The 72,089-nt window shown below is 42.3% G+C and overlaps 5 protein-coding genes and 1 pseudogene across 7 annotated transcripts; 1 reads left to right on the top strand and 5 right to left on the bottom strand.

Moving 5' to 3' along the window:
* The first annotated feature begins 15,941 nt into the window (after positions 1-15,941).
* On the top strand, positions 15,942-16,889 carry LOC127031778 (olfactory receptor 14A16-like). Its single transcript, XM_050918815.1, has one exon. The coding sequence runs from the start codon at positions 15,942-15,944 to the stop codon at positions 16,887-16,889; it is 948 nt and encodes a 315-aa protein (XP_050774772.1).
* A 7,671-nt stretch (positions 16,890-24,560) lies between these two features.
* Positions 24,561-25,394, bottom strand: LOC127031280 (olfactory receptor 10A3-like). The gene has a single exon (XM_050918029.1). The coding sequence runs from the start codon at positions 25,392-25,394 to the stop codon at positions 24,561-24,563; it is 834 nt and encodes a 277-aa protein (XP_050773986.1).
* Positions 25,395-35,552: 10,158 nt separating this feature from the next.
* Positions 35,553-38,125, bottom strand: LOC127031777 (olfactory receptor 10C1-like; annotated as a pseudogene).
* Positions 38,126-40,193: 2,068 nt separating this feature from the next.
* Positions 40,194-42,471, bottom strand: LOC127031194 (olfactory receptor 10C1-like). 3 transcript variants are annotated; one of them, XM_050917958.1, is made up of 2 exons: positions 42,461-42,471; positions 40,194-41,115 (listed from the first exon to the last, which is right to left on the bottom strand). In XM_050917958.1, the coding sequence occupies exons 1-2, from the start codon at positions 42,469-42,471 to the stop codon at positions 40,194-40,196; spliced, it is 933 nt and encodes a 310-aa protein (XP_050773915.1). The 3 variants fall into 3 exon arrangements, with proteins under 3 accessions (XP_050773915.1, XP_050773916.1, XP_050773914.1); XM_050917959.1 differs by lacking the exon at positions 42,461-42,471 and adding an exon at positions 41,914-41,921; XM_050917957.1 differs by lacking the exon at positions 42,461-42,471 and having other exon boundaries at positions 40,194-41,138.
* A 6,860-nt stretch (positions 42,472-49,331) lies between these two features.
* Positions 49,332-50,267, bottom strand: LOC127031218 (olfactory receptor 10C1-like). Its single transcript, XM_050917984.1, has one exon. It carries the CDS (start codon positions 50,265-50,267, stop codon positions 49,332-49,334), a length of 936 nt encoding a protein of 311 aa, XP_050773941.1.
* A 19,434-nt stretch (positions 50,268-69,701) lies between these two features.
* Positions 69,702-70,637, bottom strand: LOC127031219 (olfactory receptor 10C1-like). The gene has a single exon (XM_050917986.1). It carries the CDS (start codon positions 70,635-70,637, stop codon positions 69,702-69,704), a length of 936 nt encoding a protein of 311 aa, XP_050773943.1.
* Positions 70,638-72,089: the final 1,452 nt, after the last annotated feature.

Below are 72,089 nucleotides of genomic sequence, written 5' to 3'. Positions count from 1 at the left end.
TTTTTCTTTTTTTTCTTTTTTTGGTCTTTGCATGGGACATCCCCCTCACAGCCCGTTCAGGTCGGCCAGGGGGGCATGTCCGTTACAGCTATTCCCCTATTCCATTTTGTTTCCCCAGACTCCATTTTGTTTTCTGTTCTCCTGTGGCCGCCCTTCCCTGGCTGTTAAGTTGTTTACCAGGGCCACTGCCCTTCTCAAAGGGAGAGCCCCTTAAGTTGTTTAACAAGAGCCATTGCCCTTCTCAAAGGGATGGCCACTTGTGCTGCATGCTAAGTGGGACCACTGCCCTTTTCAAAGGGTTAGTCCTGTTATCACCTCGTTGAACCTGGGCTTGGTGTAGGGTAGGCAATGTCCAGAGCTGCAAGGCCTATTGTGGTTTTAAGATCCTGGGCATGAGTCATAGTCTCATGTGCTCTTGAGTCACCTATTGCACAGGACTATGTCCAGGCATGTCTCTGGGCTTACCTTCAGTTTTTCCCCTGTGCCCCCTCCCCTGTGACAGAGGGAGCCTATCAGGATTACTGGTGGGAAACTGCCCAAGTTTGCCTTTAAAACCAGACATTTTTGAAACACACCTCAGAAAGGTTCCTGCATTGCTGCCTGGTCTGATCAGCCAGGGGTTCTGGGGGGTCCTTTCTCCGCTCTCGTTTTATTTTTGAGCGTACCCCCGTTTTTTGGACGCCCCCCCCCACGAAGAACGAATTGCTACCTGAGAGATTTCCTGATTATTGAGACTGTACCGAACCCTCCTTGCCTCTTCTGATGTTGCTGCTGCTTCTGCCTTTGCTGCTGCCTTGGGGACTGGTAAGAATCTCTCTGTAAAACTTTCTATACTTTTATTTTATTATTTTAGCTGCTGGCTCTGTTTCCCCAGCACACAGACTCAAGCTAAACCTTGGTCTGTGTCTTAAAACCTCTCTTAAACTACAGGGCTCTTTGCCACTGCTAAGCTCTGCTCCTGTGGGCTTTGCCTTGGGGCTCTCTGCTTTCAGCTGTATCCACCGCTGTAGCCACCATCCCCTGGCTTCCTTGGGAGCTGGGTCCTGGATACATACCACTCTGCCCTCTGTAACCTCCCCATAGCATAAGGTGCACCATAGGTCTTGTTTTTTTTTAATTTAATAAGTCATAGTTTGTTAGGATTGTAGAGCTTGTAAGTTTCTGTGATATTTGTTGTGTTGCCTAATTGTTGGTTAAGATAAGTTTAGAAAATCATTGCCTGGTTGTATTCTGTAGCTGCTTGTCATTTTATATAAGTTTGATTAAGTTAGGGGATAGATAAGGTTTTTACTATTTGAATTTGTCTTCCCACTGCCCCAATCCCCCCCCCTCGAGCTCCCCAGTCACTCATTGCAGTCTCTCTGCTGTTTAAACTTGCAGCCTGTCTGCTCTCTGTGTCTCCCTGAGTTTAAATCTCCCTCTGTAGCGCCTCTATCTTTGGTTTCTGCTCCACCACGTGCTCCTCTTCCCCCATCCCCTAACCTCATTCCTCTACCACTGCCTTTCTCTCTCTCTCTCTCTCTCTCTTTTAATCCCTTCCCCCACATGTTCACCCCGCTCCTACTGCTGCCAAACCTCAATTGTATTACTGAAGTCTAGCATAAAACCCCATTGGTTACCCTTTTTCTCTCTCACACACCTCACATTTTATATTTACACCACTGTGACACATTTTTACCTAGAGTTGTTGGTTATTTAACACATTTTACCCATAACTGTTAGTTGGTTATATGCTGCTGTGACACACCCTTTACCTAGAAATTGTTAGCTACCTGTTACATTTATACTTCAGTGTTAGTTGGTTACCAACTGTATTGTACCCCACTGTATTGTACCCCACTATTGAAACCCCCTATACTATACTAAAATAACTCCCTCCCCAATTGCCTACCTTAACAAACCCCATACCCCTCACTATTAAATTTTCCCTGTTTTTGCATTTTCTTAATAAAGTTTATTTTGCACCCCATCTGTGTGGTAATTGCTCCCCAAGATCCCATATACCTGCAGGCAGGGACAATGGCAATACAGCAACAGAAGCCGGTGAGCTTTTAGACCATGTTACTACGTGGCCTTTTGTTCTGACTGTGTACATGTGGTACGATATACTATTTCACGTCAATAAAACCAGCAAATTAATTCAGTCACCAGATGTGTCAATTGACGTACTGCAGGCAGAAGTCGGTGCTACAATGAAGTTTTTGGAAGACTATAGAAATACAGGATATAACTCTGTGGTCACAAATGCACGTGAAATAGCAGAGCATATGGGTATTGAGCATGTGTTTCAAGAAACCAGGGTGCGACGTAAGAAGAGAATGTTTGATTACGAATGTGCTGATGATTCGAGTCGTCTTTTTGCCGAAGAAAAATTCAAATCGCAGTTCTTTCTTGTTCTCACTGATCAGGCCATATCTTCAGTTTCGTCGCGATTTGACCAACTCGTGGAGTGGTATAAGTTGTTTGGATTTCTGTATAATGCTAACAGCCTGAAGCAGTGTCACAGAGAAAATGAACTGGGGAATCACAGCAAAAATTTTGACAGAAAAATGGGAGACATTGATGCCAACGAACTCATAATGGAATTGAATCATTTTATTTATGTCATCGAGAAAGAGAGAGGACATGTCACGGCAAACAATTTTTTAGCATACATATACAAGAACAGCCTTCAGGAGATATATCCGAATCTTTGCATTTGCATCAGAATTCTTCTGACCACACCAGTTACTGTCGCTGGTGCTGAAAGGAGCTTCAGCAGAATGAAACTGATCAAGAATATCCTGCGCTCAACCATGACAGATGACAGGCTTTCTGCGCTTGCAGTTATCTCAGTCAAAAACAAGATTGCCAGATCTCTGGACTATGCTGCATTGATTAACCAATTTGCGGAGAACAAGGCTCGAAAGAAGTGCTTTGCGTAAATACGGAATACATGTACACTGTAGGCCTATGTATACATAATATGAACCCTATATATTGTATAAAATAAATACCGCATTCCAGTTTCTGCATTGTAAGGGGCCCCGGACATATGTTCGGAGGGAGCCACGTTCTTTGTTGCTACGGCCCTGTTCATTTCCTTTGACAATTTTGGCAGAAATTAAAATATTTTTCACATGATCTAATGTTCAATATGTTAACTTCTTGCAAAAAAAAATGACCCCAAATCACAAAAAGAAACTATCCCAGGATTAAAATGTTGAGCAAGAAACAGGACTTTTTCAGAGCCTATAACTAACCAATCTCAAGTCAAAACTCCTAGATCTTCCCATGTCTACTGGACTCCATCCCAGGAATGGATGTCAAAACCTCTTCATCTTGAATATTAGTTTTCCAGGCTCGCATCTTCCAAACATTTCAATTAAATTAACAAGAAGGCAGTGAGAAGAGACTCAATATTCACTCATGCTCCCTCAACTACATTCATCTATCACTATATACATCCAATATTCCCAGGTCAGCAGAGGATCTAAGTGAGAAGCAGACAGAGTATATGAGAAGAAAGAGAGACAGAGAGTGTCTCTAATATAACTCAATAAACAGAGCTGATAACATTCTATGAGGGAAAATCCTGAAGTGGGAAGAGAATGAAGATGGAATGGTCTGTGTTTCATCTTCTCTAATGCTTCAGACCAGAAAACCACAAAGGGACTTAGGCACCTAGTAAATCACTGGGATTCACAAAACCTGAATTTAGCATCCAGGCATCCTATAGAATGAATGGTGGGAGAGACAGGCACCTCAAAATGGGATTCACAAAAGCCAGCTCACTCAGAAGGGATTCACTTAAGTTGTCAAGGAGAGGAGTAGTCTGTCTCGAGCACTCTTAGGAAGTTTGATGCCTGAGTCTGTGCTAGAGGGAAACATCGATGTGGGCTTTGCATTCTCAGCTGTGATCCCTCTTTAGGGTCAGGGGTTTCTTCTGACCAGAAGTAGCTCCCTCATAAGTTTTATCCTAGCAGTGAGAGCACTCACCTAGGATATACAGGACCATGGATCTAGAGGCTGGCTCGTTCTCACGATGTTCTCAGATAAGCTGATTTGGATGGTATATTCTGCCTTGTGGCTTTTTTATTAAAGTGCAAAAGACTTTCTCGATTCAAAATTTATCTGGGATAAATTATCCTTTCTGTGAGAGGGTGAGATGTCCCTGGGCATTTCTGCTGCTGGGAATTTTAAACAGCTGGGAAGGGACCATTTATGAGAAACCCATCAAAGAGTGTATAAACAACAAGTTTAATGATGGAGAACATCTAACCTCAAAGGAAAATCATGCAGACAGTAAAACTCTTGACTTCAGTCTCTTCACAAATTTGATGAGATACACACCATTGTCCTGTCTATGTCACCATTACTTGTCCCCTACCAACAAAATCTCAGAGCACCCCACAATATTAAGAGTATTTATCATCTGAGCTGCTGTGAGAGGTAGAGAAGAGTATTATCCTCAATTTAAACACAGAGAATTCAGGTAGAAAGAGAAAAAGGGCAGATTTACAAAGGTATTAGGCATCGACAGATGGACATTGGTATCTCGGGGGATTTACAAAAGTGTGCAAGTGAGTTAGGTGCCTAAGTCACATTGACTTTCAATGAGTGTTATGGGACAAATGTTTAAACCGGGCATGTCTACACTGCTACTTTTAGCCCAGTCACAGGAGCGCAAATCACTTGACCTGGGAGCTGAGACTCATCGCTAATGGGAGGTTTTTTTGCAATGTAGACATACTCCATATACCATTGTAAATACATGTCCATTGACTGTGCCAATATACTGTGGATTGACTTATAAGTAGGCTTAGAAGAATTAGAGATATGTCAATAAAAGTCAGTAAATATTAATTTCACCATACACACAAAAAACAGCAAAAAATATTTCCATTGAGAATAATCAAAACATGCAGCTAGGCAAAGTAAGAAAAATGGTACTTGAAAACTTAGTCAAGCTTCGATTTAAGGCTATTTACTTTGTATATTGTGAGGCGATATTGACAATTTACATTTTAACTGTTACAAACCTTTAATTTTTTTCATTCTCAATGTCATGAAACAAGTATTGTCTTTCCCCCTCCATTATGTGATCCCCTCCCAATAATTTCCTGCAAATGTGAAAATTTAAATAGATAAAACGCAAGGGAAAAATGCTTAAAACATAATTTTTTGGAATTTTTAAAATATAAATTGGTAATACTAATGTTTAAAAAATAACATTGATATTGTCTGGTGAAGTTATAAAATAATAAAAATTGAATTCTGTGACATCTGAAGATAAGGATTCTACTTCCCATAATTGAGGGCGTAATTTGAAAACAGCCCGACAAATTCTCCACCGATGTAAGCTGACAAAGTTTCATAGAAGGTAAAAATTTACAGTAGCAGAGAATTTGATCCAATGGGTTTCTCTAGCTGTAAATGAGGCTGAATCATTTTGAAGAGCAGTTAGGTTTGGGAAAATGTCAATCAACTCCAGGGCATAGCATGAACATTAAATATTCAAAATGTATCTAAATAAATTGAGAATAATTTGTCACTAATACTTTCTCCTTGTATCTGAATGACCTTAGAAAAGCACTATTCTACGCACTAGTTTCTAGAATCCAGAATCTTTTCTGAAGAAGAATAAGCACATATATTGTTCACTTTTCTTCTTTTCTACCCTCACCCTGGTTTTATCTTGCATTTCTCTCCACACAGCAGGAAATGTCCAACCAAAGCACCATGACCGAGTTCCTTCTCCTGAGATTCTCTGATGTTCGAGAGCTGCAGATTTTGCACTTTGTGGTGTTCCTGGTGATCTACCTGGCAGCCATAATGGGCAATCTTCTCATCATCACAGCTGTAGCCATTGACCCCCATCCTCACAGCCCCATGTACTTCTTCCTGGGCAACCTGTCCTTCCTAGATGTCTGCTACATCTCCGTCACCGTTCCCAAGTCCATGGTGAACTCCCTAACCAACACCATACTGATCTCTTTTTCTGGCTGTGTTGCCCAAGTCTATTTTGGTATCTTCTTTGCCTTTTCAGAGTTTGTCCTTCTCGCAGCGATAGCATATGATCGCTACATTGGAAACTGCCATCCTTTGCGTTATAGGGTCATCATGACCAGAGGGGCATGTGCACAGATGGCAACTGGCTCCTGGATCAACAGCTGTATCTATTCATTGCTCCACACTACTAATACCTTCCTATTACCTTTCTGTGGGTCCAATGTTGTTGATCAGTTCTTCTGTGATATCCCACAGCTGCTGAAAATCTCTTGTGCTGATACAAGTGCTAATGAAATAGTGAATATTCTATGTAGTGCTGTTGTGGGTTTATTTTTCTTAATTTCCATATTGGTGTCCTATATTCACATCCTTTCTGCTGTGGTGAGAATCCCCTCTGCAAAGGGCAGGTATAAAGCCTTCTCCACTTGTCTGCCACACCTAATTGTTTTTTCGTTGTTTATCAGCACTGGCATATATACGTACCTAAGGCTGGGATCAGCATCTTCCCCGTATCAGGGTGTGCTGGCTACTATGTTGTATTCTGTAGTGACCCCAGTAATAAATCCACTCATTTACAGCCTGAGAAACCAGGATATAAAAGAAGCTCTAGGCAAAATTTCAAGCCACATATTTTTCACCAAGATCCTTTTTACTTCTTAATATGTACATAGGTTACTATTCCCTTCCCACTCCAGGTTCTCATATTCATAAATGAATGGGGAGATTCCTTTTAGCTGCAGAGATGCTAATAAATTTACTATCGCAGTGGTTTTCAAACTGTGGGTCGAGACTGTAAAGTGGGTTGTGATCCCAATTTAATGGGGTCACTAGGGCTGACTTAGACTTGCTGGGACCCAGGGCTGAAGTCCAAGCTCCATCGCCTGAGGCTGCAGTAGAAGCCCTGGGCAGAAGGGCTTAGGTTATAGGTCCCTGACTGGGGCTGAAACCCTTGGGATTTGGCCCCCCTGCCCTGGGTGGAGGGGCTTGGGCAGGCTCAGGCTTCGTTCCCCTCTCTGGGGTGGTGTAGTAAATGTTGTCATAAGGGGGTCGTGGTGCAATGAAATTTTAGAATCTCTGCATTACAGGACAGTGCTAAGATACTATGATGGTGGGTGTATTATGAAAACTCATGTACTGCAGAACACAATTCTGAGAGTTTTCACTAGATGGTCAAATCAGTAATGTGTCTCTAAGCAGTGTTTAAACATGGTGCGTGGGACAGATATGGCAAGTCCTGGAATATCCCTGGGGAAAAAAAACTGACAGGATTATATTTTAAAGACTTTGGAGTCCATTGTAGTGAATGCAATGTTTGTCTTATATTTGTATGTATCCTAGCTAGCAAGGAGATGGGATTTGAGCCCTGGGAAGGGTTATGAATTTCAAAGGACTCTAGCGAACAGTGAGCCAGACAAAAATGGATTTTGGGACAAACAGTGTGAAGTGGTTTGCAGAGGGAATTTCTAGGGCAAGGTGAATACAAATTCCTATCTCTGCTTAGGCAAAAACCCAGCCTTTTCAAGCTACAGATGTAAATACAAAGTAATGCACATTGGAAAACAGAATATCAAGTAAAATGATCGAGTCAAAATTAGCTGTTACTACTCAAGATCTCAGAGTCATTGTGAATAGCTCTCAGAAAATATCCACTCAATATGCAGCAGCAGTCAAAAAAAGCTAAAAGAATGTTGGGAATATTTACGAAAGTGATAGATAAAAAGACAGAAAATATCATATTGCCTCTACATAAAGCCATGGTAGGTCAACATCTTGAATACTGCGTGCAGATGTGGTCACCCCATCTTAGAAAATATATTGGAATTGGAAAAGATACAGAAAAGGAAAAGAAAAAAGATTAGGAGTATGGAACAGTTTGGAACAGGAGGAGAGATTAATGAGACTTTTCAGCTTGGACAAGAGATAACGAAGGAGGGATATGATAGAGGTCTATTAAATCATGCCTGGAGTTGAGAAAGAAAATAAGGAAGTGCTATTTATGCCTTCTCATAACAACGAACTAGGGAGTCAACAAATGAATCAATAGGCAGCAGGTTTTAAACAATAATAAATGAAGTATTTCTTCACACAATGCAGACAACCTGTGGAACTCCTTGCCAGAGGATACTATGATGGCCAAGACTATAACAGCATTTAAAAAAGAACTAGAGGATAGGTCCATCAAGGTCTATTAGTCAGGATGGGCAAGAATGGTGTCCCTAGCCTCTGTTTGTCAGAAGCTGGGAATCGGTGACAGGGGATAGATCACTCAATGATTGCTTGTTTTGCTCATTCCCTCTGAATGTCCTGGCATTGGCCACTGTGGGGAGACAGCATACTGGGCTAGATGGACCATTGGTCTGACCCAGTAGGTCCGTTCTTATGTTCTTATGTATGTATACCCTGAGGAGGAGACCATTGTTTGTTGATCGCCTGTTACATGTGTCACGGAGTCACTGGGCGATGCTCTGGAACTGCTCCCCATCAAGCCAGTCAGGACTTTGGGGAGCCTCCTCTCCCTTGGAGCAGACTTGTTCAGGGCAAGAAGCTCACATGTCTTCACCTCCTGGGTCTCTCCATGGAGCATTCAGCATCCTCTGCCCCTCCGTGCACTTCCCACAGCGAGCCCGTCCCGGCAGGGTCCTGGGGAAGCCACAGGGTCCTACACCGCCACTTTGCAGTCAGACGTGACTCAGCCAGCCAGTAAAACAGAGGTTTATTCAATGACAGGAACAGGGTCTAAAACAGAGCTTGTAGATACAGCGAACCAGACCCCTCGGTCGGGTCCATTCTGGGGGTCAGTGAGCCAGACCCCCAGATCTGCCCTCCACCCTCGTCCCCATCCAGCTCCAGACTAACAACCCCTCCCAGCCCCTCCTCTCTGCTCAGCTCCTTTCCCGGGCCAGGAGGTCACCTGATCCCTTTGTCTCCAACACCTTCAGCTGGCACCTTTGCAGAGAAGGGGCCCAGGCCATCAATTGCTAGGAGATAGAGTGCCAGGCATTTAGGTGCACTGTCCCTTTGCTCTTCAGCAATCACATGCCCTTATCCCACCACCTAGATACTTAAGAATTGCATAGGGGACACTGAGGCACCAACACAGTATTCAGAGGAAACATCAAGAACATTCCCAGTTCGTCACAACATGACACTTAGTTTAAAAGCCAAGGCTGTCTAAATAAAAGTTTAAACTGTTCATGGTGGTTCTGGTTCTGAATCTGAGACAATTATGAACATGTAACTAAAGGGAAAAACCAGCTGTGGGTTTGAAGGACTCATCCCTACCAGAGCCTGAGGTGGAGGTAGGATCAGCTTTGCTAAGGTTTGCATGTGTGTAAATTCTTTCATTGTTTTTGAAATGTTTTCAATGCAATGCTTTCATCTTAAGAATAAATGTGCTTGCTTAGAAAGACTTGGTGGTAACTTATAACTGTAGGTTATTGTGCTGTTCACAGCCTTAAAACAGAAATCAAAGTCCAGACGCTGGCCAGTTTCAGTTTTCTGGGAATATCACAGTGTAGTCAAGGAGCTGTGCAGCCTGGAAAAACTCCAGTCAGGAGGGAGAGAGAGCATCTGCTCAAGAAAGGTGATAGCTAGGAGCTGGGAGTAGCTGCCCTCAAGGAACTGTTGAGGAGGAACACAGAATCAATTACCCTAAACTCATAGGGGTAGCCATGTTGGTCTGGATCTATAAAAATCAACAGAGAGTCCTGTGGCAACTTTAAGACTAAGAGATGTCTGACGAAGTGGGTATTCACCCATGAAAGCTTATGCTCCAATACATCTGTTAGTCTTAAAGATGCCACAGGACTCTCTGTTGCTTTTTACTCTAAACTGTGACATATACCTATCCTGTAAAGACTTGGTGAAACTAGGCTGATGACAAGCACCTTCGTTAACCCATTGATTGATTTTCTGGACAGGTTTATTCCCTGGAGAACTTTTTTGCCATGACATTCCATTAGGTAATATTTTCACTATTCAGATAATATACGTTCTACTAGCAGTCCACCAGACAGCAGAAACCCATGCAACATCGTTTGATAGCCCCCGTCTTTAATTTTTATGTCTAGTGCTTGTGGAGTGAAGACTTCATGACCCCTTCTTACTTCAAAACTTGTCGGTGTAAACATGCAACCTGATCCTCCCCTTCCCATCTCCCATCCAGTTTGAAGTCTTGTATATGATGTCCTGCTGTCCCCCATGGGGATGGATGCCCCTAAATTAGTTGAACTTCTCCCCGCCCTGGAAATATTACACATAGCAATTATCTCAACTAAAAGCAGAAATAAGGCTGAGATGTGTCCCTGTGAAGTGGCTCTCCACAATGCACTGCTTGTAACAACAGAGGGGTTTAGCAAAGGAGATTATTCAAACCTTCCCATAGGCTAAATTCCTCTCTCTGCCCCAACTCCCTGGCCATCAGGGCCCAGGAACTCTGATAGCCTGAACTGAGGCAAACAGGAAGGTTATTGATTCCTCACTCCACTGGGGTGGCCTGTTGTTCCCCACACACTCAGTCAAGGAGAGCAGATTTCCTCTCCCACCCAGCTCAGGATCCTTTACCTTCTGCAGGACATCAGGGAGTCAGAAACTGTGGGAAGAACTCTCACCTGCTTCCTGTCTGTAGGTACCTTTGTCATCTCCCAAGCAGCTGTCGTACACTTTACAAGGACATTTCCCACTCGGGTGGCCAGATGCCCCGATTTTATAGGGACAGTCCTGATTTTTGGGTCTTTTTCTTATAGAGCAGGGACCTGCTCACAGAATCTGGCAAGAACTAGGCTAATATTGCAGAAATACACATTCTATAAGTGTTAGTCACAGAGTACTTATGCAAACACGTTTTGATATGAAGAGATACCAGAACATTCCGATATTAAGGATGGTACAAAAACATTCCCCAAGGATAACAGGAATGTACTGACCCCTCCTGAAAGATAAGGTTAGGATAACAGTATGTAATAAAAATGTTTTAATTAAATCAACATGTATAAGATAATGAAAAATAACTAGCCATGTTAGGGGGAAGTAACTACAGGTATTATGTCACAGGGGCAGTACTATCATGTTTGTATCGAGATACAAAGATATATTTCAGAGAGTATCTTTGTTTGCCTTAGGGAGGAATGGAATGTCCCAGCTTTCACTGTTGTTACGAGTATACATGTATACGCCAGTGGATTCCGCTGAATACTAGTGCTGTGCTTTGTTGACAATAAACCTGGCTTAATGCCTTTGTCCCTTAACGGATCTTGTAGTCATTAGGTGGTTCACTCAAGATCTGACATGCCAGCTGTTTGCACTGGGCTGTGGGGACACACAAAGGAAACACACACATGCAGCCAAACACCTATTAACATCTAATCAGACTGGTGACCCTCATATGCGGCCAAAAACATGCACAGAGACAAACATCTATTAACATCTAATCACAGCCATGACCTACAACATTAGGCAGTGATGCTTCTGTTACTTGTCTCACTCTGGACACACTCAGGAGCCATCGTGCTGTATTGTGGGGAAGCCTCTGCACTGGGTGTGCATAGATTTGTAAATTGTAAGGCCGGAAGGAACCATTACATTAAGTAGACACACCTCCCATATAATACAGGCCTACCTATATTGTGTATAGAGAACTCAGGACTCAATCTAATTGACATTCAAATCAAAGAGAGTTTTACCATCGACCCCATCTGCAACAAAGCTGGCCCAGAGGAAGGGAATAGACCCCCTTATATTCTGTGACTTGTGATCACAATGGTCCTTTCTGGCCTTAGAATAGATTAGATTAGATTTTTATGCCAATGTGAATACTTTGGGAAGGAGACATTTTTGAACATTTGGCACAGGCAATGCTGCCTTATTTTCCAGCAAGAAAAGGTTTCACTCGAATTTTTTGGGACCAGTCCTAGCGATCTAATTGTTTTTATTCTTGATTACAAGGCAGATTCCTCCTGTGTCCTTGCTTCTGAGCTCTGCAGGCCTCCAGGGAATAACAGCCCTGATACACGTCAGAGAAATCACCTGGATAAATCTCCTTGGCAAGGCATCAGTGGCTCACTGCTATGAAGGTTCGGCTTGGGTACCCACCATATCAAAAGCAGATCTTGTCTTAATATATTTCCATGATACCTGATGGTGACTCCAGAGTACTGGTAGGGTGGGAATTGCTTGCTTTGATTAAGAAACAGGTAAACTATAATCAACATTATTAACCAATTCTAAGCAGCTGCATTATGAGTCAGTCTCCCTTTCCCAGTCATCAGTAATTCTTTGGTCGCAGACTTAGGGGGGCAGGAAGATACAGAAATGCATGTTTTCAGTGTTTTATTTTCATTTTACAGTTTTATACAATCTTAAAAAATACGGGCATCTCACCTTGGGATTCCAGCAGGTAAGCTTCCTATCACGTAACTGAACATGATTCTGATTTCAGCACCAGCCAATGTAAATCTTGAATTTATTTCTGCACTGACATCCAGATCTGTCTTTCTATCAATATTCTTTTAGTGGGATAATTTACCAAGGTATATGTTGATGTCCTGTGCTGTCTGATTCAAGAAGATGGTGTTGTGTCATGTAAAAGACAAAGCAGATTTAGATAGATAGATAGATAATTATGGAGATGGATGGATTGCTATATAGATAGCTTCTTTCGCGGATGGACTGATTTATAAATAACATAGAGCATACACTTATAAAATTTGCAGATGATATGAGGCTGGGAAGGGTTGCAAGTGAAGGATAGGAATATAATTCACAATTATCTGGACAAATTGTAGAAATGGTCCGAAGTAAATAGGATGAAATTCTATGCCACTTAGGAAGGAACAATCAATTGAACTCATACAAAATGGGAAATGACTGTCTAGGAGTCTAGAGTACTGCGAAAAGGGAATTGGGGGTCATGGTGCACCAGAAGCTAAATATGAGTCAACAGTGTAACACTGTAGCTCACGAAAGCTCATGCTGAAATAAATTTGTTAGTCTCTAAGGTGCCACAAGTACTCCTGTTCTTTTTGCAGTGTAACACTCTTTCAAAAAAAGCGAACATCATTCTGGGATGTGTTATAAGCAAGACATGAGAAGTAATTCTTCCACTCTACTCTGAGCTTATTAGGCCTCAACTGAACTATTGTGTCCACTTGTGGGCACCACATTTCAGGAAAGATGTGGACAAATTGGAGGAAGTCCATAGAAGAGCAACAAAAAATGATTAAAGGCCTAGAAAACATGACCTATGAGAGAAGATTTTAAAAACTGGGTTTGTTTAGTCTGAAAAAAAAGAAGACTGAAAGGGGACATGATAACAGTCTTCAAGCACATAAAAGGTTGTTACAAGGAGGAGAGTGAAAAATTATTCTTCTACAACCTCTGAGAATAGGACAAGAAGCAAATGACTTAAACTGCAGCAAGGGAGGTTTAGGCTGGACATTAGGAAAAACTTCCTAATTGTCAGAGTGGTTAAGCACTGGAATAAATTGCCTAGGGAGGTTGTAGAATCTTCATCACTGGAGATTTTTAAGAGCAGGTTAGACAAACACATGTCATTAGACAAACACATTTCAGACATGGTATAGATAATACTTAGTCCTGCCATGAGTCCAGGGGACCAGACTAGAAGACTTCTCAAGGTCCTTTCCAGTCCTATGATTCTATGACAGAATAAACTTTCCTCACAATTAAGTCCCTCCAACCTATACAAACTCTGTTCCTCCCCACTTCTGCCTTCATTTATTTTTCTGGTTGATGCCTAGCACTGAGTGTTGTGTTCCAGGTGCTCCATGGAATTAGATAGAATGGGACTCAAATCACCACCATCTTTTTCTTATGTTTATTCCACCAAAAACAGCACTGGCTCTTTTGGACACCAGGAGTATGTCTATACAACAAACAAAGAAAAAAAAATATCCCATAGCAGCAAGCTTCAAAGATTCAGTCAACTGATTTGGGCTCATGGATCTCAGGCTATGGGGCTAAAAATAGCAAGGTTAACATTCCCGTTCAGGCTGGAGCCGGGCTCTGAGAACATTTCACTTCATTGGGTTTTAGAATTGGTCCTCCAGGCCATCCAGGAATGTCTACACTGCTCTTTATAGTCAGTGGCACTAGCCCAAGTCAGTTGACGTAGGCTCTGAGACTCACAGCTAATGGGTGCTCTTTGGCAGTACATAAAAACAACAATTAACATTGTAAATACATGTGCACTGACTGCAATTTTACCAGAGAATAACAAGTGAATTGTATTTTTCTTGGCAGAGGAAAGAAGGTTTCTTATATTCTGGGCATGTCATTTTCTAGCACAGGATAAGGAGCTCATTTCTTGGTGGTTTATGGAATAGGAAGTGAGTTTGGATGTGATACGTATTGGAGAAATAAAGAAAGAAAGCATTAAACATTTCATGAAATACATTTCAAAGAGACACAGGGAGTTAAACACCTTGAAGTCAATGGAGTTGAGTCCCTAACTCTCTTAGGCAACTTTGAAAACCCCAGCTGAAGCTGTTAAGGATGCGGACAGGTGAAGATGGATGGATAGGGGACTGATGAATGGGAGGGGAAGGATAGAAAAGTTATCCTCGTTTGACAGATTCAGTAAAACAGTAAATTCTTCCTCGGGATTAAGGCTAAAATGTTCAAGGATGCCTAAAGGATTTGCACATCCAGCTCCCACTCATTTAATGGGAATTGGGCATCAAGGTCCCTTAGGCAGCCTTAAAAAATCTCAGCCTAAGTGTCCAGGTGCTGAGCAGGGAACAGAATGAGAGATTATTCAATTCACATTTGACTGCTTTCTTCAGGGCACCTGCAAGTCTATTTCTGCCTGGCTGACAGAACAATTCCAGTTTTCATTTACAGTAAATCTTAAAGCACAAATTTGTTAGGAGATCCAATTCAATAGAAATTGCATCTACAAGAGCCAATTCTCATGCCAATTCTCTTTCAAGGGTGTTCATTGATGGCACAATCACAGGACAGTGATTGTGATTCCAGATCTCAGAGAACAGAGAATTATAAAGAAATGTGTTTCCACGTGTACTGTATATAAAAATTATGATTCTTTTTTTCCCTATGTCCTCTGCATTGAATTACAAACAGGCTTGGAGGAGTTAGAGATTTCTTAGTAAATATCAGTAAATATGAATTTTACCATAAACACACAAACCAGCAAAACATATTTCCATTGATAACAATCAAAAGATAGAGCTAGGCAAAATAACAAAAATGCTACTTGAGAACTTAGTAGAGTTTTAATTAAAAGCTAGTTAATTTGCATATTTTGACATGAAGTTAACAATTTGTATTTTAATGGTTACAAACCTTCAATTTTTTGAATCTCAATATAATTAAATAAGCATTGTCTGTCCCCCCATTGTATGATACCCTCCCAATAATTTCCTACAACTGTGAAAATTTAAATAGATAAAATGCAAAGGAAAAATGCTTAAAACTCATACATTTTTTGCAACTGTGAAAATATAAATCGGTAATACTAATGTTTAAAAATTAACATTGATATTGCCTGGTGAAGTTACAAAAATAAATATTGAAAACAGCCAGAAAAATTCTCTGCTGATGTAAGCTGACACAGTTTTATAGAAGGTAAAAATTACACTAGCAGAGAATTTGACCCAACGGCTTTCTCTAGATGTAAATGAGGCTGAAGCATTATGAAGAGCAAATAAGTTTGGGAAAATTGCAAGTCACTGAAGGACGTATCATGAACATTAAATACACAAAAAGTATCTGAATAAAAGTTTCATTGAGAATAATTTGTTGCTAGTACTTTCTTCTTGGATCTGTCTGACCTTAGAGAAGGAAACCCTCCACATTAGTTCTAGGAACCAGATTTTTTTCTACAGAAGAATAAGTACATATGTTGTCCTTTTTTCTTCTTTTCTACCCTGACCCTGGTTTTTACTGTTGAATTTCTCCCCACACAGCACGAAATGGTCAACCAAAGCACTGTGACCGAGTTCCTTCTCCAGGGATTCTCTGATGTTCAGGAGTTGCAGATTTTACACTTCTTGGTGTTTCTAGTGATTTATCTGGCAGCCCTGGTGAGCAATCTTCTCATCATCATAGCCATTGCCATTGACCACCACCTTCACACCCCAATGTACTTCTTCCTGGGCGACTTGTCCTTCCTAGATGTCTGCTACATCTCCGTCACTGTCCCCAAGACCATGGTGAACTCCTTAAACAACACCAGGCTGATCTCTTTCTTTGGCTGTGCTGCCCAACTCTATTTTGGCATCACCTTTGCCTTTGCAGAGGTGACCCTTCTCACTGCAATGGCATATGACCACTACGTTGCAATCTGCCATCCTTTGCGTTACAGGGTCATTATGACCAGAGGGGTATGTGCACGGATGGCAGCTAGTTCCTGGATCAGCAGCTGTATCTATTCATTGTGCCACACTGCTAATATCTTCCTATTACCTTTCTGTGGGTCCAATGTTGTTGATCAGTTCTTCTGCGATATCCCACAGCTACTGAAACTCTCTTGTGGTGATACAAGCGCTAATGAAATTGTGGTTATTGTATTAAGTGCTTTGGTGGGTTTATTTTTCTTCATTTCAATATTTGTGTCCTACATTCACATCTTTTTTGCTGTGCTAAGAATCCCCTCTGCACAGGGCAGGTATAAATCCTTCTCCACTTGTTTGCCACACTTACTTGTGTTTTCATTGTTTATCAGCACTGGCATATATACGTACCTAAGGCAGGGATCAGCATCTTCCCCGTATCAGGGCATGATGGCTGCTGTGTTGTATACTGTGGTTTCCCCAATAATAAATCCACTCATTTACAGCCTGAGAAACCAGGAGATAAAAGAAGCTCTGGGCAAAATTTTAAGCAAGATGTTCTTCACCAAGAACCTTTTTACCTATTAATATAGGTTAATATTTTCTCCCCATTGCAGAGGTTCATATTCCTAAATGAACAGGAGGATTCCAGTTAACTGCAGAGATGTTCATTAATGCACTACAGGGTAGCACTAAGGTACTGTGATGATGGGTGCATTATGAAAACTCATGTAAACAGAACACAGTTCTGGGAGGCTTCACTACAGGCCAAGTCAATTATGTGTTTCTAAGTGGTCTTTAAGCATTGTGCATGGGACAGATATGGTAAGTCCCGGCAAAATCCTTGAAAAAACCTGATTGGATTAAGTTTAAAAGTCTTTGGAGTCAATTGTGCTAATTCAAAGTTTGTATATTATTCTGGGCTGTGTTTGTACATACCCTCATCAGCGAGGAGATGGGATGTGAACTGTAGGAAGTGTTATGAACTTCAAAGGACTCTAGTGAACAATGGGCCAGACAATAATGGACTTTAGAGGCAAACTATGTCAAGTGGCTTGCCTGAGGAATTTCTAAGAAGAGGTGAATGTAAATTCCTACCTCTCATTATGAGCTAACTCAGCCTTTTTAAGCTATGCTCTGAGAAGTGGACAATTCTCTGGCCCTGCTGTGGAGTCTTAAAAAACTGCACCAATTGAAAGGGGCTAATGCCAAGATGCTGAGGTGGAGTTTGACCCTCCAGGATTATGATATGGAAGTGGTCCATGTTAAGGAGAGTGCCAAAATGTTATAGCCCAGGCTTTGTTATGGGGGGCAGAGGTTGAACTTCCCCAGGTCACTAAATAAAGTGACCCACTCAGTTTGTCTTGAAGGTGGGAGAGATGTGAAGAAATAGGAATATTCTTAATGTTTTTTTCTGAATACTGTATGTGTGCCTCGGTTTCCCACATGTATTACTCAAGTATCTAGGTGGTGGGATAAGGGTGTGTGGTCATTGTAGGGAACCCTAGAGGGTAGGTGTGACTACTGACTGGCTGCCTGGGGACAGAGTATGGCCGACACTCTGCAGCCTGGCAGCTGATGGCCAGGCCCCATCCTATACAAGAATCAGCCAGAGGCATTGGAGAGCAAAGTGAGAGGTGCAGGCCAGGTAATCTCATTTGCCCAGGAAAGAGACAAAGGATGGAGGGGCAACAGGTGGGGCTGAGCCCAGGCAGCTGGAAACTGACCAGTCTCCTGGCTTGGGAGTCAGGGAGGAGAGGGCAGGGCTCTGGAGCTCTGGGTCCCCTCAAGATGGACTTTACTGAACGTTCATGATTTCTGTGCTAACAATCTCTGTTCTATGCTTTGTTCTCTTCGACTAATAAAACCTTCTGTTTTACAATGTTGGCTGAGAGTCACTTCTGACTGTGAAGTTGGTGTGATGGGTCCTTTGGGGGCATATAAGGCTTCTCCAAGTGTGACATGCAGGTAGACTTGCTGCAGGGAGTTCACAGGGTGAACAGGGGGCTGAACACTCCAAGGTTGGACCCAGGAAGCACCGAAGCTGAGCAGGCTTCTTCTCCTGATGAAAGAGTGCCCTGAGAGGAGACACACTGCACCAGAGTCCTAGCTGAACCTCATTCCAAGCTTTTTCAGAGCACCGAGACTGTGATTGCATGGTATTGTCTGCTGATCACCTGTTATGTGATGCTAAGATTAAAGACACAAGCTATCTAAAGGAAAGAATGAACTATTCATAGTTGTTCTTGTTCTGAATCTGAGATAATTATGAACTTGTAATCAAAGGGAAAAAACAGCTGTGGGTTTTGAAGGACTGTCACCTACCAGAGCCTGAGATTGGAGTTGAGGTGATCTCTAGTAAGCTTTTTAGCATGTGTTTAAATTCTTTCATTGTTTTCCATATGTGTTCCCTATAATGCTTTCACCTTAAGAATACATGTGCTTGCTTAGAAGGACCCGTGTGGTAACTTATTACTGCAGGCTATTACACTATTCATTGCCTTAGAAGAGAAAGCAAAGTGCAGACATTGGCCTGTTGAAGCTTTCTGGGAATATGACAGTGGAAAAATTTATTCCCTGGATGACCCTTTTTCTATGACCCTAGAGAATTTCACATTTCAACTATTCAGAAAATAAACATTCTGCTAGCAGGCCACCATGCATCAGGTGTCCTATTTAATTTTTCTCCTTAGTATTTATGGGGAGGCAATTTCATGCACTCTTCTTACCTCAAAGCCTTTGAGTGAAAACATGCAATCTGATTTGCCCACTTCAAGCTCCCATCCAGTTTTTAGGGTGTGTGTGTGGTGTCCCAGAGTCCCTCAAAGGGATGGCTACCCCATCAATGGGTTGAACTTCTCCTCACCCTGGAAATATTACATGAAGCAATTATTTGGATCAAAGGCAGAAATTATGCAGAGATGCCTCCTTGTGAAGTAACTGTCTACCATGCACTGCTTCTATGGGTCATGTTCTCAAATCTCCATAATTCCATTTTATAACTCTGGCTTTACTGACTTCAGTGGAACTATACTGGGGATCTGGGCCCCTGGCTGTTGATTTCAGAGGATTTATGTTGCTTTACCCAAGCTGGAGATCTGGCCCAATGACTTCAGATGATCTACACTGATTTATATCAGCTGGGGATCTGGCCCACTGACTTCAATGGATCTTCATTGCTTTACCCAAGCTGGGGATCTGGCCCATTGACCTCAGTGGAGCTCTGCTGATGTACCACAGCAAGGGAAGTGGCCCATAGACTCCGCTGGGGCCACCTTGATTGACATCAGCTGGGCTTCCTGCCCCATTGATTAAATGTCAGAGTGGCATGTAGTGAGAATGGAAGTTCATTGAATTAAGCATTGAGATTAGAGTTGTTTGCAATAATTGTGGAAACAATTATAACATGCAGTAGATAGATAGATAGATAGATAGATAGATAGATAGATAGATAGATAGATACAGGGCCTATTATCTATGTCTCATCCTTTGCCTCCAATGTAGAGATACTGATTTACACTATATGGAGATATGAAGCATTATCTTGAGTGAAGTTATGCCAGTTTACAACAACCAAGATTCTGGCCCATATACTCTATCACATTTCATTATCTAATTGCTTAAGAAGTTACAGACACCAATGCTGAATATGTATCATGATCATTGGCTGCTGAGGTGTTGTGCTACTTCTACCACTGCTGACTTTGGCCCAGAGTTCATAAGTCCTGGTAGAATTATCTCAAAAGCTCTGAAAAAAAATGAGCCAGATTCATAAATGTGCTGTTCCACTTTTAGCTGATATAAACCTATTTTAATCCATGGAGCCCACAGAGCTGGAATAATGCAGGAGTGGTGAATCAGGGTCAAGTCTCTGAGTTAAACTCAAAGGAATTTAAATGACCTTCAGGAGTGGACCTCAACAAAGAAGGTCCTGTCCATCACTGATCTGAATTGCTTCCATTGGCTGCTACCTACAGCATTAGGCACTGATGCTGCTGTTCTTTGTCTCACTCTGGATACTCTCAGTGGCCATGATGCTGTATTGTGAGGAAGCCTCTGCACAGACTGTTCATAGATTTATACATTTTAATTTGTAATTTTTTGTTTTTAGGCATTTGCAAACCCACCCAGAGGAGGATGTGCTGGGCCCCTTTTAACCCAGTAGCCTAATACTTAGAATACATCTCTAAAATGTGGGTGTTGCACTGCCTGGAGTGGGTCGTGACTGTAGGTGCCCAGCTCAGGGCAGACTATCAAAACCAGGGCAGACACCCCAAACTGTTGGTGTCTTCTGTCATTAGCTTTCACCAACCCAGAAACAAATATGAACTCTTGGATCACTATAACAGTTTTAACATGGAGTTACAGACGTTCCCCTTAGACTCTCCAGTCTATCTTGCCACCCAAGCAAGCTAGACTTCATGATAAATGATCAATTACACCAAAAATAACAAAATTTTCAGGTCGCTTCCAGTCCCAAGAGGCCAGTCGCTTATCCCCTATCAGTTGCTACCCTAGATCTTACACCAAAAAAACGCCTGTAGCCAATCCTGTAATAAACTATCTAAAGGTTTATTAACTAGGTAAAAGAAATAAGAGAGTTGTTTACAGGTTAAAGCAAGCAAACAGATACACACAAATAAGTGACCATCTATGATTCCTAAAGATGACAGAGATGTAGTCATCTGTCCATTCAAAATGTCTTTCAGGGCAGATCCAGGCGTAACCCCTGGGGATAGCTGCCTTAATTTAATGCCTCTGGCCCTCAAACAGCAAAGAGATGACAAATTTTTGTGACCCTGCTTTATCTTTGACTTTTGGCCTTCCAGTCCAGGACAGCTGCTCCCTAGCATGTAGCATTTCCAAGGTGTGGTAGAAACATTCACTGGTCCTTGGTATTGCAATGTTCCTTAATGGGCCATTGAATCTTGATAGGCCTCCTGAATGGACAGGGGGAGATGATTCATGTGCCTGGGTTCAGAGATTCAGAGCAAACCTTTACATAGTTAAAAAGCAAAATGTATGTATTTCCTAAGAGCATGGGATACAGACATTGCAAGTGAGATTAATGCATGCTGCAATTTACACACATTTCATAGAGGCTAAACACTAAATTCATTCTTATACAACTAATAACTATTTTGGACAAAACTGACATAGAGGTGAGCTGGTTTGGGTTCCAGCTCTGTGTTTGTCAGTTCTTAGCTTAGCCTATGGACAGAAGTGGCACTTGGTTTGCCAGCCTCATGGCAGGAGACCCTTGTCTAATCTGTTCAGAAGCAATGCCTTGCACCTACTTTTCCTAGGGTAGTGTCCTAATCCATGGACTACAGTATTTGAAGGTGGCTTTCAATCTTCCCTGTTGAAGCTGTTCCACTTTGCAAGCTAATTGTACTTTCACTGGCATGGAGACTAGAACCAAAGGCTCCATCTTTCTAGCTGATTGTCCAAACAGTCAGTGCAACCAGTCATTCTTACTCTGGTCTGATGAATATGTCATCAGTTCTACAAGGTGGAACAACTCTAGAGCGATTCAGAGAGTTTTCTGTCTGAATACCTCTATCCCTTCAAGCTTACGCTCTGTGTGGGAGACCTAGGTTTGAGTCTGCACTCTGCCTGATTCCAGCGGCATGGTTTGAATGTCAGCCTCCCACATCTCAGCTGAATGCTCTAACTACTGGCCTATAGGGTATTCTTAGGCAGAGCTCTATCCTGCTGAGGCTGTTCCACTTTGCAATAAATATTTAAATAACTATTGGGCCAGAGAGAAAGAAGGACTGCCTCAAGGCGCTGATGACACACACATGGGATCTGTCATAAACAGATAATAGGAGTTAATAGAACAGAACAGAAGTACTTTATATCTCTTTTGACTGTAAAGGGTTAAAAAGTTCAGAAAGCCTGGCTGTCACCTGACCAGAGGACCAATCAGGGGACAGGGGACTTTCAAATCTTGAGGGAGGGAAGTTTTTGTGTGTGCTGTTAGAATTGGGTTGTTGTTCACTCTGGGGGTTCAGAGGGACCAGACGTGCAACCAGATTTCTCTCCAATCTCTCCGATACAGGCTCTTATAAGTTCAGAATGGTGAGTACTAGGTAGATAAAGCGAGTTAGGCTTATTTTTGTTTTCTTTATTTGCCAATGTGTATTTGGTTGGAAGGAGTTCAAATTTATATTTTGCTGAAAGGATTTTAATTTGTACTTGAATACTTAGGCTAGGAGGGTGTTCCCAGTGTCTATAGCTGAAAGACCCTGTACATATTCCATCTTAAATTTACAAAGATAATTTTTATTGTTTTTTTCTTTCTTTAATTAAAAGCTTTTCTTGTTTAAGAACCTGATTGTTTTTTTTTTATTCTGGTGAGATCCCAGGGGACTGGGTCTGGATTCACCAGGGACTTGTTAGGGAGAAAGGAGGGAAGGGGGAGAGAAAGGTTAATTTCTCTCTGTGTTAGGATTACTTTCTCTCTCAGAAAGAGACTGGGAGGGGGGGAAGGTGAATTTTCCTCTCTGTTTAAGATTCAAGGAGTTTGAATCACAGTGATCTTCCAGGATAACCCAGGGAGGGGAAGCCTGGGAGAGGCAACGGTGAGGGAAAGGGTTTACTTTCCTTGTGTTAAGATCCAGAGGGTCTGGGTCTTGGGGGTCTCTGGGCAAGGTTTTGGGGGGACCATAGTGTACCAGGCACTGTAATTCCTGGTTGGTGGCAGCGCTACAGGTACTAAGCTGGTAATTGAGCTTAGAGGAATTCATGCTGGTACCGCATCTTTTGGACGCTAAGGTTCAGAGTGGGGAATTATACCATGACAGGATCTCACACATTTGACTACATAGCTACATACACACACATACATAACTGACTTACCTAAATACCAAGGAGACAGGGACCAGACAGATAGCTAGAGAATCAGTGAGGGCTGAGAAAAATAGACTAACAAATATTGTAAATTAACATTCAAAGCTGATGGGATCTAGGCACCCATGTCACTTTTACACATGGGACTTAGACTCCTAAATTAAATAGACACTCTTGAACATTTTGCTTTCATTGGTTAGAAATGAGCACTTTGTAGTTTCTGCAATGAGCTACACCTAATCTGAATTATTGACCAAGAAATAAGGAGAGAGCGAGAGAGACAGAAACAGCATGATCTCTGTCTCTTTCCATCATTTGCATATGCTTGTTTGTACACATATTTCCCTATGCATCTCCTCATATTAATGACTGAATTTATCCAGAAGCAAATCCACAGTAAGCAAGGGTAAATGTCACAAAAGTCTCTGGGTTTGTAGATTTTATGTTGAATAAAAGTTAGAAAACAGGTTCCGAGAAATTTTGGTCCCATTTACACCAGTGAGATTTTGGTGTCAGTTTTTGAGAGGTATACAATTAAAAGCAAAGACAGAAATCATTACAATAAGTGAACAACAATAAGAGAAATATCCTAGATGGACAGACAGCCAGAACTTAAATGCAGTACCACATCTCTTTCTACTGACTGCATCCACCACCACTTCATTTTCTTCTTCTCCATGTTTTTTTTCTCCTCCAATTTTAGAGTGAATAAGTTTGATTAGCATTTCAAAAAATTTGATCACAATGGATCAGAATTTTTTTTCCCTTGAAAAATTTCATTTTTTTGTCAAAAATCCAAAAAAAAAGTTTTGTTTTTCAGCAAATGAGAAACAAAACAAAAAATGTCCAAAACCAACCAAAGAAAGGAATATTTGGGGAGGATCTGGATTCCTGGTTAAAAAATGGAAAATTTCCAAGGAAAGCAGACTCTTTAAGTGAAAATTTCCTTTTTGTAAAAAAACATTTTTGAGGTAATTTTGTTGATCAGTGCTAAAAGAAACCCCAGACAAACTGAGGCAAAAAGCAGGAGTAGAATGCTGCTGAGCTCTTTGAGGGAACTCCTGGGAGTCCTATTCTGAGCCCAAACCAGCAGAAAGCATCCCAGAAGAAGGAGTGATGGACAATAGAACAATTCTATAGCTCACTTGTGCAACACAGTCTTAATGAAGAGGAACCAGTTTTCAAGAATCTTTTTGAATTGCAAAGGCAGATGCTGATCCAGATTGTGATCCCAATTCTGGGGTCACATTCAGATCCGCAAGTTTCAGTCCAGAGTCATTCATCTCAAAATCACGGCTGTCCCCAGGAAGATAATATCCTGCCAAAGGTTCTCCTTATCGCTCCTTTCACTTCATTGTTCCTCAGGCTGTAGACAACTGGGTTTAACAATGGTGTGAGGATGGTTTAGCAGAGGGACAAGAATTTGCTGGTCGTGGGTGAACTACTGGACTTGGGCTGGAAGTAGGTGAGACCAGCCATGCTGAAGAGCAAGACCACCACAGTGAGATGTGAGGAGCAAGTAGAGAAGGTTTTACGCCGCCCCTCAGCAGACGGCATCTTCAGGATTGTGGCCAAAATGCAAATGTAGGACCAAAGTATCAGTGCAAATTGGGTCACGACAAATAGCACAGTTGAGGTAAGGGCTTCAATTTCAATCATGTAGGTGTTCCCACAGACCAGCTCAAGTACAGGTGGAGCATCGCAAAGGAAATGGTCAATCTCATTAGATGGGCAGAAGGGGAGATTAAATACCCATGTGACATGCATTAGTGTCAAAAGCCTGCTGCTTAGCCATGCAATGCCCACAAGCTGCATGCAAACACCTTTGTTCATAATGGCAGTATACACCAGCGGGTGGCATATGGCCACATATCGGTCATATGCCATCAGGATCAGCAGGCAGCACTCTGTGCCACCTAGAGAGATGAGGAAATACATCTGTGCAGCACAACTGGAAAATGAGATGGTTTTCTCCCTGGTGAGGAGGTTGACCAGCATTTCAGGGATAGTAACTGAGGTGTAGCAGATCTCCAGGAAGGACAAGTTCCGGAGAAAAAAATACACGGGGGTGTGAAGGGCTGGGTCAGCAAATGTTATAAGAACTATGAGAGCATTCCCCAGCAGGATGATCATGTACGTAACTAGGACCAACACAAAGAGTAAAACTGGAAGGTTAGATAGACCAGAAAATCCTAGGAGGATGAACTCTATTGCAGTGGATTGGTTTCTTCCTTTCATGTCATCAGGATGTTTCACCACCTAAGGAAGTGAAAAGGCACTCAGACACCATGGTGGTGGGAAACCTTATAAAATAGATAGATATGAAGCATCATGGCCCTGGATAGGTTATTGGCTGCATGAATTAGACCTGAGACCTCTGGAACTTAACACATGAACGTCTACTGTCTATGCTAAAAAAGTCATCTCTGTTAGCCAACGCCCATCAACCTCTATATGGCCCAGTCACCAGCAGAGGGGGACACAGCTCCACACTCAGTGTGCATGGGTTACACATAGATGAGCTAATACCGGGATAGATGGATATTTAGATTATTGAAGGGAAGAAAAGTACTTTCTTCAGTCTGACTATAGGTGACCTCATTCATTTCAAGTATATGGGCCTAATTCTTCTGTCATTTACACCTCATGTCAATAAAGAATAATCCTATTAAAGTCAATGGTGTTAATTCTGATCTCTTCAGGAGTAACTTCTGTTACAGACTAGATCACAGAAACCCCCCTGGGAGCTGCCAACTGATGTGCCCCTGCCCCTGCCTTCCCTGCTAGCTCAGGACTTCAGTACCCTGTCTTGCTGAGCCAGACACTCCCGTCTGTTCCAGCAAATACCCAGGGTCTGAATTACTTGCCCCAAAGCTGCAGGTTTACCTGAAAACAGCTCACAGAAGTGTGCTCACCTTTAGCACTCAGATGCCCAACTCCCAATAAGGTCTAAATCCAAATAAATCCGTTTTACCCTGTATAAAGCTTATACAGGGTAAACTCATAAATTGTTTGCCCTCTATAACACTGATAGAGAGATATGCACATTTTTTTGCTCCCCCAGGTATTAATACATACTCTGAGTTAATTAATAAGTAAAGAGTAATTTTATTAAATACAGAAAGTAGGATTTAAGTGGTTCCAAGTAGTAACAGACAGAACAAAGTAAGTCACCAAGCAAAATAAAATAAAACCCGCAAATCTATGTCTAATCAAACTGAATACAGATAGAATAATGAGCCTTGTGGATAAGGGAGAAGCGGTGGATGTGATATACCTAGACTTTAGTAAGGCATTTGATACGGTCTCGCATGATATTCTTATAGATAAACTAGGAAAGTACAATTTAGATGGGGCTACTATAAGGTGGGTGCATAACTGGCTGGATAACCGTACTCAGAGAACAGTTATTAATGGCTCCCAACCCTGCTGGATAGGTATAACAAGTGGGGTTCCGCAGAGGTCTGTTTTGGAACCAGCTCTGTTCAATATCTTCATCAACGATTTAGATGTTGGCATAGAAAGTACGCTTATTAAGTTTGCGGACGATACCAAACTGGGAGGGATTGCAACTGCTTTGGAGGACAGGGTCAAAATTCAAAATGATCTGGACAAATTGGAGAAATGGTCTGAGGTAAACAGAATGAAGTTCACTAAAGATAGGAAGGAACAATCAGTTTCACACATACAGAATGGGAAGGGACTGTCTAGGAAGGAGTATGGTAGAAAGAAATCTAGGGGTCATAGTGGACCACAAGCTTAATATGAGTCAACAGTGTGATATTGTTGTAAAAAAAGCAAACGTGATTCTGGGATGCATTAACAGGTGTGTTGTAAACAAGACACGAGAAGTCATTCTTCCGCTTTACTCTGCACTGGTTATGCCTCAACTGGAGTATTGTGTCCAGTTCTGGGCACTGCATTTCAAGAAAGATGTGGAGAAATTGGAGAGGGTCCAGAGAAGAGCAACAAGAATGATTAAAGGTCTTGAGAACATGACCTATGAAGGAAGGCTGACGGAATTGGGTTTGTTTAGTTTGGAGACGAGAAGACTGAGATGGGACATGATAGCAGTTTTCAGGTATCTAAAAGGGTGTCATCAGGAGGAGGGAGAAAACTTGTTCACCTTAGCCTTTATGATAGAACAAGAAGCAATGGGCTTAAACTGCAGCAAGGGAGATTTAGGTTGGACATTAGGAAAAAGTTCCTAACTGTCAGGGTAGTTAAACACTGGAATAGATTGCCTAGGGAAGTTGTGGAATCTCCATCTCTGGAGATATTTAAGAGTAGGTTAGATAAATGTCTTTTAGGGATGGTCTAGACAGTATTTGGTCCTGCCATGGGGGCAGGGGACTGGACTTGATGACCTCTCGAGGTCCCTTCCAGTCCTAGAGTCTATGAGTCTATGAATCTCACTCTCAGAGATGCGTCAGTAAGTTTTTTCCTCATACCAGACATCTTCCAGGCCTGGGCACAATTCTTTTCCCTGGTACAGCTCTTGTTCCAGCTCAGGTGGTAGCTAGGGAATTCTTCATGATGGCTCACCTCCTTTGATCTGTTCCACCCCTTTTTGTATAAGGTGGGAATCCTTTGTCTCTCTCTTGGTTTCCACCGCACCCCCCCCCCCACTGGAAAAGCACTAGGTTAAAGATGGATTCCAGTTCATGTGACCTGATAGCATGTCACTGTAAGACCCCAAGCCTTCATTCCTCCCAGCCTGACTCACAGGAAGGTTTGCTTGCAAACAGAGCCTCAGTCAATTGTCCTGGTTGATGAGAGCCATTAAAATTCCAAACCACCATTAATGGCCCACACTTTGCATAATTGTAATTGGCCATCAGAGTTATATTTCATATTTTTAGTTCCAGATACAAGAGCGGTACATTTATACAAATAGAATGATCATACTCAGCAGATTATAAACTTTGTAATGATACCTTACAAGAAACTTTTTGCATGAAGCATATTTCAGTTATATTATATTTACTTACTACTGCTTTTTTATAAACCCATATAGACTGCACAATGTCACAACTTCATCCAAATTACCGGAGGGGCCCTTCTATAAATTCAGTTGAGGAGGCAGCAAACTCAGACCTTGGGCATAAGGTGACCAAAAGAAAAAAAAGGTTTAAAAAGAAAAATCAGTGCAATTTGCACCAATTGGTCATGGTAGTTTTTGTGGAAAAATGACAGTAACTCACCTATAAGAGGAGGTGTTGGAGAAAAACAGCAGAAAGGAAGGAGTAAAAATCCCCTTCTGCCTGCTTGGCAGGTATATCATTCTCAAATCTGCCTTCAGTTACACCAGTGTATATCCAGAATCACTATTGATCCGAGTTCAGAGGAGTGATTCTACATTGTCAATAGTGTAAATTAGAGCTTCGTGAAATTTTTCAGACAAATAGTTTATTCACTGAAAACCGCAGACTAAAGTTCATGCAGAGTTCTCCAAATGGTTTTCATGGAACCAAAACACTGGAAACATTTCGGCAATGTCAAATACAAAATTTTAATTTCATTTTGATCTAGAACTTTATGTTTCATTTTTCAGGGTAAAGTAAAGTAAAGAATTCACAAAGCACCAAGGGGAGGTGATGGTGGTTACTTCTTTATAATCTTTACCCCAGTGGTTAGGGGACTTATGCGCAATGTGCAAGGCCCACTTTGATTCCCCAATGTATCTGTGCACAGGGCCGGCTTTAGGCTGATTTGACCGATTCCGGAGAATCAGGCCCCGCGCCTAAGAGGGCCCCGTGCCTTAGGCACCTTTTTAATTTTTTTTTTAAACTTACCCCGATCCCCGGCTGCGGTCTGCTCCGGGGTCTTCCATGGTCCCGCTCCTTTGAGTGAAGCGCCAGCGGGAGCGCGGCTTGGCCCCGCTCTCCCAGCTAGATCTCCAGCCGGGGCGGCGGGGCTTGCCGCGCTCCGGCTGGGGCTCCGGCCGGGGCAGCACGGCGGCAGGGCTTTACAGCGCTCCGGCCGGGGCAGCACGGCGGCGGGGCTTTGCGGCTCTCTGGCCCGGAGAGCGAGGCCGCGGGGCTTGCCACGCTCCAGCCGGAGCGTAGCAAGCCCCGCGACCCCAGCTGGAGCTCTGGGCCCTTTAAATAGCCCCCAGAGCCCTGGGACAGTGAGGGGCTCCGGGGGCTATTTAAAGGGCCCGGGGCTCCAGCTGCCTTTGCCACCCCGGTCCTTTAAATAGCTGCCGGAGCCCCGCCTCCCCCATGCATTCCCTAGCGCTCCCGCGGCTATTTAAAAGGTCCGGGGCGGGGTAGAAGGGGGTTTGGGGGCTACTTAAAGGGCTGGGGTTCCAGCTGCCTCTGCTCCACCCCCTGACCTGCCCACACCAGTCCGGCCCCCCCTGCCTGCAGCCAGCTCTGCACTCCGTGCCCACAGCCAGCTCCTGCCAAACCCCCTGTCCTGTCTCCAGCCAATCCCTACCACACACCCCTGCAGCCCTGCCCAAAGCCAGCCAGCCCCACACACACTGCTACCCGCACCAGCCCTGCACACCCTGCCCAGCCCGCACCCTCTGCTCTGTCTCCAGTCAACCCCTGCTGCACCCCACTGCCTGAAGCCAGCCAGTTCCACACTCCGCTGTCTCCAGACCTGCAAACCCCTGCTGCACCCCCCTGCGGCCCTGCCTGAAGCCAGCCTGCCCCACACCCCCTGTCTCCAACCAGCCCCACACCCTTGCCCTGCCTGCAGCCAGATCCTACCTCCAGTCAGCCCCTGCCCTACCTCCAGCCAGCCCCATGTCCACTGCTGCCCTGCAGTTTCCAGGGGAGTAACCCTGCACACCTGCTTCAATGAGGGGGGCAGGGAGCAGCTGGGACCAACACGTGCACACTCCCAGGGAGTGGCGGGGACCCACACATGTGAAATGGTGGTCATTAATAGCCAATCAACAGCATATATGATGCAATGTATATAATATATAATTTTATTATTCATATAGTTATGGAAAATAAATAATACATGAAAGAAATGGAAGGCTTTTTTTTCCACTTTTTTTTTAAGTCATCCCTGCCAGGGCCCTGCCGAAAATGTTTGAATTGGGCCCCGCACTTCCTAAAGCCGGCCCTGCCTGTGCAGAAGGGATTTGAAATTGGGATACTGGAGGAGAGCCCTAACCACTGGGCTATGGGGGAGCTCTCTCTCTCAAACTCTTCTCCTGTATCTGTTCTGTTTTGTATGATCTATTTCAGCAAAGGGAGTGTGATCCTTGGTCTCCTCTCACTCAAGTGAGCACGTTAACCACCAGGCTACAGCATCATTTTCATTCTCTGGCTCAAATGGCCCTGCAGGGTGCTAAGTAGTTTGTGCATAGGGCAGTGTGCTCCCATCCCCTTTTAAGAGTGAGAGAAGCACAAGATACCATCCCAGAACAGGGAAGGGTTGGAGACCCAAGACATGAGGCTCTCAGAAAAGGCACACAATGCAGCTAGCACTGTAACTGTGAAAGTCACACACATTAGTTAGTGTATGCAGTGTTGTGGTAGCTAGGTTGGTCCCAGGATATTAGAGAGAAAAGGCGAGTGAGGTTCAACAGAAGATGATTCACCTATGTTGTCTCTCAAACTTTAATTAGTTAATTCAACGATCCTATAGCACGGGGGAAAGGGGAACATGTTTCCCTCTGTTTCCCACTCCATTTTAAATCAAGACTGGATGTTTTTATAAAATCTCTGTTCTATGAATTATTTTGGGAAAGTTCTCTGGCCTGTGTTCTGCAGGAGGTCAAATTAGATGAGCACAATGGTTCCTTCTGGCCTTGGCATCTATGAATCTACGAACTGAGAATCTATGGGAAGAGATTTACCCAAGTGTATAAAGTTATTGCAGTGTCTTACTAGCTTTTATTTTTAAAGGAACAACACATGGCTTTCTGTCACCTAAACTCCTTTGACAATCCCAGCCTGGATGCATATGTAATGTGTTGAAGAGTAGCACTGAATATAGTCTAATGCCATTTGATCTACTAACAAGATATCTCCAAATGGAATGTGTTCTGATTCTGCTAGCCCCGTCTCAAAAGAGGATACAATAGAAATAGAGGGAGTGCAGATCTGGACAATAACAAGGATTACAAGAATGGAACAATTTAAAATAATATACATTGAAAAACATAATCCCAACTAAACATATAAAATGATGGGGTCTAAATTTGCTGTTACCACTCAAGCAAGAGATCTTGGAGTCAGTTAAAAAAGTGCAGTTAAAGTGCAGGGGCAGTTAAAAAAGTGAACAGAATGTTGGGAATCATTAAGAAAGGGACAGATAATAAGAGAGGAAAATGTAGAAAATGCTAATGGGAAGGGGGTACGTTTAGCAGATAAAATAAAATAAGAACAAGTTAAAAATCACTTAGAAAAGTTAGATGCCTGCAAGTCAACAGGGCCTGACGAAATGCATCCTAGAATACTCAAGGAGCTAATAGAGGAGGTATCTGAGCCTCTAGCTATTATCTGTGGAACTCTTTGCCACAGAATGTTCTCAAGCCCAAAACTATAACAGGGTTCAAAGAAGAACTTGATAAGGGGATGCAAAACCATGCTCTGAAGTGTCCCTAGCCTCTGTTTGCTGGAAGCTGGGAACGGGCGACGGGGGATGGATCACTTGGTGATTACCTGTTCTGTTCATTCCCTCCGAAGCACCTAGATGGACCATTCGTCTGATGAAGTATGGCCATTCTTGTGTTCTTATGCAACAATGCAAAGATGAGAAGTTTGCCAGAAACAAAAGAACTGGTTGGGGAAATATTTTCCCTCATGGACAATTTTGATGAAAATAAAAGTGTTTTCTCATTTCTTCAATATTTTTGAAGTGTTTTGAGTTTTCACTGAAAAAAACACAATCTCCAATTTTTGTTTTGATTTGTTTTGTTTTTGGTTGTCAAACATAATTTTAAAAATAACACTTTGGTGATTATCTCTTTTTCAATGAAAATATGTTTATTTTATTTTATTTTACTTTTAGGAAATGGATTATTTTGGTGAAAATTTCCACTAAAAATATAGAATTAAAAATTTACCTGTTTTGAAAGAGACACTTCATCTGTACTGTCTTGAACAGTGATCATATATATTCCATTCGATTGCTCTCACACACACACATGTAGTTCACAGCTTCCATCCATCCATCCTGCATCCAGCTAAGTCTAAGACAGACATCACATATGTACCTGTGCACTACAATAGCAATCATAACTAAATAAATACTCACTAATTAGAGTGATCCATTGTCATCATTCATACCTGAAAGAAGCTCTTTCTTTGATGTAGGCTCTCATGTTATTGTTAATTTCAAATCAAAAAGACCTGGGGGATTTTTATTCTTTCTCACTCTCCTCCCACCTTCCACTCCTTCCTGTTTCAGGGATCTCACAAGTATTGTGGCACATGCTACCAAAGGGTTCTATAAACATGTTTCTGTAGCTGTGAACAAAAGCAGTTTTATCCATTACATTGTGATCCCTGAAGAGATATTCTGTCTATTCGCCTCAGGTGGAAAATGAGATATTTTTGACCAAGGGTTTTGTTTTTGTTTTTGTTTCTGTCAAAGCAGGGGTCGGCAATCTTTCAGAAGTGGTGTGCCAAGTCTTCATTTATTCACTGTAATTTAAGGTTTCATGTGCCAGTAATACATTTTAACGTTTTTAGAAGGCCTCTTTCTATAAATCTATAATATATAATTAAACTACTGTTGTATGTAAAGTAAATAAGGTTTTTACAATGTTTAAGAAGCTTCATTCAAAATTACATTAAAATGCAGAGCCCCTGGACCGGTGGCCAGGACCTGGCCATTGTGAGTGCCACCTTGCGTGCCGCCTTTGGCACACATGCCATAGGTTGCCTACTCCTGTTTCAAAGTTTCAAGTGGAGCCACCAAGAGATTGGATTATTTTCATAGTTCATGGGCCAACTTTTCTAAAACAGTGGTTTTCAACCTGTGGTCCACAGACTATGTCTAAGGGGTCCACAAAAAGTGACTATGAAAATAAAGTTTCAGATCCCACATAAGGAATTCAATTTTTCAGATAAATCAAAAGCATGTGACTACTCCTACAAGACAAAACCCGAAGTGTTGTCATTACCATTGATGCCCACAGTTTAGCACCCTTTCTCACGCATCTGAACATTTGCAACATTTATAGTTGAATTCTGTTCAGTCAGTTTTCGGTCACAGGCTTCTATGGCAGGGGTCTGAATACCATAGCTTGAAATTCCAAAAGAGTCTGCCCCTGCATTCAAAATTTTTCAGGGGTCCACAAATGAAAAAAAGGTTGAAAGCCACTGCTCTAAAAACTTCTCAACTCAGCCTCTAGTTTTGTGCAATTTGTGACATGATCTTACAAATATACAGTATGTGCCTGTCCCCTTCTCTTCCCTTATCTTCTGCTGCCTCCTGGTGCCCATTATACAGTATAGCTGCCCCTTCCCCACCCCGACCCTTTGCTGCACCTAGTACCCATTATACATTATAGCTGGCCCTTTTCAATCCCTTACCCTCTGCTGCACCCTAAGGTCTATTATACAGTATACATTGTACAATAATCTATTCTTCTTAACAAATAGAAGGTTGAGGAATGACTTGATTACTGTCTATAAGTATCTACTTGGAAGAAAATATTGAACTGTGATCTCTTTGAAATAGCAGAGAATCATAGAATCATAGAAACACAGGACTGGAAAGGACCTTGACAGATCTTCTAGTTCAGTCCCCTGCACTCACAGCAGGACTGTGTATTATCTAGAGCGTCCCTGACAGTTGATTGTCTAATCTGTTTTTTTAAAAACCTCCAATGCTGCAATTTAAAACCAAAGTCAAATAGGGAAGGTTTTTAAGTCGAGATGCTTGGGAATTTTTTGTAGGATGGATTTCTGGCAGAAAATGCAGTTTCCACAACAATGAATTCCATCGGAAAACTTGAAATGGGAATGTTAGGTTTTGAGTCAGTTCGATTCAGATGAGAATATTTCGTTTCTTGGAACTGACCCAAAATTATTTGTTTCACAGCAGTTCAAAAAAACATTAAACCGCATTTCCCTATCAGTGCATTGCCTTCTGGGAGTTGTAATTCCAGTCCCTATTCTTTCTTAAGGGCCAGGCTCCCTGAAGGTCTACATCACCGGTAATACAATGTGGAATTCCACCTTCCCACATTCCATGATGCATCATGGGAGTCATATGTCTCTGGATGGATTATGAGGGAGATAGTACATTCAATGAGCCTGTTTCAGATGGGAGAATGGAGCCATCTGGTCAGCTTAATGAACCAAAAATAAACATTTTTATTGCTGGAATCTCAAAATGTATTATGATATGATAGGGGTCTATAAAATCAAGACTAGTGTCGAGAAAGTAAATAAGGAAGTGTTACTTACTCCTTCTCATAACATAAGAACTAAGGGTCACCACATGAAATTAATAGGCAGCAGGTTTAAAACAAACAAAAGGAAGTATTTCTTCACACAACGCACAGTCAACCTGTGGAACTTTTGCCAGATGATGTTGTGATGGCCAAGACTATAACAGAGTTCAAAAAAGAACTAGATAAGTTAATGGGGATAGGTCCATCACTGTCTAGTAGCTAGTATGGGCAGGGATGGTGTCCCTAGCCTCAGTAGTTGTTGATTATCTGTTCTGTTCATTCCCTCTGAAGTATCCAGGATTGGCTACTGTCAGAAGACAAGATAATGGGCTAGGTGGACCATTGGTCTGACTCAGTATGGCCATTCTTATGTTCTTAATAAAATGTTTCAATATTTCCAAATCACAATTTTTCAGAATTTTAATTCTATGAAAAATTTAAAACTTTTATTTTTTTATCCTCATTTGGAATGAAAACAAATTTTGAAATGCCAGCTTTTCCTGGGGGACAGGAATTCCAATTATTATCCAGCTCTGCTTTTAAATGACCTATGCAATACTGAGGTCCCCACTACAGCATCCCAAGTCAAACTACCTATAAGAAAGAGGACCACTGGTGTCATAAAATATAATGGTTAGAGCTGGCTCATTATCAAAAAAAAAAAAGTAAAATATTTTGAGTTCCTTTTCCTCCTACCAATTTCTATTATCAACATTTCTGACAAAATATTTGAGAAATTCAGAAAAGGTCAACCACCCAAGGACACTTTTCTATTGAACTGAAATGTTTGTGAATTAGACCTCGTAAAGCAATGTTTTTATTTTGTATTTTGTTTTTTCCCCAAAATATTAATAGATTTTAAGGCCTGAGGAGGATTCAAGTAATAATACAATAATATTCTAAAAATGATTTTTTCCCCTCATTTCTTGTGTTAAAATTAAAACATTAAAGAAAAAATTTCATGGAAAAACAAAATTCAGTAAATTTCACCAGCATTATATTACACAAGGGAAACATCTCCATTATGATTGAGACACTACTTGGCAGATATTTCTCAGAGGCTCATGTGACTGAAGGAAAATTATCTGATTTTTTAAAAATATTTTCATTGTTATTTTCCTCAAAGCATCTTTCACTTCCTTCTTCCTGAAGCTGTAGATAACAGGGTTCAAGAGTGCAATCCTCACTGAATAGAAAAGAGAGGACAACTTGTCCACACCCAGACCGTAGCTGAATTTGGGGTGTACATATATGATAAGGGCAGTCCTGTTGCACAATGTCACCATGATGAGATGTGAGAAGTAGGTGGAGAAGGCTCTACGCCTGCCTTCAGTGGACCTAATTCTCAGGATGGTGGAGATGATACAGATTTAGGACACCAGGCTCAGCAACAATGGCATCATGAGGGTGAAGGCGGCAACCATGAAGATCTGGATCTCAATTCAGTAGGTGTTCCAGCACGCCACCTTCAACACTGGCTGGATATCACAGAAAAAGTGATTGATCACATTGGACCCACAAAAAGGAAGTGTGAAGACAGAGGTTGTGTGCCTCACTGCCACCAGCATGCCACAGATCCACAAGCCACCTGTCAGCTGGATGCAAACCCTCATATTCATAATGGCAACATAGTGCAATGGGGTTACATATTGCACTGTAGCGGTCATATGCCATAGGAGGAAGCATTCAGTAATGCCAAAGAATAAAAAGAAAAACATCTGCACAGCACAACTGGAAAAGGAAATATTTTTATTTTCTGAGAGGAGATTGGCCAGCATCTTGGGTAGAGTGACTGAGGTGTAACAGAGGTCCAAGAAGGACAAGTTCCTAAGGAAAAAGTACATTGGTGTGTGAAGGGTCGGATCGACATATATGACGATGATGATGAGAATATTGCCCAGGACTGTGACAATGTAAATACATAGGAACACCACAAACAGAATGAGATTCACGTCTGGGTGGTTAGAGAAGCTGAGAATGACAAACTTAGTCACAGTTGGCACCTAACCCCACCAAAAAACCACCAGGGATGAGGACATCCTTCAGAATTTTTAGCTTAGTGGTTAGGGTGCCCACTTGGGATGGGGAACAACCCTGTTCCAGTCCCCCCTCCCACCACCGAGTCTCACAAATAGATGGGAATTGAACAGAGGTTCCCCTTCTCTCACGTGAATGCCTATGGGATATTCCAGTATGGTCTGGCTGCAGTCCTTCCTGTTGAAGCTGTTTCACTTTGGTTAAATGCATGAATATTCTTTGAGGCAGAGAGTGTGTGAGACTGACTCACCTGTGTGGTGGTTAGTGTAATCCCCTGGAAGCTGAGTGCCCTGGGTTCCTGTCCCCCTGCTCCAATGACTTTTAGTTGTTTGTTCAAGTGGAACAGTTCCAACAGAAGAGACCAAAAGAGCCCCACATCAGGATATCCTGTAACCAGGGGTTATGACAGTCATTTGTGATGTAAGAAACCCTGATACAAATCTCTTCTCCTCATCAGACAGATGGGGAACCAAACTGCACGGGGTCTGCCACATCCCATGTGAGTGCCCTACCCACTGAGCTAAAGGTTCTGAGACAGCTTATTCTGCACAACCTCCTCCTCCATTGTTGTTTTTTTGTTTTTGTTTTGTCTTTTTGCGAGAAACCCCAGAAGCACCTAACTCTTTGAGAGGACTTCCTGGTTGTGGAACCCAAGACATGGGAGGTACCTCTCTTCAGTCCAGACTTTGTCACTGAACACCTGTTGAGGGGCATGGCCTAGCACACATCCCTCAACTCAGCATCTCCAATTAGTTAGTTTAGGCAGTTCCCAACTCAGCATTCTGGCTTTTATGGATCTTATTATTTAGTGCCTATTTCCCTCTACTCATTGTACACGGATCCTTGGACCCTAACTCAGGGTCTGTGAATCCCAACTTAGGCCTTCTCAGATGGAGAAAAATGCATAATACTCGATGAACCCTTGGCTAACAATGAATTCCCCAGGGGCAAAAAAGATCATGTAATGAAGGATTTTTCATGTCCCAGGACCTCACAATCATAAAAATAAGCTGACCAACTGTGAACCAGCAACCTCTTGTTGCTAAATTTCAGAGGGCATGGCGGGTGGAGCAGAGGTATTTTAAGGGATTCTATAGGTCAGATATCTGCATATTAGTTCACCAACGGGTGGCATGTAAGTAGCCCTGTGGACATCATAATTTTTGTGAAATGCATGGATGGCTAATATTTAAAAACGTATGCATCTGTACTGGAAATGACGTTCTTAAAGTCTGAAGGTAAGGAATGTTACCAGGAGATGACACACCTAGGACATGGGCCCTTCAGGTAGTTGGTAACAGATGCTTATCTTCCTGTCTAGTCATGTGTGCACTGTATATTGTCTGCCTCATAATTTTAACTTACTTGTATACTGAGCCAAGTGCTGATTAAGAGATTGTGATATCTAGAAGAAAGCAAATATGCAGGAATAATCAATCAGCAGGAGGGCCTCTTGTTTATGAATACAGAACAAAGGGCAGTTCAATATATCTAGGGGTGCAACACATTCCCTGTATCCTTCCCCGAGGAGACAAGCCAACACTGTGTTTTGTTTCATGAAACAGGAGGTCACAGCCAGCCTGGCTGTAAAGTGCTGGAGAGTTATATTTTATTGGACAGGGGAGTACGTTGTTACTCATAGACTATAAGGTCAGAAAGGACCATCGTGATAATCTAATCTGAACTCTTGCACACTGCAGGCCCAAGAACCTCATCCACACACTCCTGTAAGAGATACCTAACCTCAGGCTGAGTTACTGAAGTCCTCAAATCATGGACACTAGACAAGGAGGGCTCTGAGTTACTACAGAGAATTCTTTCCCAGGTATCTGCCTGGTGAGTCTTGCCCATGTGCTAAGGGTCTAACTAATCACCATATTTGGGGTCAGTAAGGAATTTTCCTCTGGGTCAGATTGGAAGAGAACCTGCGTTTTTTTCAGACTGGTAGCCATGTTAGTCTGTATTAGCAAAAACAACGAGGAGTCCTTGTGGCACCTTAGAGACTAACAAATTTATTTGGGCATAAGCTTTTGTGGACTAAAACCCAATTCATCAGCTGCATGGAGTGAAAAATACAGTAACCAGTATATATATTGCAGCACATGAAAAGATGGGAGTTGCCTTACCAAGTGGGAGGTCAGTGCTAACTAGTCCAATTTGATCCAGGTGGAAGTGGCCTACTCTCAACAGTTGACAATGAGGTGTGAGGTATCAACAGAGGGAAAGTTACTTTTTGTAGTGACCCAGCCACTTTTTTCACCTTCCTCAGCATGGGTCACGGGTCACTTGGAAGCTTAAACTAGTGTAAATGGTGAATTCTCTGTAGTAACTCAGAGCCCTCCCCATCTAGTGTCCTGTCTCTGGCCAGTCTTCATTCTTGTTTTCTTGAAGGCATCTTTCACTTCTTGTTCCTGAGGTTGTTGTTAATTAAATCTAGTCTCTAGAGAGTGTGTTAAGTAATAGTCGTCATCCAGGGTCTGGTTGGGAAGCATGGCCTAGTGGGCATAGCTGCAACAGCTGACTGCCAAAACGATTGTGAGGAGAGGAGCCTGAGTCCTCCCACTCCACCGTGCTCCAACCCTGGGCCCTGGCAACCTCTCATTTGTTCCACCTGCCCCGGAGTGTTTCATCCAAGGCTTTCCACTGGTGGGGAAATCCAAACCAAAAGAAGAGGGTTACCAATGTCCAAGATCCACAGGATACTTCCCTTTCTGGTTGTCTCTAGTGTGGGTCCTCCCTTCCCTCAGGGAGGGCCCCTTTGGGCAGTTGTCTGAGAGCCTTTAGGCTTCCCTCTGCTCTGCACTGCTGGCGCTGTGGGCTGCAGGTCTGCTCACCTCCAGCTCTGCCACTCAAATGAGTTAAATCCCTGTTTTTGAATGCCTCCAGCAGATGGAGCATTTGCTGCATGTGGGACCCAGAGGGGGGTGCTGGCTCAGCCCAAGATAATCCCTTCTTGCCCAGTGTTGGGTTTCTACATCACAGTTATGATTTTATTTTATATGTAACCATTGGTTTCCAATGCTTCTGCCTACTATCATTTGAATATCTGTGCTTTATTTAATAAACTTACATTTGATTTAACTATAAAGCAACCCTGGATTGCCCAGGCAAGCATCACAACAACAATGCAAATTTACTCTTAGACCTTGGATGTCCCATGAAAGTTTCTCTATCCAACACACATTTCTGTCATCAGCTTTCAGAAGAAAAAGGTCATATGGGAAATTTCAACCAGTTCTGATTAAAATAAGGAAGATTTTTTCATAAAATCCAGATATACTTGAATTACAGAATTACAGCTGCTCATACAATGGGAAGGGGAGAGATGACATTTCAAATTTTTCCTTTCTTTTTCTTTATTTTATTAGAATTAATTGCTTTTAAGGCCAGAAGGGGATTTCAAATGAGTAAATTAATTAATATTTCCTCATTTGTTTTGTCAACATTCAAAATATTAATGAAAAATTTCCTGGAAATACAATACTTCAGAACAGGTTGACCAGTTTGATAAAGGGAAATTCTTTGTAGAGTTCAGATGCCAGTTGGTCTCTTCAGAGCTGTAAAGTCCCCTTAGAGTTTAGTCAGTCCACGGATGACAAACCTGATGAAGGAAAATAATCTCTGTCTTAACTGAATATCTTCATTCCTGTTTTCCTCAAGGCATCTTTCACCTCCTTGTTCCTGAGGCTGTAGATAATGGGGTTCAAGATCGGAGTCACCACTGAGTAGAACAGAGAGAGTAACTTGTTCACATCTGGAGAAAAGCTGGACTTGGGGCGCACGTACATGATAAGGGCCATCCCATAGAACAACGTCACCACAATGAGGTGTGAGGAGCAGGTGGAGAATACTTTGCACCTGCCTTCGGCAGAGCTAATTTTAAGGATGGTGGAGATGACAAAGGTGTAGGAGACCAGGATCAGCAACAATGGCAGAATGAGGATGATAGCAGCACCCACGATGATCTGGATCTCATTCCAGTAGGTGTCCCCGCACACCAGCTTCAGCAGCGGCTGGATCTCACACAAGAAGTGGTTGATAACATTGGGTCCACAAAAAGGAAGTGTGAAAATAAAGATTGTGTGCTCCAGGGCCACCAGCATGCCACAGATATATGAGCCACCAGACAGCTGGATGCAAACCCTCTTATTCATGATGGCCGTGTAGCGCAGTGGGTTGCATATGGCACAGTAGCGGTCATAGGCCATAGCAGCTAGGAGGAAGCACTCTGTTCCACCAAAGAATAGAAAAAAATACATTTGTACAGCACAGCCAGCAAAGGAGATGGTTTTGTCTTCTGAGAGGAGATTGGCCATCATCTTGGGCAGAGTGACCGAGGTGTAGCAGATCTCCAGGAAGGACAAGTTCCCGAGAAAGAAATACATGGGAGTGTGAAGGGCTGGATCAACACTTATGGCAATGATTATGAGGATGTTGCCCAGCATTGTGATGATGTATATGCATAGAAACACCACAAACAGAATGATATTCCCATCTGTGTGGTTAGAGAAGCCAAGTATGACAAACTCAGTCACGGAGGTCTTATTTCTCATTTTTTCCTTGATCAACATACATCATCTTGAGAAATAAAAAGAAAAACTACATATTAGTTTGGTATAGTGAATTAAATTTATTTATCTATTAATCTATATTCTTTCACCTCTCTCTCCATGGAACCATAACTCTGCCTGTCTGATCAGGACTGACAACATTTTGGACCAATTCTCTTATTACAAGATAGTAAATCCAGAGTAACTTCACTGAAGTCAATGGTTTCCATTCTTTCCTCAGTATCGCTGGCTTTATATTAGTGTATGTTAATAAACTCAATGGAAATGCACCTGTTCTATACTAGCATCGGAAGAAAAAATACTTAGCTCAATGACCTTATATAAAACAGAGGTGCAACCAGAATCAGGTTGAACAGAGTCACACTGGTATAAGTAATTTCAAAATCTGCACTCAAGTTTCTTGGAACATGTACATTAAAATAATATATCACCATTTATTTAATTCTCAACAGGAATGTGGCACAATCTGGGAAGCTACACCAATATACTTCAACTGAGCATATGGACAGATTTATCGTAATTTCACTGCATGGCAATTCCAACCCTCTATATGAAAAACACATGTGGAGGTTATGCTATTCACTGTGCTACTCTATAGCATACACACACACACAATCACACACACATATAATCTAATGGCCTATTTCTCCTCTCTTCTTCACGAAACTGACAACAGTCCACTGACTTCAGTGCCAGTAATCCTGATCTGATTTACTTTGTCCTCTCTTTCTTCAGCCCTCCACCTGTTTGTGCTCAACTCTATCTACCCATAAACTTTCCCATTTTCCTCACATCATAAAACTTTACTAATCCTCTTCATTTCATCAATTCTATTTTTACTTCAGAAAGTAAGGGTGCTCACCCAGAGTCAAATCAATGGTCCATGTAGCCCAATACCTTGTCTTCTGACAGTGGAAGGTGTACGATGATTCAAAGGAGATGAATAAGTACAGAGCCATTAATGAATGATCCATCCCCTCTCATCAAGTCCCAGCTTCTGATAGTTAGAAACTTAAGGAAACCTACAGCATGAGGTTGTGTCCTTGGCTATCTTCGATAATAGCTATTGATGGACGTATCCTCCATTAACTTATCTAGTTCTTTTTTTAACCCAGTTATACTTTTTGTCTTCACAACATGCCTGGTAATAAGTTCCACGCGATCACTGTGTACATATGAAGAAATAATTCCTTATGCTTGTCTTAAACATGCTGCCTACTGATTTCATTGAGTTATCCCTAGTTTGTATGTTATGCAAATGAGTAAATAAGACTTCCCTTTTCATTTTCTCCACACCATTCATGATTTGATAGAAGTCTAACATTTCCCTCATTAGTTGTCCCTTTTCTAAGCTTAATTATACTATGATAAATCAGGAGTAGCTTCACTGGAGCCAGATGAGTTGCAGTAACATTATATTCTGGTAAGGAAGATGAGAACATGTGTCTCTCCTTGTGTAAACCATCTAGATCATGATTGTAAAAATTATTGTCCTCTTGAATGTATATATATATGGGAATCAGTTTTTACTGAGTGCATTTTTTCATTTCATTTATATCTGAGATCTGCTCCTCACTAAAATTGTACCCTGAGTCTTCACCAAAACTCCAATAATGAATTATTACTGAATAAATATATTGGCAGTCTCCTAAGTCTCTTTGTCAAATTGCATCCGAAGAAGTGAGCTGTAGCCCACGAAAGCTTCTGCTGAAATAAATGTGTTAGTCTCCAAGGTGCCACAAGTACTCCTGTTCTTTTTGAGGAGACAGACTAACACGGCTGCTACTCTGAAACCTGTCAAATTACAGTTATTTATGGCATCCCTATGAAACTCATTGCAATTAATGCAGTCATGCCAGTAAAAAACAGGAGGAAAGCTACGGTAGCCAAACATCTACCCTATCTGATGTACACAGTCAGTTCATCGAAGTCCACATGGTTCCATCAGTGTAAACTCAATTAAGTGAGATCAGAGCTGAGGAATTAATTTCCTTTTTCATATTACTAACTATCTTTGATCAAAAAACAGAATTTATATGCCCCATGGTAAATACAAAGATTTCAAAATTTCATTTAATCACAAACCAGGATGAAAAGGCAAAATATCTGATTTTATTATACAAAATTATATATTCCAAAAGTATTTTGTTGGAATCTTATGAATACATGATGAAATGTTTCATTTCAATCATCTAACAATATTTCATTTTTGCACATTTGAATGATATCTTCCATGTAATCATTTTGAATTGAATAAAATAGACAAAACTTTCTGATGTCCTATCCAAATTTAGACAGAATCAATATGTTGCAATGTAAAAGGTTTTGATTTAATCAAATCAGCATTTTCTGCACTCAGTTGAATATCTGTGCTTGGAACTTTAAAACAGAGCACATTTCAGTTCAAGAAATAATGGGAATTTAAGGAGACTCATCTAGATTCAGCACATTTAGAAGAATCCAAAAGAAATATAGTCAAAACAAAAAAATTCTCACCTCCTCCATAGGCCATGTTCATCTCCTTTCTGTGATCAAAACCAAATTCAGTATCAGAAGAAATGGGAAAATTTAACAGCTTCTTTGGAAACCCTGGGGACCTGGTCTTTGATTCACCTCAAATCCCCATTGTATGAAGCCGTATCATGGCTATTCAGGCAGTGTCTTCCTTCAGTTAACATCAATACCAAATAGTTGACTTCAATAGGATTACAATTTGGCACAGAATATTTGCATCTTTGGTTGTGTGTCAAAGTTCTAAGTCCTGTGGGCACCTTTCGAAATTCCACTTCTCATAACCAAGCAAAGGACTCACAGTTTGGTCCAAATACAGGATGCCTCCAGCCAAACGCCATTGAGTGCAAACAATTCCCAACCAAGTGAAATGGCAGGATCGTTGCATCACATCACAACTACAGAACCGAGCCCAGGCTACCTTTGACAAATGATAACTTCACAAAATCAAAGGGAAGATTCTTAAAAACAATTAACAGCATCTTCATCTACAAAAGCCCCATTATTTTCCATGTGAATTAGATTGGCAGAACCTGTTCCTAATTAATCAAGGGTAAAATTTTCTAATCAATCTAATCTAAATAATTTTCTAAACATCTAAGTGATTTACAAGCTTAAGTATTATTTCTGCAAGTGACTTAGGCAGCCAGGCCCATGTTTATCACAGTATGTACATTCCTAATTCCTATTGACTTGACTCAGAGTTAGGCACCTGAATGACCAGAATCCTTTGAAAATATGTCCTTTAATGCACGTCAATGGAAACATTACCCCAAGACTCATCCTCGTTGTGAGGAAGGGTTAGGGTTAGATTCACAAAGAGAGTTTGGTGCCTAAATGCCACTTTAGGTGCCCAAATCCCAGATTTAGCTATCACTGGTGTTTGCAAAGCCTTATAGGCAGCTCAGTTTCTTGATGTCAATGTATCCTTGATACCTGTTTGTAAGGCTCTCGGCATGAGCACTGTGGCCTCTCTCTAGGCATCTGGATTCATAGATTCCAACGACAGAAGGGACTGTTGTGATCACACCATCTGATCTCCTGTATTCCACAGTCCACAGAACTTCCCCAAAATAATTCTTAGAACAGATCTTTTTTGAAAAATATCCAATCTTGATTTAAAAATTGTTAGTGAGAGAGAATCCACCAAGACCCTTGGTTAATTGTTCCAATGGGTAGTGTATGCCCTACTTCTGGTCTGAATTTGTCTAGCTTTAATGTTCAGCCATTCCCTCATATTATATCTTTTTCTTCTAAATTGAAGAGCCCATTATTAAAATATTTGTTCTCTCTGTAGATACTTATACGCTGTAATCAAGTCACCACTTAATATTCTCTTTCTAAAGCAAAATAGATTGAGCTCCTTTAGTTCATCGCTGTAAGGCAGGTTTTCTAATCCTTTAATGATTTTCATGGCTCTTTTTCTCTGAAACCTCTCAAATTTATCAGTAACCTTCTTGAATTGTGGACAGAAGCAGTAGACAGCATTTCAGCAGTGGTTACACCAGTAGCAAATACAGTGGTGAAATAACCCATCTACTCCTGCTCGAGATTCCCCTGTTTATGCATCACAGGATGGAATTAGCTGTTTGGCCCAAAGCATTGCACTGAGAGCTCATGTTCACCTGATTTTCTACTACAACCTTTCCAGAGTCACTGTTTCCCAGGATAGAGTCTCCTATGCTGTAAATATGGCCTGCATTCATTCTTTCTAGATGCATACACTTACATGTAGCTGGATTGAAAAGCCAATTGTATTGCTTGTTCGCAGTTAACCAAGTGATTCAGATCTCTCAGAATCAGTGACTCTAGCCATTTCATTATTTTCTACAGCTCTAACTTTTGTGTCACCTACAAATACAATCCAGGTAATTGATAAAAATCTTGACTAGTGAAAGGCTAAGTACTGATACCTAAAGGATCTCGCTAGCCACATTCCCCTAAGTGATGATTCCCTGTTTACAGTTAGTTTTTGAGATCTAACAGTTAGCTAGTTTTAATGTATTTAATGTGAGCTGTCTTAATTTTATGTTGTTCTATTTTTTTAATAAAAATGTTTAGTTCCAAGACAAAGTTGTATATAAGGCTCAGTGAAATCCACAAACCAGCGAAGATGGAATCTTGGTGGTTCCTCCACTGGGCTGGGTCCTGCATCCACTCAATGACATACCTTAGGAATCTCCAGGAATAAACCTGAGCTAATCTAAGCAACGGGTCTTACTCAAGGCACTGATTATAAACACCTGATAGACACTTAGATTAGAACAAACACACCTTTATTTAGCAATTTAAGAAAATGTAATATAATGGGCTGAGAATAATTAAAAATGTCACAATCAATTTAAATCAGCAGGAGGCACACAAATAAATCAATTAATAAATACAGTGTACAGCAGTGAATGAAACTTAACCAGCTTACATTTGCACCTGCACCAGTTACCCCACCCTGGAATGTGCCTTCCTCTCAATGTAAGAGTTCTAGACACTTGCATGGGCCTGCTAGAAGATTTTGAACCTGGGGACAACATTTTGCTAGTCCAATAAAGCCATCCAGCCCAGACAACAAGGGGCACAGAGCTGCTAACCTGGGCTCATTAAGTGCTTTGTAAGCCCTCTGAAGGTGGGAGTTTTTACAACCAGAGATCAATAACCCTGGATTGATGATAAGACCCCTTAATAGGCAACTAGGGTTGGAGTGGACCTCAAAAGGTCATCTAGTCCAATCCCCTGACAGATTTTTACCCTGGTACTCTAAATGGCCCCCTCAGGGATTCAGCTCACAGCCCTGGGTTTAGTGGGCCAATGCTCAAACCACTGAGCTATCCCTCCCCCTTTCATTTCTTTTCAGACTCAGACAACCTTTTTCAGTCTCATTGCTGTCTCCATTCCCTTGCAAGCACTTTCCCAAACTACAAAGGTGGTGGTTACTCAAATTTAGGGTTGCCAAACTTCTGATTACAGAAAACCGAACAGTTTTGGCCCAACTCCAGCCCCATCCTTCTCTGAGGTCCCACCCCACTCACTCCATCTCCCGCACCTTCTCTAACTCACTCAATTTCACCGGGCTGGGGCACAAGGTTGGGCTGTGGCAGGCAATGAGGACTCTGGCTGGGAGTGCAGGCTCTGAGGTGAGGCTGAGGATGAGGGGATTGGGGTGCAGGAGGGGGCTATGGGCTGGACCCAAGTGATTCAGAGTGTAGGAGGGAGTGAGGGTTCTAGCTGGGGGTACAAGCTCTGGGGTAGGGCCTGAAATGAGGGGTTCCAAGTGTGGGAGGGAGCTCTGGGCTGTGCCTGGAGGTGGGAGCACAGGATGGGATTAGGGCTCCAGCTAGGGGTGCAGGCTCTGGAGTGGGGCTGGTAATGAGGGGTTTGAGGTGCAAGAGGTGGCTCAGGACTGAGGCTGAGGGGTTGAGGTGCTGTAGGAGGTGTGGGCTTCAGCTGGCGCTTACCTCAAATGTCTCCCGGAAGCAGTGGCATGTCTTCCTTCCATCTCCTAGGAGAATACACAGCCAGGTGGCTCAACGTGATGCACCATCTGCAGGCACCACCCCTACATCTCCCATTGGCTGTGGTTCCTGGACAATGGGAGCTGAGGAGCCGGAGCTCGGAGCAGGGGCAGCACACAGAGCTCCTTGACTACCCCTTAGCCTGGGAGCCAGACGGGAGACATGCCGCTGCTTCCAGGGACCACGCAGAGCCAGGGCACGCAGGGAACCTGCCTTATCCTGCTGCGCTGCCGACTGGACTTTCAGTGGCCTGGTCAGCACTGGTTACTGGAGCCACCAGTGTCCCTTTTCTGCCAGGAGTTCTGGTCCAAAACCAGATGTTTACAACCCTGCTCACACACTCTTCACTGCAGACCCACTTCAGTCAGTTCTGGGTACAGCAACATTCTCTGCACTGGCTCCAGTGAAGCCCAACACTAGCTGCCCTGGTTCCTGGCTAGGGCCAAGGTCCCAGCAGACTCTCAATATCAGTTTCTGGCTTTCTAGCAGCAGCTTAGCAGCAGTCCTGGCTTGCAAAGAGCTCCACAAAGAAATCTCCACACACACACTGCTGGCAGGATATCAGCTCCCCACCAAGATGGAGCCCACTGCATGGTCTTCCTGCATCCCTTTGAAGCAGAAGTGTCTCTCTTTTTCCCAAGGCATCTTGGGAGTTGTAGTCTCCAAGGCTGGATTGCAGCACTCAGGATTTTCCCGACTGTAACAATGCCAAACCAGTTCAGACACCACTCTAGTAGAGGGTACCTACAGTTAGGACATCCAGCTGGGGTATGGGACATCCCTTGTTCAAGTTCCCCTCCCCTGGAAAAGGACCAAGAATTTGAACAAACATTTCCTGCCTCTCATGGCTTTTTTTGATAAATACTTGCATATTCATTAGGCCAAAGAGCATGTGAGAATCACCCTTTAGTTTGGTGGTTGAGGTTCTCCCCTGGAAGGGGGCAGCCCCAGGAACCAGGTGCACTGCTCTGACGACTCTTTAATTATTTATGTAAATTGGAATGCTATTCAACAGGTGAGGCTGAGGGAACCTCACACCAGAATATCCCAGAGCTCAGTTGTTAAGGCACTCATCTGGGAGGTGGAAACCCCCTCTACAAATCCCTTCTCCTCATCAGATAGATAGGGAACTGAATGGGGGTCTCCCACTTACCAGGTGTGTACCAAAGCTTCTAAGCTAAAAGTTATAGGGAAGCTGCTATTGCACCCAACTCCTCCTCCATTGTTTCTTGCAAGAAACCCCTCAGGAACCTACCTCCAGAAGACAGTTCCTTCCTGGACATCACAAGCAGAGAAAGACACTTCACTTCAGTCTGGACCTAGGCACTGGACTTGTGTTGAGGGGCAGGGCTTAGCATACATGCCTCAACTCAGCATCTCCCACTAGCTAGTTTATCCTGGCTTTTGTGGAGCCCATTGTTTGGAGTTTATCTCCCTCCTCTCATTCTACAGGGAAGCTAGGCCCCAAACCCAGGCTTTGTGAAACACAGTGGTTTTCAATATGCCTAAAATTTAGGCATGGTGAGAAGGAGACATATTAATCATACTGGATGTACCCCTGATGAACAATGAATTCCTAGTGAAAAATAGATGTTGTGATTAATGGTTTTACGTGTCCCGGGACCAAAGAATGATATGTATGAGTTCACCAGCAATGCAGATTTCCTCCTAGACCTCAGATATACCATGTGCAATCTAATTATAAATATCAGAGGGGTAGCTGTGTTTTAAATACTTAAATACTTCTACTGAAGCTGAAAAAATAATAGCAAAACATTTTCAAGCTCCTCCACCCAATACATGTTTTTTTCTTTGTGTCTAGTGATGAGAAATCTTTGAGGAATTTAGAAATTTCAGCCAACTCTAATTTAAATATGAGAGATTTTTCTACAAAATTTAGATACACTAGAATTAGAACAGGTCGAAAAATGCAAAGAGGGAGCAGTGTAATTTTCTAAATAGTCACAGATTTTTAGGACAGAAGGGGATTGAAAAAATCCTCATTTCTTTTGCTGAAAATTCATAATTTTAATTACAAAAACTAATTGAAATACAAACTTCAAAAAAAGTTTTCCAGCACCACATTTGATTAGATAAATTTCTTCATAATGTTGAGATGTTTCTTCCATGCTGTAGAGTTTCTTGAAAGGGCATAACCCAGCTGAAGGGAAATTATCTATATTTCTGAAAGAAATTTCTTCATCCCTATTTTCCTCAAAGCACTTTTCATCTCCTTGTTCCTGAGGCTGTAGATAATGGGGTTCAAGATCGGAGTCACCACTGAGTAGAACAGAGAGAGTAACTTGTTCACAACTGGAGAGAAGCTGGACTTGGGACTCATGTACATGACAAGAGCTGTCCCATAGAACAATGTTACCACGATGAGGTGTGAGGAGCAGGTGGAGAAGGCTCTGCGCCTGCCTTCAGTGGATCTAATTTTAAGAATGGTGGAGATGATACAGATGTAGGATACCAGGATCAGCATGAAAGGCAGTATGAGGACAAAGGCAGCACCCAAAATTATCAGGATCTCAATCCAAGAGGTGTCCCCGCACACTAGCTTCAGCACTGGTTGGATTTCACAAAATAAGTGGTTGATTACATTGGATCCACAAAAAGGAAGTGTGAAGACAAAAGTTGTGTGCCCCATGGCTGCCAAGGTGCCACAGATAAATGAGCCACCTGTCAGCTGGATGCAAACCCTTTTATTCATGATGGCAGTGTAGTGCAATGGATTGCATATGGCACTGTAGCGGTCATAGGCCATACAAGCAAGCAGGAAGCATTCAGTAACACCGAAGAATAGAAAGAAATACATCTGTACAGCACAACTGGCAAAGGACACGATTTTACTCTCTGAGACCAAGTTGGCTAGTATCTTGGGTAGAGTCACTGATGTGTAACAGATCTCCAGGAAAGACAAGGTCCTGAGGAAGAAATACATAGGAGTGTGAAGAACAGGATCCACACTTATGATGATAATGATGAGGCTGTTGCCCAGCACTGTGATGATGTAAATACATAGAAAAACCATGAACAAACCAGGATTCATGTCTGGGTAATTAGAGAAGCCCAGTATGACAAACTCAATCACAGAGGTGTTTTTTCTCATTTTCTTCTTCAGTATAATTCAACTTGAGAATTAAAAAGAAAAACTGCATATTAGTTTGATACCTTAAATCAAGTCAAACTGACATGTAATCTATCTATCTATCATGACTTGTCCACTATCTCTCCACACATACATCCCTCTGTCTGTCTGATATGAATCAGGACCGACGCTATTTTGCTCCAGTTCTCCTGTCAGAACACTGTCAATCCAGAATAACTTCAATAAGGTTGATAGTTTGCATTCTTCTCTCAGTTCCAACAGGTTTATACAAGGTATCTTCCTAACCTCAGTGTAAATATACCTTTTTCACTAGCATCAGAAAGGAAAAAAAAAACTTTGACCGATGAAATTGTACTTGTGTAAACCATGAGTGTGAGCAGAAACAGCTTCAGTGGATTTACACTGATGGAATTAGATGTCAAAAGCTGCCTCCAAGTCTTTTGTATGTTAAGATAATATATAGCAGATTTTTGCCTGATGTGTGGCACAATCAGAAAAGTTAGGCCAATATACATCAGCTGAGAACATAGACTTGTTTATCATATATTCACTGCATGACAATTCCAACAGACTACATGGGAATACATGTGGGAGTTATGTTATGCATTGTGCTACAGACATGGCTTGTTTCTCCTCTCCTTTCCACGACATTGGCAACAGTCCATTGACTTCAGTGCCCTTAATTCTGATTTTATTCACTTTGTCCCCTCTTCATTCATGCCTGTACCTTTGTTTGTGCCTCTCTTTATCTACCCATTAATCTCTCCCTATTTCCCACATTCTAAACCTTTTGTATTCCATTTCTTTTCTACTAATTGTCCTTTTACTGACACCACGATAAATTAGGAGTAGCTTCACTGGACCCAACTGGGTTGCATGAATATTACAGTATGGTAAGGAAGATTAGGGTCCATATTTCTCTGTATGGGTACATTAATACTGCACAGTACTTAGGGAGGCATACATGGTATGACCCTCTAGCTTGGCAGTGGAGATGGCGAAGCGTGACTTAGGTGAGTAAAGACATGCATGATCCTTAGGGTATGTATCCTACTTGGCTCTCTACATACCTTATCAATCTCTCCCCCATCTACACTTCTATTTTAGCAGTGTGGTGTCCTGCGAACTCCCACCTGCTGGAGCCTTTCCCAATACAGAGAATGAGTGTGGAAATGGGGAAAAATCCTGCATCTCTTTACAGTCTCCCACTGCTGGAGCCTTTCACTGCTGCATATAACTACTAGGGCTGTCAAGCAATTAAAAAAATTAATCACGATTAAAAAAATTAATTGCAATTAATTGCACCATTAAACAACAATAGAATACCATTTATTCAAATAATTTTGGATGTTTTCTACATTTTCAAATATACTTGTTTCAATTACGACATTGAATACAAAGCATACAGTGCTCACTTTATATTTATTTTTATTCCAAGTATATGCGCTGTAAAAAACAAAAGAAATAGTATATTTCAATTCACCTAATACAAGTACTGTAGTGCAATCTCTTTATAATGAAAGTTGAACTTACAAATGTAGAATTATGTACAAAAAATAACTGCATTCTAAAATAAAACAATATAAAATTTTAGAGCCTACAAGTTCATTCAGTCCTACTTCAGCCAATCGCTCAGACAAATAAGTTTGGTTACAATTTGCAGGAGATAATGTTGCCCATGTCTTGTTTACAATTGTCATAAACAGATAGCTAAGGGTTAATGTCTCTTTCACCTGAAGCACCTGACCAGAGGACCAATCAGGAAACCAGATTTTTTCAACTTTGGGTGGAGGGAATTTTGTGTCTGAGGTCTTTGTTTTCTGTCTGCCTGCTTTCTCTGAGCTTTGGAGAAGTAGTTTCTGTATTCTAATCTTCTGTTTCTAAGTATATGGACAAAGAGATCAGATAGTAAGTTATATGGTTTCTTTTCTTTGGTGTTTGCATGAATATAAGTGCTGGAGTGCTTTGATTTGTATTCTTTTGAATAAGGCTGTTTATTCAATATTCTTTTAAGCAATCGACCCTGTATTTTGTCACCTTAATACAGAGAGACCATTTGTATGTATTTTTTCTTTCTTTTTATATAAAGCTTTCTTTTTAAAACCTGTTGGAGTTTTTCTTTACTTCAGGGAAATTGAGTCTGTAGTCACCAGGGAATCGGTGGGAGGAAGAAATCAGGGGGAGATCTGTGTGTGTTGGATTTGCTAGCCTGATTTTGCATTCCCTCTGGGTGAAGAGGAAAGTGCTTTTGTTTCCAGGACTGGGAACGGAGAGGGGGAGTCACTCTGTTTGGATTCACAGAGCTTGTGTCTGTGTATCTCTCCAGGAGCACCTGGAGGGGAGAAGGGAAAAAGGATTATTTCCCTTTGTTGTGAGACTCAAGGGATTTGGGTCTTGGGGTCCCCAGGGAAGGTTTTTCAGGGGGACCAGAGTGCCCCAAAACACTCTAATTTTTTGGGTGGTGGCAGCAAGTACCAGGTCCAAGCTGGTAACTAAGCTTGGAGGTATTCATGCTAACCCCCATATTTTGGACGCTAAGGTCCAAATCTGGGACTACGGTTATGATATGGTGTGCAGCGGTTACGGGATAGACAGAATCCAGAAGCCAGTAGAAATATTTTATTTTTCTTTTCTCTGCTAGGGGCTTTTTAGCAGAGAGAAACAGTTTGGTTTTAAAAAGGGAACCAGAGAGAATTTTTTTTCTGCTCTCTCTGGCAGTTTGTGGCTTGCATAATAAGCAAGAAACCATTAAGGTGCTATTAAGAGTCTTTTGTCACACAATAGCACTCCCATTGAGAGTCATTACCAGCACTATATACATGCAAATAAAGTGGTTTTTCTAGTTTACGCTAGAGGAAGAAAAGGAAAAAAGCACTGTTGCTAGGCCGACTTCAGGAGGCAACAGAGCCTGCAGTGCAGAAGATAAACACCGGAGGGCACCCCAACCCAAGAAAACAGGAACCATGACTTCTAAGGCAAAAATTGAGGCCGAAGAACAATTCAGAGAAGCTGAACACAGGCGACAACTGGAAATAAAACAAAAAGAGATGGAGATGAAAGAAAGAGAAGAACAGATCAGAGAGGCAGCCTACCAAAGAGAACAGGCAGCCTACCAAAGAGAACAGGCAGCCAAAGAGGCAGCACACAAAAGAAAACTAGAAGAAGAAGAGGCAGCCCACAGAAGACAGATAGAACTCCAGAGGGAAGCCCACCAACAGGCCATGGAATTAGAAAAGGCTAAGCAACAGACTCCAGCCAATCCTAACAACCCATCGCCAATTATTGCTCCACAGCACAGGAAATTTCCCACCTACAAGGCAGGTGATGACACCGAGGCCTTCTTGGAAAATTTTGAAAGAGCCTGTCTTGGGTACAGCATCCCCGAAGACCAGTACATGGTAGAATTAAGGTCACAGCTCAGTGGACCTTTAGCAGAGGTGGCAGCTGAAATGCCTAAGCAGCAAATGAATGACTATAAACTTTTTCAAACCAAGGCCAGATACAGAATGGGGATAACCCCAGATCATTCCCGTCGGCGCTTCAGAACCCAAAAGTGGAAACCAGAGGTGTCATTTCCCAAACACGCCTACTACGTTGCAAAAAACTATGAGGCCTGGATAACAGGACACAACGTTCAAACCTTGGAAGAACTGCACCTCCTCATACAAATGGAGCAGTTCTTGGATGGTGTTCCTGAAGACATCACACGGTACATACAAGATGGAAAACCCAAAGATCTCGCTGAGGCGGGGGAGATTGGAGCCAAATGGATGGAACTGGCAGAAAGCAAGAAAGCTACTGTCAAGGGGAACGAATACCCCAGGGGGCACACCGACCATAAACCCTACAACCGAGGACAGCCAAAGACCCCACATACAACCCAAGTAAAGCCACAGACGCCCTACTCTTCCACCTCACCAGTCTCCAGTAACTCACCTCGGCCCAGTGACCCATCTGATGGAAGATGCTTTAAGTGTAATGAACTGGGACATATCAAGGCCAACTGTCCAAAGAACACCATGCGAGTGCAATTCATTACACCACCATCACACCAAAGATCCCCAGGCCCGGATGCCTCTCAAATACCCTTGGAGCGAAGGGAAAATTTGAGAGTGGGCGGAAAGAAGGTTACTGCGTGGAGAGACACGGGGGCACAAGTGTCAGCTATCCACCAATCCTTTGTTGACCCCAAATTCATCAACCCAAAGGCCAAAGTTACAATTTACCCCTTCATGTCACAAGCTGTAGACTTGCCTACAGCTCAACTGCCTGTCCAGTACAAAGGCTGGTCAGGAATGTGGACATTTGCTGTCTATGACAATTATCCTATCCCCATGCTACTGGGGGAAGACTTGGCCAACCAGGTGAGGCGGGCCAAGAGAATGGGAATGGTTACCCGTAGCCAAACCAGGCAAGCTTCCAGACCCATTCCTGTTCCTGAACCGTCCACAGAGGCCCCGTCTGTGTTACCAGAGATCCAGACAGAGATAGTGGACCCGGATTCCATGCCAACCACTGAAACAGCCACAACACCTCCAGTCCCAGGCCCGGAACTGGAACAGCAACCAGCACCAGCAATTGCAACCCCATCTTCAAACTCAAAGCCAGTGGGCGCCAGCGAGCCAGAACTGGCAGAAACAACAGACAGCCATACCCAAAAGGCTCAGCCAGAGCCTGAAATACCCTCAGGTGCACCAGCGGAGAGCGGTACACCAGCAACGGAAACAACCTCATCACCTACATCGCTTCCACAGGGACCAAGCCCAAGTCCACAGTCTGAGGAAGAACTGGTGACCCCAGCCTCAAGGGAACAGTTCCAGACTGAGCAGGAAGCAGATGACAGCCTTCAGAAAGCTTGGGCGGCGGCACGGAGCACCCCACCGCCTCTCAGCTCTTCTAATCGATCCCGGTCTGTTATAGACCAAGGACTTTTATACAAGGAAATTCTTTCTGGTGGACACCGGGAAGAATGGCAGCCGCAAAAACAGTTGGTGGTTCCAACTAAGTACCGGGGGAAGCTCTTAAGCTTAGCCCATGATCATCCCAGTGGCCATGCTGGGGTGAACAGAACCAAGGACCGGTTGGGGAAGTCCTTCCACTGGGAGGGGATGGGCAAGGACGTTGCCAAGTATGTCCGGTCTTGTGAGGTGTGCCAAAGAGTGGGAAAGCCTCAAGACCAGGTCAAGGCCCCTCTCCAGCCACTCCCCATAATTGAGGTCCCATTTCAGCGAGTAGCTGTGGATATTCTGGGTCCTTTACCAAAAAAGACACCCAGAGGAAAGCAGTACGTACTGACTTTAGTGGACTTTGCTACCCGATGGCCGGAAGCAGTAGCTCTAGGCAACACCAGGGCTAACACTGTGTGCCTGGCCCTAACAGACATCTTTGCCAGGGTAGGTTGGCCCTCCGACATCCTTACAGATTCAGGGTCTAATTTCCTGGCAGGGACCATGGAAAAACTGTGGGAAACTCATGGGGTGAATCACTTGGTTGCCACCCCGTACCACCATCAAACCAATGGCCTGGTGGAAAGGTTCAATGGAACTTTGGGGGCCATGATACGAAAATTCATCAACGAATTCTCCAATAATTGGGACCTAGTGTTGCAGCAGTTGCTGTTTGCCTACAGGGCTGTACCACATCCCAGTTTAGGGTTTTCACCATTTGAACTTGTGTATGGTCACGAGGTTAAGGGACCATTACAGTTGGTGAAGCAGCAATGGGAGGGATTTACGCCTTCTCCAGGAACTAACATTCTGGACTTTGTAAGCAACCTTCAAAGCACCCTCCGACACTCTTTATCCCTTGCTAGAGAGAACCTAAAGGATGCTCAAGAAGAGCAAAAGGCCTGGTATGACAGACATGCCAGAGATCGGTCCTTCAAGGTAGGAGACCAGGTTATGGTCTTGAAGGCGCAACAGGCCCATAAGATGGAAGCATCATGGGAAGGGCCATTCACGGTCCAAGAGCGCCTGGGAACTGTAAACTACCTCATAGCATTTCCCAATTCCTCACTAAAGCCTAAAGTGTACCATGTTAATTCTCTCAAGCCTTTCTATTCCAGAGACTTACAGGTTTGTCAGTTTACAGTCCAGGGAGATGATGCTGAGTGGCCTGACGGTGTCTACTACGACGAAAAAAAAGACGGTGGCGTGGAAGAGGTGAACCTCTCAACCACCCTGGAACGTCTGCAGCGGCGACAAATCAAGGAGCTGTGCACTAGCTTTGCCCCATTGTTCTCAGCCACCCCAGGACGGACTGAATGGGCATACCACTCCATTGACACAGGTAATGCTCACCCAATCAGAACCCCACCCTACCGGGTGTCTCCTCATGCCCAAGCTGCTATAGAATGGGAGATCCAGCACATGCTACAGATAGGTATAATCCGCCCATCTACCAGTGCATGGGCATCTCCAGTGGTTCTGGTACCCAAACCAGATGGGGAAATACGCTTTTGCGTGGACTACCGTAAGCTAAATGCGGTAACTCGTCCGGACAACTATCCAATGCCACGCACCGATAAGCTATTGGAGAAGTTGGAACGTGCCCAGTTCATCTCTACAATAGACTTAACCAAGGGGTACTGGCAAGTACCGCTAAATGAACCTGCCAAGCAGAGGTCAGCATTCGTCACCCATGCGGGGGTGTATGAATTCAATGTCCTTCCTTTCGGCCTTTGAAATGCACCCGCCACCTTCCAGAGGCTGGTAGATGGTCTACTAGCTGGACTGGGAGAATTTGCAGTTGCCTACCTCGATGATGTGGCCATTTTTTCACACTCCTGGCCCGAACACCTACTACACCTGGAAAAGGTCTTTGAGCGCATCAGGCAGGCCGGACTAACTGTTAAGGCCAAAAAGTGTCAAATAGGCCAAAACAAAGTGACTTACCTGGGGCACCAGGTGGGTCGAGGAACCATAAACCCCCTACAGGCCAAGGTGGATGCTATCCAAAAGTGGCCTGTCCCAAGGTCAAAGAAACAGGTCCAATCCTTCTTAGGCTTGGCCGGATACTACAGGCGATTTGTACCACACTACAGCCAGATCGCTGCCCCACTGACCGACCTGACCAAAAAGACCCAGCCAAATGCAGTTAAGTGGACTGATGAGTGTCAAAAGGCCTTTACCCAACTTAAGGCAACGCTCATGTCTGACCCTGTGCTCAGGGCCCCGGATTTTAACAAACCATTCCTAGTAACCACGAATGCATCTGAGCGTGGTATAGGAGCAGTGCTCATGCAGGAAGCAACAGATCACACCTTCCATCCTGTCGTGTTTCTCAGCAAGAAACTGTCTGAGAGGGAAAGTCACTGGTCAGTCAGTGAAAAGGAATGCTATGCCATTGTGTACGCCCTGGAAAAGCTACGCCCATATGTTTGGGGACGGCGGTTCCAACTACAAACTGACCATGCTGCACTAAAGTGGCTTCATATTGCCAAGGGGAACAACAAGAAACTTCTTCATTGGAGTTTAGCTCTCCAATATTTTGATTTTAAAATTCAACACATCACAGGAGCTTCTAACAAAGTTGCTGATGCACTCTCCCGTGAGAGTTTCCCACAATTCAGTAGTTAAAAAGTGTTCTTAAAATGTAAAAGTCTGTTAGTTATATACTTAGTAGTATATGTAAAGGTGCATGTGTTGTAGTAATCTGTTTATTTTAAAGTTCTAAAAGGAAATCGCCGCCAGTGAGCTTCCCCACTGTCTGCAATTTGGGGGGCGTGTCATAAACAGATAGCTAAGGGTTAATGTCTCTTTCACCTGAAGCACCTGACCAGAGGACCAATCAGGAAACCAGATTTTTTCAACTTTGGGTGGAGGGAATTTTGTGTCTGAGGTCTTTGTTTTCTGTCTGCCTGCTTTCTCTGAGCTTTGGAGAAGTAGTTTCTGTTTTCTAATCTTCTGTTTCTAAGTATATGGACAAAGAGATCAGATAGTAAGTTATATGGTTTCTTTTCTTTGGTATTTGCATGAATATAAGTGCTGGAGTGCTTTGATTTGTATTCTTTTGAATAAGGCTGTTTATTCAATATTCTTTTAAGCAATCGACCCTGTATTTTGTCACCTTAATACAGAGAGACCATTTGTATGTATTTTTTCTTTCTTTTTATATAAAGCTTTCTTTTAAAACCTGTTGGAGTTTTTCTTTACTTCAGGGAAATTGAGTCTGTACTCACCAGGGAATCGGTGGGAGGAAGAAATCGGGGGAGATCTGTGTGTGTTGGATTTGCTAGCCTGATTTTGCATTCCCTCTGGGTGAAGAGGAAAGTGCTTTTGTTTCCAGGACTGGGAACGGAGAGGGGGAGTCACTCTGTTTGGATTCACAGAGCTTGTGTCTGTGTATCTCTCCAGGAGCACCTGGAGGGGAGAAGGGAAAAAGGATTATTTCCCTTTGTTGTGAGACTCAAGGGATTTGGGTCTTGGGGTCCCCAGGGAAGGTTTTTCAGGGGGACCAGAGTGCCCCAAAACACTCTAATTTTTTGGGTGGTGGCAGCAAGTACCAGGTCCAAGCTGGTAACTAAGCTTGGAGGTTTTCATGCTAACCCCCATATTTTGGACGCTAAGGTCCAAATCTGGGACTACGGTTATGATAACAATGTCACCTGAAAGTGAGAACAGGCATTTGCATGGATCTGTTGTAGCCGGCATCGCAAGATATTTATGTGCAGATGCACTTCATATGTCCCTTCATGCTGCAACCACCATTCCAGTGGACATGTGTCCATGTTAATGACGGGTTCTGCTCAATAACAGTCCAAAGCAGAGCAGACCAACACATGTTCATTTTCATTATCTGAGTCAGATGCCACCAGCATAAGGTTGATTTTCTTTTTTGGTGGTTTGGGTTCTGTAGTTTCTTCATTAGAGTGTTGCTCTTTTAAGACATCTGAAAACATTCTCCACACCTCGTCCCTCTGAGATTTTGGAAGGCACTTCAGATTCTTAATCCTTGAGTCAAGTGCTGTATCTATTCTTAGAAATCTCACATTGGTATCTTCTTTGTGTTTTGTCAAATCTGCTGTGAAAGTGTTCTTAAAACAAACATGCTGGGTCATCATCTGAGATGGCAAGAATATGAAATATATGGCAGAATGCAAGTAAAACAGAAGAGGAGACATACAGTTCTCCCTCAAGGAGTTCAGTCATAAATTTAATTAATGTATTATTTTTTTTTAACGAGCATCATCAGCATGGAAGCATGTCCTCTGGAATGTTCGCCAAAGCATGAAGAGGCATATGAATGTTTAGCATATCTGGCAAGTAAATACTTTCCAGTGCCAGCTACAAAATTGCCATGCAAACACCTGTTCTCACTTCCAGATGACATTGTAAATAAGATGTAGTGAGCAGTATCTCCCATAAATGTAAAAAAAAATCTTGTTTGTTTTAGCAATTGGCTGAACAAGTAGGACTGAATGGACTTGTGGGCTCTAAAGTTTTACATTGTTTTGGTTTTGAGTGCAGTTATGGAACAAAAAAATCTTCATTTGTAAGTTACACTTTCATAATAAAGAGATTGCACTACAGTACTTGTATGAGGTGAATTGAAAAATACTATTTATTTTCTTTATCATTTCACAGTGCAACTATTTGTAATCAAAAATAATAATATAAAGTGAGCACTGTAGACTTTGTATTCTGTGTTGCAACAGAAATCAATATATTTGAAAATGCAAAAAATATCAAAAAAATTTAATAAATTTCAATTGGTATTCTTTTGTTTAACAATGCAATTAATCACAATTTTTTTTTAATCACACTTCACTTTTTTGAGTTAATCATGTGAGTTAACTGTGATTAATCAACAGTCCTAATAACTACACATGGAACTGTGATCACGGACTGGCATAAAGATGTAGACATAGTCCTGTACCCTATGCAGTACCACCAATGAAGACAAAGACTTGATGAAAGACATGTAGATTATGCTTGGAAAAGGTTACTGTTCTCTTGAATGTGTACTTTAAAAAGGAATCAGTATTACTGAGTACAGTTTTTATTTTTATTTTGTTTTATTTTATCATCTGTATGAGACCTACTCGTCACTGAAATTTAACTTCCTTATGCTCGTTTGGAAGTCTCAAATTTAACTGAATAAATATTTTGACAGTTTCTCAAATGTCTTTGTCAATCTACAATTATTTAGGGCATGTTTCTTCTGTTTATGACCCATGGTAAATGCTAAGTTTTCAATATTTCATTAAATCACAAATCAAGACGAAAGGCAAATGTTTAGAATTTTTTTTTTATGAAGAATGGTATAGTCAAAAAAATTCTTTGAACCTTACAAGCATGTTAGAATGTTTCATTTTAGTAATGTAAAAATGTTTCATTTTAATAAGGTCAAATAATATCTCTCAGAGTTATCATTTTAACTGGAATAGAATAGAAAAGAATAGAATAGACAAAACATTTTGATAATGTTATTTCAAAATGTAGACAAAATCAGTATATTCCCATGTAAAAGGCTTTGGTTCTATCCAACCAGCATTTTCTGATGGAAAATTGTTGTGCTGGAATATTTTCAAACAGTTCTACAATTAACTACAGTAGAGTTACCCAGCATTTACGCCAAGTGGGATTGAACTCAGGGCTTTTAAACAGAGCACATTTCAACTTAAGAAATAATAGAGATTTCACAAGACTCATCTAGATTGAGATCACTTAGAAGAATCCAAAGGAAATATACATAACTCTGGACAAATCAAGGAATTTCTCACCTGCTCTGTGCCCCACATTCATCTCCTCTCTGTAGTTACCAAAGAATTCAGTCATGGATGGAACTTCAATATTTAACAGCTTCTTTATAAGCCCCAGGGACCTGGGGTTTGGTACACCTTGGATGTCTCATTACATGAAGTGATAACATCATTATAATGGGAATACTGTACTCTTTCTTCTCCTGAAATTAGTGATAAACATCTAATGATTTCAACAGAGTAGAATACAGCATTGAATATTTTGCATTTTTGGGACAGATATCCAGCTGGCGCTTAGGCTCCTAAACCCCATAGACACATTTCCAAATTCCACCTCTCATACCCTACAGGGACCTCAGGGTTTGGTTCAAGTGCAGGACGCCTCCAGCAAAATGCCGCTGAGTACTTGCAATTCCCACCCAAGGACAATGGCACAATGCTCGCATCACATCACAGTTAATGGACTGAGCCAATGCTGCTTTCAACAAATGACAACTTCAAATGGGCAAAGGGAAGATTCTCAAAAACAATAAATTGTTCCTTCATCTACAGAAGCCCCATTATTTTCAGTGTGAATAAGATTGCCAGAACCTGCTCCTAATTAATCAAGGGTGAAGTTTGATAACCAATCTAATCTAAATAATTTTTGAAACATCTTTTTGATTTACAAGCTTAAGTACCAGTTTTGAAAGTGACTTAGGCAGCTGGGCCCATGTTTATCAAGGTATGTACATTCCTAATTCCCATTGACTTGACTCAGAATTAGGCACCTGAATGACCTGAACACCTTTGAAAATCTGGCCTTTAATGCAAGTCAATGGAAACATTACCCCACAACTCATATTCTCATTGTGAGGGAGAGTTAGGGTTAGATTCACAAAGATAGTCTGGACGTATCTTAACCGATACTTTAAAGGCCTAAGTCCCAGATTCAGCTACCACTGATATTCACAAAATCCTGGAGGAACCTCAGTTTCTTGGTGTCAACATTCCTTAGGTACCTGGTTATAAGGCTCTGAGCATGAGCAGAGCAGCCTCTCTCTAGGCCTCTGGATTCAAAGATTCCAAGAACATGAGGGATGCTTGTGATGATCTGTGATGATCACAGTCTGACCTCTTGTATGACAGTCCACAGAACTTCCCCAAAATAATTCATAGAACAGATCTTTTTTCAGACACATCTAACTTTGATTTTAAAATTGTCAGTGAGGGACAATCCACCATGACTCTTGTTTAATTTTTCCAATGATTAATTACCTCCTCCATTAAAAATGTTACACATTATTTCTGGTCTGAATTTGTCTTATTGCAAATTCTAGTTATTGGATCATATAAGAACTTTTGGTTCTAGTTTGAAGAGACCATCATTATATACTTATTCCCCATGTAGATACTTGTACACTGTAATCAGGTCACCCATAAATTTTCTCTTTCTAAAGCTAAACAGATTGAGCTCATATAGTCTATCACTATAAGTTAGGTTTTTCAGCCTTTAAATCATTTTCATGGCTCTTCTCTGAAACCTCTCAAATTTATCAATAACCTTATGGAATTGTGAACAGAAGAACTAGACATGGTATTTCAGCAGTGGTCACAACAGAAGCAAATACTGTGATGAAATAACCTCTCTACTCCTACTCAAGATTCCATTGTTTATACATCACAGGAAGGAATTAGTTCTTTTGTCCAAAGCATTATACTGGGAGCTCATTCTGTACCCGGAAAGATAATGGAGCAAATAATTAAGCAATCAATTTGCAAACACCTAGAAGATAATAAGGTGATAAATAACTGTCAGCATGGATTTCTCAAGAACAGATCGTGTCAAACCAATCTGATACTTTCTTTTACAGGGTAACAAGCCCTGTGGATGTGGGGTAAGCAGTAGATGTGGCATATCTTGACTTTAATAAGACTTCTGATACTGTATCACAAGATATTCTCATAAACAAACTAAGGAAATACAACCTAGATGGAGCTATTATAAGGTGAGGGCATAACTAATTGGAAAATCGTTCGCAGAGAGTAGTTATCAGTGGTTCACAGTTATGCTGGATGTGCATAATGAGTGGCGTCCCAAAGCGATTGGTTCTAGGTACAATTCTGTGTAATATCTTCATCAACGATTTGGGTAATGACATAGAGAGTACACTTATAAAGTTTGTGGATGATACCAAGCTGGGAGGGATTGCAAGCACATTGGAGGATAGGATGAACATTCAAAATGATTTGGACAAACTGGAGAAATGGTCTGAAGTAAATAGGATGAAATTCAATAAGGACAAATGCAAAGTACTTCACATAGGAAAGAACTATCAGTTGCACACATACAAAATGGGAAATGACTGCCTAGGAAGAAGTACTGTGGAAAGGGATCTGGAGTTCATAGTGGATCACAAGCTAAATATGAATCAACCGTATAATGCTATTGAAAAAAAACCTCATCATTCTGGGATGTATTAGCAGGAGTACTATAAGCAAGACACGAGAAGTAATCCTTCTGCTCTACTCCTTGCTCAACTGTAGTATTGTGTCCTGTTCTGGGTGCCACATTTCAGGAAAGATGTGAACAAATTGGAGAAAGTCCAGAGAAGCACAACAAAAATAATTAAAGGTCTAGGATGCGGGAAGGAACCAGACACAGACAGCTTGTTTGCTCAGGAAGGCGCCCCGTCAGCCGGCGTGGCAGCCCTTTTATTCTTTCTGGTTACATTGTCAGCATAATTTACAGCCTTGTTTACTTGTTTCTTACTGGCGGAGGATCTCTCTTATCTCCCTGCCTCTCACCCGCTGCTTGCAAGCGTGACGTGCTATGTTTTTCATTCTACTCAGGCATGTAGTGCTGTACTTGCCTGTTCTTATGATCACGGGGGGTAACGGGGGGTCGCAGGGATTAATTATCTGGTGGTTTGCCAGCCAGGATCAATCCCTACACTAGGAAACATGACCTATGAGGGAAGATTGAACAAAAAATAGGTTTGTTTAGTCTGGAGAAGAGAAGATAACAGTTTTCAAGTACATAAAAGGTTGTTTCAAGGGGAGAAATTGTTCTTCTTAACCTCTGAGGATAGGACAAGAAGCAACGGACTTAAATTACAGCAAGGGCAGTTTAGGTTGGTCATTAGGAAAAACTTCCTAACTGTCAAAGTGGTTAAGCACTGGAATAAATTGACTAGGGAGTTTGTGGAATCTCCATCATTGGGGATTTTAAAGAGCAGTTTGGACAAACACCAGTCAGGGATGCTCTAGAATATTTAGTCCTGCCTTGTGTGGTGGGGACCAGACTAGATGACCTCTCGAGGTCCATTCCAGTTCTATGATCCTATGATTCTATGTTCAGCTGATTTCCCACTATGTCCCCAAAATCTTTTCCACAGTCACCATTTCCTCAGATAGAGTCCCCCATCTTGCAAGTATGTCCAGCATTCTTTGCTCCTAGAAGTATGCATTTACATTTAGCCATATTGAAAAGCAAATTGTTTGTGCACAGTTAATCAAGAGATTCAGATCTCTCAGAATCAGTGACCTATCCTCTTCATTCACCTGCAAATATTATCCAGGTCATTGGGGAACATTTTGTTTGGTGTAGGGCTAAATACTGACCCCTGCAGACACAGTTCCACTCTATGATGATTCCTAGTTTATAGGTACATTTTGACATATAACAGTTAGCCCATTTTTAATGCATTTAATGTGAGCTGTCTTAATTTTATGTTGCTCAATTTTTTCAAATAAAAATGTGGTGCAGTACGAAGACAATGTTGTGCACAAGTCTCAGTGCATCCCACAAACCGGCTAAGAAAGAATCTTGGTGGTTCTCCAACCTGGCTGGGCCCTGTACTCACTCAACGGCATACCTTGGGAACCTGCAGGAAGAAACCTGAGCTAATCTGTGCAATGGGTCTTACTCAAAGTTTCCAATTATAAGCAATATATACTTAGATTAGAATAAACACACCTTTACTTAACAACTTAAGAAAACGTTATATAACAGGCTGAGATTAATTAAAATATCTCAACCAATTTAAAACAGCAGGAGTTGCTTCAATAAATCAATTGATACATACAGTTTACAGCAGTACATGAAACTTAACCAGCTTACATTTGCATTGGCACCAGCCCCACATTCTCCCCCCCCCCCATTCTCGAGTGTACACTCCTCTCAACTTCAGAGTTCCAGACACTTGCTTGTGTGGGTGTGCTAGAAGATGTTGAACCTGGGGACAACACTCTGTTGGTCCAATAAAGCCATCCAGCCCTGGCAACAAGGGGCAGACAGATGCTAACATGGGATCATTACAAGCTGCAGAAGCCCTCTGAAAGTGCGAGTTGATATAACCAGAGATCAGTAACCCTAGGACCTAGTTGGATGATAACACCTCTTAATCTCGTCTCAAACTTGGGAAATGCTTTACAGTCTCTTTGCTGCTTTACAGTCCTCTTCCCTTGCAAGCACTTTCCCAAACAGCAGAGCTGCCTTCATGGCAGGGCAACCTCAGTCAATTCTTGGCACAGCAACAGTCTTCTCTGGCTCCAATGAAGCCCAGCAATAGCTCCCATGGTTCTCTGATAGGTCAAAGTCCCAGCAGAGTCTCAATAGCAGCCTCTGGCTTTCTAGCAGCAGCTCCTGGATGGGAAGGAGCTCCACCGAAGAAATCTCATACCCCCACCCCAAACCAGGATCTAGCATCCCCATCAAGATGGAGCCCACCACATGCTCTCCCTGCATCCCCTGGAAGTAGAAGTTTCTCTCCCTTCCCTAAAACATAATAGGACTTGTAGTCTCCAAGACTGGATTACAGCATTCAGGATCTTCCCAACTGGAACAATCCCAAGTCACTTCAGAGTCCTCACTAGTAGAGGGTGCCTACATCTAGGATACCCACCTGGGGTATGAGACAGCCCCTGTTCAATTCCCCTTCCCCTTGACCAGGGCAAATAATTTGAGCAGTCATTTCCGACCTCTCAGTCCTTTTTTGATAAATATTTGTATATTCATTGGGTCAGATAGTGTATGAGAAACTCTACCTAGAGTGGTGCTTGGGCTTCTCCCCTGGAAGGTGTCAACTCCCAGACCTAGCTGTCCACCTCTGATGACTGTTTAATTATTTCTGTAAATTAGAACTCCATTGAACAGGTGAGGTTGAGGGAACCCCACAACAGAATATCCCAGAGCTCAGTGGTTAAGGCATTCATCTGGAAGGTGGAAACCTCCTCTACAAATCCCTTTTCTTCACACACATGGGGAAATGAACTGTGTGTGGGGGTCTCCCACCTCTGAGTTTAGTACCCTAGCCTCTAAGCTAGAAGTTATGGGGCAACTGCTACTGCATCTAACTCCTCCTCCTTGTTTCTTGCAAGAAATCACTGTACATCACAAGCAGAGATAGGCATTTCACTTCAGCCCGGACCTAGGTACAGGCTCCTGTTGAGGGGCAGGGCTTAGCACACACGCCTCAGCTCAGCATCTGCTAGTTTAGCACAGGAAGTCCTCACTTAACATTGTAGTTAAGTTCCTAAAAAATGCAACTTTAACCAAAATGATGTTAAGCAAATCCAATTTCCCCATAAGAATTAATGTAAATAGGGGGGTTAGGTTCCAGGGAAATTTTTTTCACCAGACAGAAGACACACACTCACACACATACATGCAGTATAAGTTTTAAACAAACAATTTAATACTGGTACCCAGTGATGATGACTGTGAAGCCTGGTTGACTTGGAGAACATAAGAATGGCCGTACTAGATTAGACCAAAGGTCCATCTAGCCTGTCTACCGACAGTGGCCAATGCCAGGTTCCCCAGAGGGAGTGAACCTAACAGGTAATGATCAAGTGATCTCTCTTCTGCCATCCATCTCCATCCTCTGACAAACAGAGGCTAGGGACACATTTCCTTACCCATCCTGGCTAATAGCCGTTTATAGACTTAACCACCATGAATTTGTCCAGTTCTCTTTTAAATGCTGTTATAGTCCCTAGCCTTCACAACCTCCTCAGGTAAGGATTTCCATAAGTTGATTGTGCGCTGCGTGAAGAAGAACTTCCTTTTATTTGTTTTAAATCTGCTGCCTATTAATTTCATTTGGTGACCCCTAGTTCTTGTATTATGAGAATAAGTAAATAACTTTTCCTTATCCACTTTCTCCACATCACTCATGATTTTATATACCTCTATCATATCACCCCTTAGTCTCCTCTTTTCCAAGCAGAAGAATCCTACTGTCTTTAATCTCTCCTCAAATGGGACCCTCTCCAAACCCCTAATCATTTTAGTTGCCCTTTTCTGAACCTTTTCCAGTGCTAGTATATCTTTTTTGAGATGAGGAGACCACATCTGTATGCAGTATTCGAGATGTGGACGTACCCTGGATTTATGTAAGGGCAATAATACACTGTTAGTATTATTCTCTATCCCCTTTTTAATAATTCCTAACATCCTGTTTGCTTTTTTTTTTTTTGACTGCCTCTGCACACTGCATGGACATCTTCAGAGAACTGTCCACAATGACTTCAAGATCTTTTTCCTGACTTCTTGTAGCTAAATTAGCCCCCATCATATTGAATTAGCCCCCATCATATTGACAGCAATTGACTGAGACCTAAAGGGTTAGCTCTCACAACACTCTAGAGTGCAGTAGGAAAGGTGGGAGGGCAGACAGAGACACACACCCTGTGTCTGAGAGAAAAAAAAATGTATTTCCCCTTTAAGTAGATGACCTCAGGCTTAAGTATACAGCCTTGTTAATGAAACCAGTTTGCTGGAACCTGAGACGCTAGCTACTGCCTAGACACTCCCTCCCTCCGTGGTGTGTCCCCCTGCTCTATGGAAGATGGGGTAAGTGGGGTGCAGGAGCAGGAGGGAAGGGAAGACACCCTGACATTAGCCCCCCTTTTCCTCCCTCCCCACATACAGCAAGCAGGAGTCTCTGGGAGCAGCTCCAAGGCAGAGGGCAGGAGCAGCACATGGCAGTGGGAGGAGGGACAGCTGCTGCACAGGCAGGGCCAGTGCAACCATTTAGGTGATCTAGGCAGTCGTCGAGGGCACTAGGATTTGGGGGGCTGCATTTTCTTCGGCAGCGACCACGGCAGCTGGATCTTCAGCCACGCCAGTTGCCGCCAGCATTTAGGTGGAGGGAGCTGGGGCAGGGGAGTGCAGGGAGGGCCGCCTGCAGCAAGTGGGAGTGGGGGCACGCAGGGGAACTCCCTGCCCCAGCTCACCCCTGCCCCACCTCCTCCCTGATCACGCTATGTCTGCTTGACTTCTCCCGCCTCCCAGGCTTGCGGCGCCTAAGCTGATTGGCGCCGCAAGCCTGGGAGGAGGGAGAAGTGAAGCAGCCACGGCATGCTCGGGGAGGAGGCGGGGCAGGCGTGAACTGGGGCAGGGGGATGCCTCAGGGCGGAGGGGGGGAGCTGCCGCAGGGGTTGGGGCCTCAAGGTGGGGCTCGGGGACAGGGAAGGGCACAAGGTGGAAATTTTGCCTAGGGTGTGAAACATCCTTGCACTGGCCCTGTGCACAGGGAACTTAGGGAAGTGGAGAGCTGATAGGGGGAGCTGATAGGGGAGCTTCTGGTCCACCCTGGTTCCAACCACCCACCAGCTAGCTGCAAAGGACTGCGCTTCCTGCAATCAGTGGACAAAAGAGGCAGCTGCCAAACAATTTTAGGAGGAAGCATTGCACAGCTATAAACGAGCATGTTCCCTAATTGATCAGCAACTTAACATTGAAACAACATTAACCGGGCCGACTTTAAATGAGGAGTTCCTGTAGCTAGTTTAGTCAGCTCCCCACCCAACCTCCTGGCTTTTGCGGATCCCATTCACTTGTGCTTATCTCCCTCCCCTCATTGTGTAGCGAACTTGAACCCCAAACCCATGCTTTGTGAATTCCAATGATTTTCTGTAGACCTAAAAATTAGGTGTTGTGAGAAAGAGATAGATTCTTCATGCTGGATGTACCCTTGATGAACAGTGAGTTCGTTGTGAAAAAAAAATGCTGTGGTTAATGGTTTTCCATGTTCCAGGATGAAAGAACAACAAATATGCTATAACCAGCAATGCAGATTTCCTCTTAGACTTCAGATATCCCATGTATGATCCTATTATAAATGGCATTCTAGTCTAGAACTGAAATGTTTCTGAATTAGAATGTATTGAAAATTTGGAGAGAATGATTAATAACATGGTTTTTTAGATATCTGAAATTTCTTGGAAAGTATTTTTTAAAATTAATTACAAAGTTCTAAAAAATTTACTTACCTCTACTGAGGGTGAAAAAATAATAGCAAAACATTTTCAAGCTATTCTATCCAATGCATGTTTTTGTCTTTAGCATTTGAGAAGAGAAATATTTGGGAAACTTAGAAAATTTCAATCAATTCTACTTGAAATATGAGAGATTTTTATATAAAAGGCAGAAATATTTGAATTGGAACTCATCAAACTATGGGAAGAGGAAGCAATGTACTTTCATATTCTTTTCTTTCCTAGAAGATTCACATATTTTAGGCCAGAAGGGAATAGAATAAAATCCTCATTTATTTTGTTCAAATTCAAAATTGTAATGAAAAAATGTCATTTAATACAAATTTCAGAAAAAGTTGATCAGCAGTACATTTGATTAAATAAATTTATTTGTAATGCTGAACTATCTCTTGGTCTCTTTAGCAATATAGATTCTCTTGAGAGCTGGGATATTCCCCAGGGAATAATCTAGCTGGAGAAAAAAATACCTATTTTTGTGGATGAAATACCTTCATCCCTGTTTTCCTCAAGGCATCTTTCACCTCCTTGTTCCTGAGGCTGTAGATAATGGGGTTCAAGATTGGAGTCACCACTGAGTAGAACAGAGAGAGTAACTTGTTCACATCTGGAGAGAAGCTGGACTTGGGGCGCACATACACGATAAGGGCCGTCACGTAGAACAACGTCACCACAATGAGGTGTGAGGAGCAGGTGGAGAAGGCTCTGCGCTTGCCTTCGGCGGACTTAATTTTAAGAGTGGTGGAGATGATACAGATGTAGGACACCAGGATCAGCATGAAAGGCGTCATGAGGACAAAGGCAGCACCCACAGAGATCTGGATCTCAATCCAGTAGGTGTTCCCGCACACCAGCTTCAGCACTGGCTGGATCTCACAGAAGAAGTGGTTGATCACATTGTACCCACAGAAGGGAAGTGTGAAGACGAAGGTTGTGTGTCCCACAGCCACCAGAGTGCCACAGATACACGAGCCACCTGTCAGCTGGATGCAAACCCTCTTATTCATGATGGTCATGTATTGCAGTGGTTTGCATATAGCACTGTAGCGGTCATACGCCATAGATGCAAGGAGGCAGCATTCAGTAACACCAAAGAATAGAAAGAAATACATCTGTACTGCACAACCAGCAAGGGAGATGGCTTTATTCTCTGAGAGGAGGTTGGACAATAGCTTGGGCAGGATGACTGAGGTGTAACAGATATCCAGGAAGGACAAGTTCCTGAGGAAGAAATACATGGGGGTGTGAAGGGACGGATCAACATTGATGATGATAATGATGAGGATGTTGCCTAGCACTGTGATGATGTAAATGCACAGAAATAACACAAAATAAATGAAACTTGTGTCTGGGTGATTAGAGAATCCCAGTATGACAAACTCAGTCACAGAGCTGTTTTTTCTCATTTTCTTCCTCAGCATATTTCATCTTGAGAATTAAAAAGAAAAATGACATGTTAGTTTGATACTTTAAATCAAGACAAATTGGCATAATCTATCTATCTATCTGTCTCTGTCTTTTCACCTTTTTCTCCATGCATCCATCACTCTGTCCATATTATATGGCTCAGGCCCAATATAATTTTGGTCAGATTCTCCTGTCACAAATCTATAAATCCCGAGTAAGTTTACTAAAGTCAACAATTCCCATTCTCCTCTCAGTTAGACCATCTTTATACTGGTGTATGTTTCTCACCTCAGTGGAAATGATCTGTTTCATACCAGCATCAGAAGGAGGGTAACTGAGAACAATGAATTTATAATTGGATAAAACACTAGTGTGATCAGAATCAGTTTCAATCGATTTGCACTGATGGAACAGACATCAAAATCTGCCTTCTAGTTTCTTGGAGCCTTATGTTAAAATAAAGAAATATAAAATTAATATACCACCATTTGTGTTATTCTTGGCTGGTGTGTGGCACAATCATTGAAGTTAGACTGATATAGATAATCTGAGAATATAGATTCACTTATCATAATTTCACTGCATGGCAATTCCATCTAACTACATGGAAAATACATGTGAGGAGTTATGTTATGCACTGTGTTGCAGAGATGGCCTGCTTCTCCTCTCTTTTCCATGAGACCGACAACAGTCCATTGACTTCATTGCCCATAATCCTCATCTCATTTACTTTATCTGCTCTTTCTTCACTCCTTCACCTCTGTTTGTGTTACCTTGGATTTGAGAGGTGTGTATACTCCAGAATCTGATCAAGCTAATTACAACCATATTATGTGCAATCAGCTGCCATGAATTACTGAAATAGGACACATAGTTAAGGGTTAATTTAAAAACAGGCTTTTAGAGGAAGGTCAAAACTTGCTGCAGTTACTGCTAATCAGAATGGGAAGAGGGGATAGAAAAGTAAATAGACTGAAAGAAGATGCGTGAATGGAGAGCCTTGAGTCTAGGTGCCTCTGATATTAGAAGTTTATTGAAAGTTAGGGAAAGTGATGATCCAGTAATGGTCATTATGACCTATGTGCTTTGTAGAAGTTAGTTATAAGAAGTCTAGATAATAGTGTACTTTGGAGCAGTCCTCTGTGTCTATCCTTGGGGAGACAATTTTCCTGATACATTTACTCCCTGTCAGTGAGGTGTTTGGCCAGCGCTGACCCACGATTGATTACTCAATACCATCTCTCAGAACTTAGGTAAATATCTGGGATGTTCTAAACCTATTGCTTATGTCTGTGTGCTTAAATCTAATAAACTGCAGTTTTAGACAAAAGCACGCTTACTTGTTTTAATCTTTTGATCAGATGAACTGCTGTGTTCCCATTGATTTATTCCTGTCACCACTTGGAGTGAAATAATTAAGTTGCCACTGCTGTGGGTTCTGAACACCCTGG

Source organism: Gopherus flavomarginatus, chromosome 11, assembly GCF_025201925.1.
Source record: "Gopherus flavomarginatus isolate rGopFla2 chromosome 11, rGopFla2.mat.asm, whole genome shotgun sequence".
NCBI classification, from domain to species: domain Eukaryota; kingdom Metazoa; phylum Chordata; order Testudines; family Testudinidae; genus Gopherus; species Gopherus flavomarginatus.
Note: the sequence above shows the minus strand (reverse complement) of the source record. Positions and strands in the feature narration are given on the sequence as shown.

Excerpts from the sequence above, each read along its gene's own strand:
- LOC127031280 (XM_050918029.1), bottom strand. The coding sequence starts at position 25,394 with ATGAAAGGAAGAAACCAATCCACTGCAATAGAGTTCATCCTCCTAGGA.
- LOC127031778 (XM_050918815.1), top strand. The coding sequence starts at position 15,942 with ATGGTCAACCAAAGCACTGTGACCGAGTTCCTTCTCCAGGGATTCTCT.
- LOC127031219 (XM_050917986.1), bottom strand. The coding sequence starts at position 70,637 with ATGAGAAAAAACAGCTCTGTGACTGAGTTTGTCATACTGGGATTCTCT.
- LOC127031194 (XM_050917957.1), bottom strand. The coding sequence starts at position 41,138 with ATGTTGATCAAGGAAAAAATGAGAAATAAGACCTCCGTGACTGAGTTT.
- LOC127031218 (XM_050917984.1), bottom strand. The coding sequence starts at position 50,267 with ATGAGAAAAAACACCTCTGTGATTGAGTTTGTCATACTGGGCTTCTCT.